At 42.4% G+C, this 60948-nt stretch overlaps 3 protein-coding genes and 1 pseudogene across 5 annotated transcripts; 2 read left to right on the forward strand and 2 right to left on the reverse strand.

The window, feature by feature from the left end:
- Window positions 1-3310: 3310 nt before the first annotated feature.
- LOC109894524 (acid phosphatase type 7) lies at window positions 3311-32622 on the reverse strand. 3 transcript variants are annotated; one of them, XM_020488080.2, is made up of 15 exons: window positions 32424-32589; window positions 31854-31983; window positions 30942-31085; window positions 29453-29656; window positions 29140-29322; window positions 28929-28954; window positions 27742-27839; window positions 19745-19807; window positions 18733-18847; window positions 18417-18530; window positions 17632-17698; window positions 5974-6041; window positions 5810-5881; window positions 4205-4342; window positions 3311-4039 (listed from the first exon to the last, which is right to left on the reverse strand). In XM_020488080.2, the coding sequence occupies exons 3-15, from the start codon at window positions 31051-31053 to the stop codon at window positions 3974-3976; spliced, it is 1326 nt and encodes a 441-aa protein (XP_020343669.1). In that variant the 5' UTR covers window positions 31054-31085; window positions 31854-31983; window positions 32424-32589; the 3' UTR covers window positions 3311-3973. The 3 variants fall into 3 exon arrangements, with proteins under 3 accessions (XP_020343669.1, XP_031684861.1, XP_020343668.1); XM_031829001.1 differs by lacking the exon at window positions 32424-32589 and adding an exon at window positions 32145-32216; XM_020488079.2 differs by lacking the exon at window positions 31854-31983 and having other exon boundaries at window positions 32424-32622.
- Window positions 32623-33444: 822 nt separating this feature from the next.
- Window positions 33445-36476, forward strand: LOC109893759 (KATNB1-like protein 1; annotated as a pseudogene).
- Window positions 36477-36608: 132 nt separating this feature from the next.
- Window positions 36609-39784, forward strand: zgc:194887 (fibrinogen-related domain-containing protein). Its single transcript, XM_020488081.2, has 3 exons — window positions 36609-36733; window positions 36940-37098; window positions 37788-39784. The coding sequence occupies exons 2-3, from the start codon at window positions 36957-36959 to the stop codon at window positions 38480-38482; spliced, it is 837 nt and encodes a 278-aa protein (XP_020343670.1). The 5' UTR covers window positions 36609-36733; window positions 36940-36956; the 3' UTR covers window positions 38483-39784.
- Window positions 39181-41674, reverse strand: chrm5a (cholinergic receptor, muscarinic 5a). The gene has a single exon (XM_020488078.2). It carries the CDS (start codon window positions 41654-41656, stop codon window positions 40076-40078), a length of 1581 nt encoding a protein of 526 aa, XP_020343667.1. The 5' UTR covers window positions 41657-41674; the 3' UTR covers window positions 39181-40075.
- Window positions 41675-60948: the final 19274 nt, after the last annotated feature.

Here is a 60948-nt window from a genome sequence, read left to right on the forward strand (position 1 = left end):
TGATTTGATTAAATTTCTTCACGGAACATCTGAGAGCTTGAATTCATTAAAAATGTTCAAGTCCAAGTCCACAGAGAGGATGGCAGCAGGCTATCCTTGGATCAAGCAGCTCTCTTGATCTCCTGTGGAGCAAAAATACCACACAGACGTTGACTCTCGAGGGGGAATTTGATGTTGAAGGGACTACTTTACTCTTTTGGAAATAGATAAACAGTGAGGACTAACCGCAGTGCCATTCTGAGGAGAGTTTAGAGTGTTCTACCAGGGATTCTTGACGGCTGTTTTGAATAGAAGGAGACGTTTTCTTTCCAGTCTCACGTGGGTCTCTACGTGGTCATCACTCTGGAGACTATTAAACCCATCAGCCTCCAGAGGACAACTATTTGGGTATAGATGTGTCATTACTAATGACCTTGTAGTGGTAAAATGAGTGATGATGGAAGTAGATATGTTACCTTGAAGACTCCAGGAAGGTCATGACCTGGATGGTACAATGGAGGTACTACATCCTGTGCTATATCATCATAACCCAGAGCAAGGCCTGTTAATAGTTCCCAGGGCCATGCAATCTGATTAGGACTAACAAGGTGAATTCCATTGTGTTCATTTGAGACAAGCCAAAGAGCAGGGTCAACCTCTACTTCCTATAGGCTACGTGGAACCGTCAGCCTATCTAGGAAAGGCACTAGGTCTCCTTGACTTCTTACACTGCAGGGCAAAGCAAACAGCAACTTTACTAACACACTATACTAACATGGTGGATTTAAAAGTGTCTTTAGAGTCTGATCAAAGATTCTGCTATGCCAAACCAGCTTGCTTTTATTTTGCCAAGTAAAAGTGCATCAAAATTATGGCCGGACACACAAGAAAATAACATCTCTGTTCAAGATACAGAAATAATTACTTCGGTCAACAAAGGACTTTTAACCGCAAACCTGCTATCTCTGCCATAGACATTAATAAGCACATCGTATTTCACAAATAGGCATGCGATCTGAAGTGACATGTTATTTTCTCCTTGCTAGTTTTTTCCTAGAAAGGGATACATTTTTCACAAAAACACATGAAGTCAACAACAGACAAACGTGAATACCATGTGATACACTCATTAACAGCATGAACTTTGTGCTTACAAAGCAGCCCCCTCTGCTGAAATGAGATCTATGTATTGTCCTCTCATGTAATATACATTACGGTTAGATGATTGAGAGGGAAAACAGCAGAGCTTTCTAGGATTATAAATGGTGGTCATCAATCATAGTAAACAAACACAATGTCTCAAGATATACATTTACAGCAAGTCAACCAGTCCCCCTCCACCCGACAAATTGTACCCTGTGCACCTCAGCACACACAACAGGGTCTCCGCAATATACTGGATAAAGGGTCAAAGGACAGGAACACCGTGGCATAGGGGTATTTTATCTTCAGAGTATCTTAAATAATCCCACAGCACCCCCCCAATATATATATTTTTTAACACCTTTGCCTTTTGTTAACTAACATGCACACTTCTTTTCTTTTCTTACTAGCACTGACTTAAACTAATAGCTACTTTATTGAGGTAAAATGTACTTACTATGACTGAAATACGCTACATGACCAAAAGATGATCAAACATTCATTAATATGGAGTTTTTACCCCCTATTGTTATAACTCTTCTGATAAGGATTTCCACATTGCTGCGGGGACTTGCTTCCATTCAGCCACGAGCATTAGTGAGGTCAGGCACTGATGTTGGGCGATTAGGCCTGGCTCGCAGTCGGTGTTCCAATTCATCCCAAAGGTGTTCGATGGGGTTGAGGTCAGGGTTCTGTGCAGGCCAGTCAAATTATTCCACAGCGATCTTGACAAACCATTTCTGTATGAACTTTGCCTTGTGCAAGGGGGCATTGTCATGTTGAAACAGGAAAGGCCCTTCCCCAAACTTTTGGCACAAAGTTGGAAGCACAGAATCATCTAGAATGTCATTGTATGCTGTAATGTTAAGATTTCCCTTCACTGGAACTAAGGGGCCTAGCCCGAACCATGAAAAATATTCCCAGACCATTATTCCTCCTCCACCAAACTTTATGCATTGGGGCAGGAGGCATTCTCCTGGCATCCACCAAATCCAGATTCGTCCATTGAACTGCCAGATAGTGAAGCGTGATTCATCAATCCGGCAGGGTAGCCTAGTGGTTAGAGCGTTGGACTAGTAACCGGAAGGTTGCAAGTTCAAAATTGTACAAATCTGTCGTTCTGCCCTTGAACAGGCAGTTAACCCACTGTTCCTAGGCCATCATTGAAAATAAGAATTTGTTCTTAACTGACTTAACTAGTTAAATAAAGGTAAAATAAATAATAATCCAGAGAACACGTTTCCACTGCACGAGTCCAATGGCGGCGAGCTTTACACCACTCCAGCCGACGCTTGGCGATCTTAGGCTTGTGTGCTGCTCGGCCCTATCAGCCCATTTCATGCGGCTCCTGACAAACAGTGCTTCCAGAGGCAGTATGGAACTCAGTAGTGAGTGTTGCAACCAAAGACAGACAATGTAAGGTAGTCAAACTGGCAATTAACAGGAGGCATGCGCGCTAGGCTAGGAAATGGGCACGTACTGTTAAATGACCCAGGCCTCAGACGACCTCCAACTCTCTGAGCTACTGTTGGGCTCAGTAAATTAACAACCTCCTACGTGTACTGACTTCATTAGTGACTGAATACCACCAGTAACGCAGCAGCCACTGCATGTGTGCAATGGGTAACTTCAACTCCCTGTGTAGCTACCTTTTAAAGCCCCATACTGTGATGTTAGCAGCTTCCTTTTTTTAACATTTGGATATTGATCCAGGTGACGAGTTGTAAAACCTTTTTAATATACAGGGACTTTATTTATTCACTTGGCAGAATGGTTATGTACGGGTTACGGTACAGTACCTATTTTGTCATATACTGCATTTTAACAGCTGGAGTCTGTTAGCTCAAACACACATTGAGTTGGGCTGGTGGGCTGCCAGTAACCATCCCAGTCAGCATGCAGCTCCTGACTGTTGTTGTGTTGGACAAGTCAACTGAGGCTGCAGAGTTTTAGATTCGCCAAGTAAGGATCAGTCATCTTGATGGAATGATGAGAGACTTGATCTTTTAAACATATTTCCAGTTCTTGGCCAGTGGAAAACGTGCTTGGTGCAGCAGATTGGATATGGCCTGGTGGTACTATCCCTTAGTGTGCCTGTGAGGACTCAGGGCAGGTTTTGAGTTAAAGAAGCCAATTTGTTTGAGGTGGCCTGCCAGGTGCCTGCTTCTTCTGGAGAAACTGACATACACTTGGAAAGACAGGATTTATTGATATAGTTAAAAGTCTGATGCCTTGTTTTACAGTACCATTCTTAACAAGACAGTAAAATGAGACGATTTACATTGAATCATAGCATTTTTCTATTGGTGCTTTAAACAACAGTTTGTTTGTTCCTTTCTCACTAACAATATACATTTTTATGTTAAACATTTAATAGATACATACAAATCTAGGTAGCAATATGAGTAGACTGTTATAAAATGTAGGCCCCTTACAACCATTTGTCAGGGGAAACTAACCACATTGTGCCCATTTGAATGAAACTAAGATGTACAGAGATATGATTGTTATCTACTGTATAAAATAACTGTCACCTCAGGTTCGGGCCTCTCCCAATGTGCTCAGCTAATTCACTTGAATATTCTTGAATAACCAACAGTAGACAGCATAAATATGAGCAGACAGTTTGAAATCTGAAGATTCGCTTTTCCTCCCAATCTGAAACATGTGTCTAATCCCTAATGGTCCTCCACGGATGGACCTGTGTGCAAAGATATCCATTATTTGGAAAATAATAATTTTCCTATGATTGGTTTGATAGCAGTCAACAGTGCAGTTCACCATGATTAGGTTTCAAAGTGCATTTCCTGAGAAGAGATGTTGATTTGATTGGCTGGGTTTCTTGGGGTCTTCAGAACCAGGCTGAGAAGCCGTGTTTTTCCTTCACCACCCAGATGCTGTCGATCACCTTACCATACTGAACGACAAAGAGGCACTCTCCTTTATCACTGAGCCAACAAAACTGAATGAACAGTGCAATGACTTGTTTTTTTCCCCATGAAGTGTATTACATATCAGTAAGAGATTGGAGAAGATCATTCACTTCATAGGTATAGAACTGAGGACTTCCCTCTCTGCTCACCTGGTCATCGGAGACCTGCTCCAGGTACAGATGGGTGGTGTTGTGCACCTGCATGCGGGTGTATCCATAATCTGTACTGCGGAAGGCACTCCAGTCCCTCGGATTAGGGACGAACGGATCATGATTCTCACGGCAGCCCTGAAAAGACCATAGATATCTTCAAGCCATCCTACAGTGCCTAGTGAAAGTCTAAACACCCCTTGCACAGCATAGATTTTGCTGACTTGAAGTTAAAAAGAAAAGAAAAAAGAAAAAAAGGGATTACATAACATTTTCTTCCCCCTAAAGAACATTTTCTACAGTAAAACCAAATTATCCAGCAGGGTTAGATATTTAGAAGGTTCTCCTCTAACTTTTTACCTGGGCTTTGCTACTTTCATATTTATTTTGATCATGACAAACTCAGTCCTTCCTGGTGACAAGCATATTCTTGTTAATCTAACTGCACTGTCCAATTAACAGTAGCTATTAGTGAAAGAATACTATGCTATTGTTTGAGAAGACTGCACAGTTATGAATTTGAAAATGTATTAATAAACCAATTAGGCACATTTGGGCAGTCTTGATACAACATTATGAACAGATATGCAATGGTTCATTGGATAAGTCTAAAACTTTGCACATACATTGCTGCCATCTAGTGGCCAAAATCTAAATGGCACCGGGGCTGGAATAATACATTATGGCCTCTTGCATTTCAAAGATGGTACACAAAAAAACGCTTGTTTTTTTTCCCTCTTTGTACTATCCTTTACCAGATCTAATGTGTTATTCTCCTACATTACTTTCACATTTCCACAAACTTCAAAGTATTTATTTTCAAATGGTATCAAGAATATGCATATCCTTGCTTCAGGTCCTGAGTTACAGGCAGTTAGATTTGCGTATGTCATTTTAGGTGAAAACTGAAAAAAAGGGCCTGATCCTTTTAATCCAAACCTGAAGGTTTTAAATTTAGGCCAAAAAGTTATTGGAATCATTTCTTATCCTCCCCTGATCTATTCCTGTTTAAAAATGTATCCCAGACATTTAAAGCTCATTGGTGGCTTTGCGGTTGAATTGTTAGACATTCACTAACCAAGGGAACTTAGACACAAGAACTAAAATCATGAGAAGCACTACTTTTGCAAACAGATAGACCTCATTCAACAAATATGATTTTGTATGAAAATATTTTCTCCTAAACGTATTTAGATGTACCTCAGCAAGGGGTGTGAAGACCTTTGCAATTAAGACTTGTTATTTCGGTGGTTGTGTAGATCAGTGAAAAAATCCGGACAGAAATTTTAGGGAGCAAAATATTAAAACTGCAAGGCTGTGTAGACTTTCACTAAGCACTGTATGCTACTTCACAGTCCTTTAATAGTCTATAGTGTTCCGTTTTCAGTCAAAGGTTCATGTTGTTTCTGGAGAGCCACATGCCTCCCTAAAGCTCATTCTCAGGCATCTGACATTTGGAACAGGACTGAGGCTCTGGTGCGGTCCTGACACCACTCTGATATGGGGATGACCAACTCATGTGTGCATTTATTCATGTGTATTTATACACCACAGCACACACCCCATTGACTGAAAAAGGAGTGGTCAAAGCAGTGGTCTACTTACAGCAGAGCCTGTGATGATATGTACTGGGGCTTTGGGGTTTACATAAGGCTGTTCGATGCTCCCATTGAAGACCTGGAAGAGGAACATTAAAGGCTCTTCAGTCTGACAAAACACTGATGACATGGAGAGTGTGTGATGTAGTGATTATTCACATGGGAACTGACCTTGTAGCCATAGACAGGCCACAACCTCTCATATGTGTGTTCATGGGCCCACAGCTCTAGGTCCACTCCTGGAAAAAGACGCCGTATTAGTTGATATGACAATTTTGATGCAGTACTTACCTAGTATAAGCCTGGGCAATATACATATGGCATGATTTTCAATACTGAAAAAAATACAAATACCACGGCCTTGACATTCCACATTTTGTTGTGTTACATCCAGATTAATTATTTTATTATTATTATTTTTTAACAATATCCCATAATGTCAGTGGAATTATGTTAAGGTGTTTTGTAACCGATGCCTCTTTCCACTCATCAAATTGCAGGTGCACAGTCTGTATAATGTCAAAGTGTAATTACGTTTTTAGAAAGGTTCACAAATGTCAAATGAAAAGCCTTGAGTCAATAATAATTCAACCTCTTATCTTATGGCAAGCCTAAATCAATTCAGGATTAAAAATGTACTTAAGTCACATTCAGTAAGTTGCAAAGAGAGTGCAATAACATGAATACCTCATCTCTGTGCCCCATACATATAATTATCTGTAAGGTCCTTCAGTCAAGCAGTACATTTCAAACATAGATTGAGCCACAAAGACCATTGAAGTTTTCCAATGCCTCGCCAAAAAGGAAACATTGTAGATGGATAAACATTTTAAAAACAGACATTGAATATACTTTTAAGCAAGGTGAAGCAATTAATTCTACTTTGGATGGTGCATCAATATACCCAGTCACGACAAAGATACAGGAGTCCTCCCTAATTCAGTTGCCGGAGAGGAAGGAAACCATTGAGGTCAAGGGTGACTTTAAAACAGTTCGATTTTAATGGCTGTGATAGGAGAAAACTGAGGATGGATCAACATTGTAGTTACTCTACAAAACTAACCTAATTGACAGAGTGAAAGGAAGCCTGTATAGAATCAATAATTTTATTCAAACATGCATCCTTGTCACAACAAGGCACTAAAGTAGTACCGCAAAGAAAAAGTGGCAAAGCAATTCCCTTTTTGTCCTGAATACAAACTGTTATGTTTGGGGCAAATCCAATACATTACGAGTACCACTCTATATGTTCAAGCATAGTGGTGGCTGCATCATGTTATGGGTATGCTTGTAATTGTTAAGGACTGGGGAGTTGTTCCAGGCAAAAATCCTACAAGAAAAGTAGACTGAACCAGGTTTCCACCAGACACGGGGAGATGAATTCACCTTTCAGCAGGAAAATAACCTAAAACAAGGCCAAATCTAAACTGGAGTTAGTCACCAAGACAGTGAAGATCATTTTTAAGTAAAAAAAAAAAGGTATTAGGTGAACAATAGATAAGTAAAGAAATGAAAAATAAAAGTAGCGTGGCAATATACAGGCACCAGTTAGTCAGGCTGATTGAGGTAGTATGTACATGTAGGCACGGTTAAAGTGACTACACATATATGATAAACAAAGAGTAGCAGTAGCGTAAAAGAGGGGTTGGTGGGTGGCAGGACACAATGCAGATAGTCTGGGTAGCCAATGTGCAGGGGCACCGGTTAGTCGGGCCAATTGAGGGAGTATGTACATGAATGTATTGTTAGAGTGACCATGCATATATGATAAACAGAGAGAAGCAGCAGCGTAAAAGAGGGGTTGGGGGGGGGGGGGGGTACACAATGCAAATAGTCCAGGTAGCCATTTTATTACCTGTTCAGGAGTCATATGGCTTGGGAAGCTGTTGAGAAACCTTTTGGTCCTAGACTTGGCGCTCTGGTACTGCTTGCCATGCGGTAGTAGAGCGAACAGTCTATGACTGGGCTGGCTGGGGTCTTTGACAATTTTTAGGACCTTCCTCTGACACTGCCTGGGGTAGAGGTCCTGGATGGCAAGAGGCTTAGCCCCAGTGATGTACTGGGCCGTACGCACTACACTCTGTAGTGCCTAGCTGTCGGAGGCCGAGCAGTTGCCATACCAGGCAGTGATACAACCATGCTCTCGATGGTGCAGCTGTGGAACATTTTGAGGATCTGAGAACCCATGTCAAATCTTTTTAGTTTCCTGAGGGGGAATAGGCTTTGACGTGCCCTCTTCACAACAGTCTTGGTGTGTTTGGACATTGTGGTAAATGACATTTTAATGGCATCAGACCGAGGCTCTGCATCTGTCCTCGTGCTCCTAGACCTTAGTGCTGCTTTTGATACCATTGATCACCACATTCTTTTGGAGAGATTGGAAACCCAAATTGGTCTACACGGACAAGTTCTGGCCTGGTTTAGATCTTATCTGTCGGAAAGATATCAGTTTGTCTCTGTGAATGCTTTGTCCTCTGACAAATCAACTGTAAATTTCGGTGTTCCTCAAGGTTCCGTTTTAGGACCAGTATTGTTTTCACTATATATTTTACCTCTTGGGGATGTTATTCGAAAACATAATGTTAACTTTCACTGCTATGCGGATGACACACAGCTGTACATTTCAATGAAACATGGTGAAGCCCCAAAATTGCCCTCGCTAGAAGCATGTGTTTCAGACATAAGGAAGTGGATGGCTGCAAACGTTCTACTATTAAACTCGGACAAAACAGAGATGCTTGTTCTAGGTCCCAAGAAACAAAGAGATCTTCTGTTGAATCTGACAATTAATCTTAATGGTTGTACAGTCGTCTCAAATAAAACTGTGAAGGACCTCAGCGTTACTCTGGACCCTGATCTCTCTTTTGAAGAACATATCAAGACCATTTCAAGGACAGCTTTTTCCCATCTACGTAACATTGCAAAAATCTAACTTTCTGTCCAAAAATGATGCAGAAAAATTTATCCATGCTTTTGTCACTTCTAGGTTAGACGACTGCAATGCTCTACTTTCCGGCTACCCGGATAAAGCACTAAATAAACTTCAGTTAGTGCTAAATACGGCTGCTAGAATCCTGACTAGAACCAAAACATTTGATCATATTACTCCAGTGCTAGCCTCTCTACACTGGCTTCCTGTCAAAGCAAGGGCTGATTTCAAGGTTTTACTGCTAACCTACAAAGCATTACATGGGCTTGCTCCTACCTATCTCTCTGATTTGGTCCTGCCATACATACCTACACGTACGCTTCGGTCACAAGACGCAGGCCTCCTAATTGTCCCTAGAATTTCTAAGCAAACAGCTGGAGGCAGGGCTTTCTCCTATAGAGCTCCATTTTTATGGAACGGTCTGCCTACCCATGTCAGAGACGCAAACTCGGTCTCAACCTTTAAGTCTTTACTGAAGACTCATCTCTTCAGTGGGTCATATGATTGAGTGTAGTCTGGCCCAGGAGTGGGAAGGTGAACGGAAAGGCTCTGGCGCAACGAACCGCCCTTGCTGTCTCTGCCTGGCCGGTTCCCCTCTTTCCACTGGGATTCTCTGCCTCTAACCCTATTACAGGGGCTGAGTCACTGGCTTACTGGGGCTCTCTCGTGCCGTCCCTGGAGGGGGTGCGTCACCTGAGTGGGTTGATTCACTGTTGTGGTCATCCTGTCTGGGTTGGCGCCCCCCCCCCCCTTGGGTTGTGCCGTGGCGGAGATCTTTGTGGGCTATACTCAGCCTTGTCTCAGGATGGTAAGTTGGTGGTTGAAGATATCCCTCTAGTGGTGTGGGGGCTGTGCTTTGGCAAAGTGGGTGGGGTTATATCCTTCCTGTTTGGCCCTGTCCGGGGGTGTCCTCGGATGGGGCCACAGTGTCTCCTGACCCCTCCTGTCTCAGCCTCCAGTATTTATGCTGCAGTAGTTTATGTGTCGGGGGGCTAGGGTCAGTTTGTTATATCTGGAGTACTTCTCCTGTCCTATTCGGTGTCCTGTGTGAATCTAAGTGTGCGTTCGCTAATTCTCTCCTTCTCTCTTTCTTTCTCTCTCTCGGAGGACCTGAGCCCTAGGACCATGCCCCAGGACTACCTGACATGACTCCTTGCTGTCCCCAGTCCACCTGGCCATGCTGCTGCTCCAGTTTCAACTGTTCTGCCTTATTATTATTCGACCATGCTGGTCATTTATGAACATTTGAACATCTTGGCCATCTTCTGTTATAATCTCCACCCGGCACAGCCAGAAGAGGACTGGCCACCCCACATAGCCTGGTTCCTCTCTAGGTTTCTTCCTAGGTTTTGGCCTTTCTAGGGAGTTTTTCCTAGCCACCGTGCTTCTACACCTGCATTGCTTGCTGTTTGGGGTTTTAGGCTGGGTTTCTGTACAGCACTTTGACATATCAGCTGATGTACGAAGGGCTATATAAATAAATTTGATTTGGACCGTTCTAGTTAGTTGGTGATGTGGACACCAAGGAACTTGAAGCTTTCAACTTACTCCACTACAACCCCGTCGATGATAATGGGGACGTGCTCGGTTCTCCTTTTCCTGTAGTCCACAATCATCTCCTTAGTCTTGGTTAAGTTGAGGGATAGGTTGTCTTGTTGTCGGTGATCAGGCCTACCACTGTTGTGTCGTCTGCAAACTTAATGATGGTGTTGGAGTCGTGCCTGGCAACGCAATCGTGGGTGAACAGGGAGTACAGGAAGGGACAGAGCACGCACCCCTGAGGGGCTCCAGTGTTGAGGATCAGCGTGGCAGATGTGTTGCTACCTACCCTCACCACCTGGGGGCTACCCGTCAGGAAGTCCAGGATCCAGTTGCAGAGGGAGGTGTTCAGTCCCAGGATCCTTAGCTTAATGATGAGTTTTGAGGGTACTATGGTGTTGAACAGCATTCTCACGTAGGTGTTCCTTTTGTCCAGGTGGGAAAGGGCAGTGTGGAGTGCAATAGAGATTGCATCATCTGTGGATCTGTTGGGGAGGTATGCAAATTGGAGTGGGTCTATGGTTTCTGGGATAATGGTGTAGATGTGAGCAATTACCAGCCTTTCAAAGCACTTCATGGCTACGGACGTGAGTGCCACGGGTTGGTAGCCATTTAGGTAGGTTGCCTTAGTGTTCTTGGGCACAGGGACTATGTTGGTCTGCTTGAAACATTTTGGTATTACAAACTCAATCAGGGACATGTTGAAAATGTCAGTGACACCTGCCAGTTTGTCAGCACATGCCCGGAGCACAAATCCTGGTAATCCATCTGGCTCGGCAGACTTGTGAATGTTGACCTGTTTAAAGGTCTACTCACGTCGGCAACGGAGAGCGTGATAACACAGCTGTCCGGAACAGCTGATGCTCTCATGTATGCCTCAGTGTTGCTTGCCTCGAAGCGAGCACAGAAGTAATTTAGCTCGTCTGGTAGACTCGTGTCACTGGGCAGTTCGCGGCTGTGCTTCCCTTTGTCATCTGTAATGGTTTGCAAGCCCTGCCACATAAGACGAGCGTCGGAGCCGGTGTAGTATGATTCAATCTTAGTCCTGTATTGACGTTTTTCCTGTTTGATGGTTCATTGGAGGGCATAGTGAGATTTCTTAAAAGTGTTCCGTGTTAGAGTCCCACACCTTGAAAGCGACAGTTCTACCCTTTAGCTCAGTGCGAATGTTGCCTGTAATCCATGGCTTCTGGTTGGATTATGTGCGTACAGTCACTGTGGGGACGACGTCCTCGATGCGCTTATTGAAAAAGCCAGTGACTGATGTGGTGTAATCCTCAATGCCATCGGAAGAATCCCGGAACATGTTCCAGTCTGTGCAGTTTAGCATCTGCTTCATCTGACCACTTTTTTATAGACCGAGTCACTGGTGCTTCCTGCTTTAATTTGAGCTTGTAAGCAGGAATCAGGAGGATAGAATTATGGTCAGATTGACCAAATGGAGGGCGAGGGAGCGCTTTGTACGCGTCTCTGTGTGTGGAGTACAGATGATCTAGAATGTTTTCCCCTCTTGTTGCATATTTAACATGCTGATAGAAATTAGGTAGAACTGATTTAAGTTTCGCTGCATTAATGTCTCCGGCCACTAGGAGCACTGCCTCTGGGTGAGTGGTTTCCTGTTTGCTTATTTCCTTAAAACAGCTGACTGAGTGCGGTCTTAGTGCCAGCATCCGTCTGTGGTGGTAAATAAACAGCCACTAAAAGTATAGATGAGAACTCTCTTGGCAAATAGTCTGGTCTGCAGTTGATCAAATGATACTCTACTTGAGGCGAGCAAAATCCTGAGACTTCCTTAGATTTTGTGCACCAGCCGTTGTTTACAAATATGCAAAGAGCCCCCCCCCCTCCCATCGTGTTACCGGAGTGTGCTGTTCTATCTAGCCGGTGCAGTATTTTATTTTTTTATTTTTATTTCACCTTTATTTAACCAGGTAGGCTAGTTGAGAACAAGTTCTCATTTGCAACTGCGACCTGGCCAAGATAAAGCATAGCAGTGTGAGCATACAACAAAGAGTTACACATGGAGTAAACAATTAACAAGTCAATAACACAGTAGAAAACGAAGGGGGGGTCTATATACAATGTGTGCAAAAGGCATGAGGAGGTAGGCAAATAATTACAATTTTGCAGATTAACACTGGAGTGATAAAAGATCAGATGGTCATGTACAGGTAGAGATATTGGTGTGCAGAAGAGCAGAAAAGTAAATAAATAGAAACAGTACGGGGATGAGGTAGGTGAAAAGGGTGGGCTATTTACCAATAGACTATGTACAGCTGCAGCGATCGGTTAGCTGCTCAGATAGCTGATGTTTGAAGTTGGTGAGGGAGATAAAAGTCTCCAACTTCAGCGATTTTTGCAATTCGTTCCAGTCACAGGCAGCAGAGTACTGGAACGAAAGGCGGCCAAATGAGGTGTTGGCTTTAGGGATGATCAGTGAGATACACCTGCTGGAGCGCGTGCTACGGATGGGTGTTGCCATCGTGACCAGTGAGCTGAGATAAGGCGGAGCTTTACCTAGCATAGACTTGTAGATGACCTGGAGCCAGTGGGTCTGGCGACGAATATGTAGCGAGGGCCAGCCGACTAGAGCATACAAGTCGCAGTGGTGGGTAGTATAAGGTGCTTTAGTGACAAAACGGATGGCACTGTGATAGACTGCATCCAGTTTGCTGAGTAGAGTGTTGGAAGCCATTTTGTAGATGACATCGCCGAAGTCGAGGATCGGTAGGATAGTCAGTTTTACTAGGGTAAGCTTGGCGGCTTGAGTGAAGGAGGCTTTGTTGCGGAATAGAAAGCCGACTCTTGATTTGATTTTCGATTGGAGATGTTTGATATGAGTCTGGAAGGAGAGTTTGCAGTCTAGCCAGACACCTAGGTACTTATAGACGTCCACATATTCTAGGTCGGAACCATCCAGGGTGGTGATGCTAGTCGGGCATGCAGGTGCAGGCAGCGACCGGTTGAAAAGCATGCATTTGGTTTTACTAGCGTTTAAGAGCAGTTGGAGGCCACGGAAGGAGTGTTGTATGGCATTGAAGCTTGTTTGGAGGTTAGATAGCACAGTGTCCAAAGACTGGCCGAAAGTATATAGAATGGTGTCGTCTGCGTAGAGGTGGATCAGGGAATCGCCCGCAGCAAGAGCAACATCATTGATATACACAGAGAAAAGAGTCGGCCCGAGAATTGAACCCTGTGGCACCCCCATAGAGACTGCCAGAGGACCGGACAGCATGCCCTCCGATTTGACACACTGAACTCTGTCTGCAAAGTAATTGGTGAACCAGGCAAGGCAGTCATCCGAAAAACCGAGGCTACTGAGTCTGCCGATAAGAATATGGTGATTGACAGAGTCGAAAGCCTTGGCGAGGTCGATGAAGACGGCTGCACAGTGCTGTCTTTTATCGATGGCGGTTATGATGTCGTTTAGTACCTTGAGTGTGGCTGAGGTGCACCCATGACCGGCTCGGAAACCAGATTGCACAGCGGAGAAGGTACGGTGGGATTCGAGATGGTCAGTGACCTGTTTGTTGACTTGGCTTTCGAAGACCTTAGATAGGCAGGGCAGGATGGATATAGGTCTGTAACAGTTTGGGTCCAGGGTGTCTCCCCCTTTGAAGAGGGGGATGACTGCGGCAGCTTTCCAATCCTTGGGGATCTCAGACGAGATGAAAGAGAGGTTGAACAGGCTGGTAATAGGGGTTGCGACAATGGTGGCAGATAGTTTCAGAAATAGAGGGTCCAGATTGTCAAGCCCAGCTGATTTGTACGGGTCCAGGTTTTGCAGCTCTTTCAGAACATCTGCTATCTGGATTTGGGTAAAGGAGAACCTGGAGAGGCTTGGGCGAGGAGCTGCGGGGGGGGCGGAGCTGTTGGCCGAGGTTGAAGTAGCCAGGCGGAAGGCATGGCCAGCCGTTGAGAAATGCTTATTGAAGTTTTCGATAATCATGGATTTATCAGTGGTGACCGTGTTACCTAGCCTCAGTGCAGTGGGCAGCTGGGAGGAGGTGCTCTTGTTCTCCATGGACTTCACAGTGTCCCAGAACTTTTTGGAGTTGGAGCTACATGATGCAAACTTCTGCCTGAAGAAGCTGGCCTTAGCTTTCCTGACTGACTGCGTGTATTGGTTCCGGACTTCCCTGAACAGTTGCATATCACGGGGACTATTCGATGCTATTGCAGTCCGCCACAGGATGTTTTTGTGCTGGTCGAGGGCAGTCAGGTCTGGGGTGAACCAAGGGCTGTATCTGTTCTTAGTTCTGCATTTTTTGAACGGAGCATGCTTATCTAAAATGGTGAGGAAGTTACTTTTAAAGAATGACCAGGCATCCTCAACTGACGGGATGAGGTCAATGTCCTTCCAGGATACCCGGGCCAGGTCGATTAGAAAGGCCTGCTCACAGAAGTGTTTTAGGGAGCGTTTGACAGTGATGAGGGGTGGTCGTTTGACTGCGGCTCCGTAGCGGATACAGGCAATGAGGCAGTGATCGCTGAGATCCTGGTTGAAGACAGCGGAGGTGTATTTGGAGGGCCAGTTGGTCAGGATGACGTCTATGAGGGTGCCCTTGTTTACAGAGTTAGGGTTGTACCTGGTGGGTTCCTTGATGATTTGTGTGAGATTGAGGGCATCTAGCTTAGATTGTAGGACTGGCGGGGTGTTAAGCATATCCCAGTTTAGGTCACCTAACAGAACAAACTCTGAAGCTAGATGGGGGGCGATCAATTCACAAATGGTGTCCAGGGCACAGCTGGGAGCTGAGGGGGGTCGGTAGCAGGCGGCAACCGTGAGAGACTTATTTCATATCCCGCATATCCCGCATATCCCGCTAGCTGAATAGCCATGTCATCATTCAGCCACGATTCTGTGAAACATAAGATGTTACAGTTTTTGATGACCCGTTGGTAGGATATTCGTGATCGTACCTCGTCTAATTTACTGTCCAATGATTGTACTTTGGCGAGTAATACTGACGGTAACGGCAGCTTTCCCACTCGCCTTCTGCGGATCCTTACGAGGTACCCCGCTCGGTGCCCTCTGTACCTGCGTCTCTTCCTCTTGCCAATAACTGGGATGTTGGCATTGTCGGGTGTTCGGAGAATGTCCTGTGTGTCCTGCTTGTTGAAGACAAAATCTTTGTCTAATCCGAGGTGAGTGATCGCTGTCCTGATATCCAGAAGCTCTTTTTTATCGTAAAATATGGTGGCAGAAACATTGTGTACAAAATAAGTTACAAATAATGAGAAAAAAAACCACATCATAGCACAATTGGTTGCCGCCCGTAAAACTGCTGCCATTTCTTCCGGTGCCATTTTTTCAACAACCAATTTGACAGAGCATGAAGCATAAAAAAAAGCAAATGTTGAACAATCCAGGTATGGAAAACTCTTAGATACTTGCCCAGAACAATTCACAGCAGCAATCACTGCCAACGGTGATTCTAACATGCATTGACTCACAGGGTTGAATACTTATCTAATAATACACACACAGTACCAGCCAAAAGTTTGGACACACCTACTCATTCATGGGTTTCTTTAGTTTTACTCTTTTCTACATAGTTTTGATGACTTTACTATTGTTCTACTATGAAATATTACATATGGAATCATGTAGTAACTAAAATGTTAAATCAAAATATATTTTATATTTGAGATTCTTCAAAGTAGCCACGCTTTGCCCTGATGACAGATTTGCACACTCCTGGCATTCTCTAAACCAGATTCACCTGGAATGCTTTTCCAACAATCTTGAAGGAGTTCCCACACATGCTGAGCACTTGTTGGCTGCTTTTCCTTCACTCTGCGGTCCAACTCATCCCAAACCATCTAAATTGGGTTGAGATTGGGTTGAGGTTGGGTGATTGTGGAGGCCAGGTCATCTGATGCACACTCCATCTCTCCTTGGTCAAATAGCCATTACACAGCCTGGAGGCGTGTTGGGTCATTGTCCGGTGTAAAAACAAATGATAGTCCCATTAAGCGCAAACCAGTTGGGATGGCGTATCGCTGTGCTATTCATGCTGGTTAAGTGTGCCTTGAATGCTATTTAAAATCACAAACAATGTCACCAGCAAAGCACCCCCACACCAATACACCTCCAAAGGACAGATTTCCACCAGTCTAATCTCCATTGCTTGTGTTTCTTTGCCCAAGAAAGTCTCTTCTTATTGGTGTCCTTTAGTAGTGGTTTCTTTGCAGCAATTCAAACATGAAGGCCTGAGTCACTGAACAGTTGATGTCGAGATGTTTCTTACTAGATCTCTGTGAAGCATTTATTTGGGCTGCATGTTGAGGTGCAGCTAACTAATGAACTTATCTCTGCAGCAGAGGTAACTCTGGGTCTTCCTCTCCTGTGGCGGTCGTCATGAGAGCCAGTTTTATCATAGATTGATGGTTTTTACGACTGCACTTGAAGAAACTTTCAAAGTTCTTGAAATTGTCCGGATTGACTGACCATGTTTTAAAGTAATGATGGACTGTCATTTATCTTTGCTTATTTGAGCTGTTCTTGGTCTTTTACCAAATAGGGCTATCTTCTGTATACCAAACCTACCTTGTCACAAAACAACTGATTGTCTCAAAGAAATTCCACAAATGAACTTTTAACAAGGCACACCTGTTAATTTAAATGCATTCCAGGTGACTCCCTCATGAAGCTAGTTGAGAGAATACCAAGAGTGTGGGAAGCTGTCATCAAGGCAAAGGGTGGCTACTTTCAAGAATCTCAAATACATTTTTTGGTTACTACATGATTCCATATGTGTTATTTCATAGTTTTGATGTCTTCACTATTATTCTACAATGTAGAAAATAGGATAAATAAATAAAAACCCTTAGGTGTCCAAACTTTTGACTGGTACTGTATACATTTTTAAATAGCACCCCTTGGGTGCACATTCAGTAATACCGTATACTTCAGCATGGTACAGAAACGGTATGAAAATCTGGATAACACCCAAGCCTATCTACAAAGACTATTGACAGCAACACAAAGGACTAGGAGCAACTGCGGGATCCTCAGGCCTTTCCATTGCATTATACAATATAGCCATGAAAAGGTGCATTATGACCATTTTAATTAATGAACCCCATAGAACATACCTCACGTTTTACCTATTTACTCACGTTTGCTATTCAAAGAGCACTAAATATAAGGGTTTCACTCAAGAAACACAACCAACAAGCGAGAGAAATGTAACATTGAAAAACATTTGGATAATGGTCAGCTGTTGTAATAAAGGAAAAGTTGCTGGATTACTCTGTTCAAGCCGAGTGCTGGGACGTTAGTCTGTCTGAGAGGACAGATTTGTGACGGTAACAACTTTAGAGCACAGTTCTGTTGTGTAAAATGGAGACCATACCGTATAGATATAATAGATCCTCCAGACCTGGCGCTGGCGGTTTTGTGTCATTCCGTCCGAGGCGGACCTGAAACAGAGCAGAGACAGACAGAGCATGCTGGGATTAGGATCAGAAACGTCATCAGATATCACCCTCATGTCCATGCCAGGATGTCACTCCTTACCCATGCCAAGTGCTGAATGCAACAGGTCTGAATGGAAACTGTGCTTCAGGGATTAATGTGGACTAGCCAGATGCCTCCTGTTAACGTCTGCACTAGCCAGACGTTGACAGTTTTAGTCAGACACGGCAACTAATGTCTCCAGCAACAGCGCAGAAAACAAATCCTGTAAATGCTTGTATTTAACATAGAATAGTTCTCTGGGATACAGCCTAGCTGTTCTTTACATATCTGTCAATGCCATGTCAAGTAAATCAGGGCCAAGTGTTATAAAGCATATTAACAGAGTGATAGAGCCTACTTGGTCAGAAAATAACAGCAATCAACATGTAATGAGTAAATAGTTGCACTGATGGGGAGCAGGGAGTTACTTCTGCTTGTAAAACTTCACTTATGATCAGTACAGGGGATGTTTGGCCAGTCAGCTAGTTACTCAGATTTGGTCAGAGACTAAAACCCCTGTGCATATTAACACTAGTTGCTGTGGAAGTTCACTTGCTGAAAGCAAATTGTACATGAATTAATTCTTACATCCAAGAACACTATTAAATATCACAACTAATACAGAGGGTATAATCATCCACCCCTCTCTCTAATCAGTGAGGTGTTTTGTGCCGTACATACATAACTCTCAAACTGGGTGCAGTCATCTTTGTCGTTGTTAGAGCAGTACATGGGTCTGTGTCCCATAGTGATGATCCAGGGGCGCTCTGCTCGGTTCTCTGGCTTGTTGGCCTCCTGAGAGAGGATCAGACAAGAGAAGGAGTCACATCGCTGTGTGTGTGCACGCACATGTGTGTGTTTGTACTGTTTAGGACAGCAAAGTTTATTACTCAAGAAATGCTACTAAAAAGGGCATTACTGTCACTGCCAGGTTCAGTTGTCCAGAGATGCGACAAATGGCTTCACTAATATTGGGACTGTAAATTAAGTACTTTACCTCAAGGTCCTTTTTAAGCCACTCATACTGCTTGAAGATGAGGTCCACACCATAATCAAGAAAGAAGTAGATCTCAGTGGAGAGAGAAATGATATGGGCTGATCCTACATTCCAGCTGTGGACAGAACATACAAACAATCAAAAGCCTTGACCATCCAAAGTAAACAAACTACTGATAAGGACACATACTTAGTCTATAGTGAAAGACTTTCCCCAAAGGAACATTTGCAAAGGATCGTGTGAAGGATGAAAATGTAACTAACTTGCATTATGTAATAGGCTACATGGCATGCATTTTACCTTTTGATACATTGCACAAACAAAGAAAATAGTGCTGTGTCATCACTGCTATTTTACGGTACAATCTCTCAAAACATTACTAGCTATCTTGTTTTCCAATGGAAGGGATGTGGGTAGTGACCGTGAGAGCCCTATGATTGCACGGTGCCTGGCAGAGTGGGGGACCAGGAGAGAGCCATTCTGTATGTGGCTAGCTCACAGCTAAATTGGACAAGATTTAGTGCAGGGATGGGCAACTTTTAATCGGGGTGGGGGACAAAGAATCTGAGCTCATCAAGGGGGGTCGCAGTGGATTGCGGGTCGGCGTGGCCATAGTCTTTTGCGGATCCTTAGCAACATTTGTGTCCCTCATGTACATGTCTGTCTCCTCAGTCATCACCCCAGTCCTGCATGCTGTGCAGGTGCTGGAAAGAAGGGGCCTCATCCCTTCTTTAGCCTGAGCCAGGGGAGTGAGGGGCAGGTCTGTGGTCTAGGAGGTATTATCTTACTGCCTCAGAGAATGGCATGTGTGTTATGAGCCTGCCACAGATCGGATGTATGGCTCCTTTGTGCCGTCAGCCCCTTCACTCAGACTGAACCAAAGTGTTCCAAAGGGGATGCTAGATAGAGCTCCCCTCTCTTTGGCCAAATCATTTGGGGGTGAGTTTACTTTCATCAATGACCACTTCTATACAGTAGAGGGTAAGTGTGTGTGTGGTAGATGCTCCCTTACCTGTACCATAGACTCTCAGTCTGTCCTGGCATGCTGAAGCGGTTCCTGTAGTTGGAAAAGTTGCTGTGAAAACAGAATGGGTTCGGCTAATGAGATGCATGGACTTTAGTGTTCCATCTAGGTGCCTTAAATACCTCAGGTGAGATATTTAGTGCCAGAAACCTTAGTTCTAGCATCATGTGGTTCCCTTGTCAGTACTCGTAAATGTCACAGGTGTGACGAATTGGTTGTAATTTTCACCAAGCTGGCATTGGTTGATTGTTTTCCCGTAAAAAAAAACTCTTATTTTGCTTCCAGGCAGCCGGCCCACAGGACACCTGCCTTGGGACTGGGTCGCTTTCAGGGTAGCCTAGTGGTTAGAGCGTTGGACTAGTAGCCAAAAAAAGTTACAAGTTCAAATACCCAGCTGACAAGGTACAAATCTGTCGTTCTGCCCCTGAACAAGGCAGTTAACCCACTGTTCCTAGGCCGTCATTGAAAATAAGAATTTGTTCTTAACTGACTTGCCTAGTTAAATAAAGGTAAAATAAAATAAAATAATTAGGTTTGTGTAATTGACTGAAATTATTACTTTGCATTGGTTTGAACAAAAAGTGGATAATTTATTTGGCTAAATGACTTGAATCTGAACTTAAATAAATTGAACTTGATGTATATTGGAAACCTAAAGTGTATTGTTTGTAAAACTATGCATTGACAAAGTTAAACTGGAATCAAACAACCCCATTGTCTGGTCTTTCACACCACCTGCTCAACCCAGATCTTAGAACCTGTTACTTTGCACTTTGTGACATAAACAAGGCTAATCTTAGACAGCTATTCAGAATACATACTACAGAAAGATTCATTACACAATGACACTGCCATTTTTTGTAGTTGCTAGCCAATCGTGGTCGTTACCTCTCCCACACTCACAATAGCTTTGAGTCACATTCCTCATGGAGATGACCTATCTAGCCAGCTTTGACTACAGAAGTAAAGTATCTGCTTTAAACCTGCATGGAATACAGCCATTTATTACACTAGTCCACTGCTACAGCCAAGGTCTGTAAGTGGTCACCTCTAGAGACAGGACAGGATACGACCAGACGGTATTTCCTACAACGCCACCACCTCTACCGCTGGTCATTTATCAATATTATAGTGCCAGAACCACCAGATCCGGACACACACAGACCGAACCGGTTCCCCTAATGAGACCCAAACCGAGACTTGTGCATTGGAGAGCACCAGTCGCAGGCGTGCTATCCACCCACCCAAACACGTGCCATTTCCTAAATATTTCACTGGGCCAAACCTGTGTTAACAAGCGGCATGCAGAAAGGAAAAGCCTTTCTAGGAAGACGTTCACTAACGACGGCAGGCCAAGCCAAGAGCTAGCTGTCTTTAGGGGTTTACAGATTTGAATTTCACATATAAAACTGGGAGCCAATCTTCCTTCCAGTTGAAGCAGTAGAGTCATTCCACAAAATGACTGTCTTTTGCATCCCTTTGATATTTTAAGTAGAAATTGTGCACCAATATTTCATTTTAAAAGCCTGTTAAAGTATATTAAATAAAGTGCCCTTTAATATAGACTGCATGGAGAATAAAATAAATTAGTTAATTTTTTTATGAATAAAGACTTGCTAAAGTGTTTTTTATTTCCCTCCGTCAACACTAACTTCTAGGAAGATTTTAACCCACTTAACCCCAGCATTTCTCCCTATTTTCACCATTGTAAAGCCCTTGCTACTTTGATGCTTTGACAAAGTCATTTCTGAAGATGATTATTTATTTCTTGTGATTCATTTACATCTGTCCCTCATTTTAAGGTCAACCCTTTCACGTGAACTGAACTCTCGTTTAAATAAAAATAAACATTGAATATGTAGTCAAATCACAGTGTAAAAGCATATTACTTTTTGGGCAATTTACTGGTGTTTTGTGGTGGAAAACTGAGTGGGTCAAGCATAACGCATTAACCCTGTTACCCAAAAACAGGCTAGAAATTTTTTAACAATTTCATTTTTTTTTGTGAAACTTGCATTAAAATGCCCATCCCTGGTTGCACACATGGGGATTTATGGCTGATTTAAGATGAAATCGTCAACCCTGTTACGGTCAACCACGCTACTTTATTTGTCACTTAATAGGCACTTACTATAGTCCTTTTTTAAAATTTAACCTCTTTAGATGGGAAAACATGTTTTTTATTAAGTTGAATATATGCTCTTTATGACAGGACATTAAAATTAGGTGAAATCCAAAGTTTTTTTAAAACCAACTTACACTTCTCAAAAGGCACCGAATTGGTGAAACAACCCAGTAAGGTATGTGGTGAAGTGATGGGGGGGGGTCTGATAGCTCTCCTGGCTTATATAAGAGGCAGACAGGGACAGAGCGGCCCACCTGAGTGAGTATGGATGCTGGAGGTCAGATGACAGGGTTAATGCAAAGTTAGGTAACCAGAGACAGTTCTGGTCAGAGATTTAAAGGAAAGATCAGGATCATAGAGAATCTCTAGTTAATGGGATAAGTCGACCTTGGGGTCAAGATTACATGGTCAAATTCAAAGGTACGATAATAACTCAATAATTGAACGGTCTGTTACAATTGACCAGTCCACCATTTGCAACAGAGATTCTGACATAATCCTTTTCATGCTGTAACATACTTAATCCCAAACCATTCTGGGTGGTTGAGAAAGGAAGCCACAGTGTTGTCCCGCCGTATGCAGAACTGGGCGACGCTGTGAGCAGCAGCATGTCTGAGTCAAAGCTACTTAGTCTGGAGCACAGTCATGGGTTAATTCCCCCATCTTGTGGTGGCTAGGCAGGGAAGCAGCTGACTGTTTGTTGGATGGACACGAGACGCAAGGTCTCCTTATGGGCGGACACCTCTTACCTCATACATAAAACAATATACATTTTAAGAGACCCTGGACAATGAAAATAGAACAGGGGTAATAAAAGCACTTCTATTTGGTCCAATAATATATGGACTTGTTTTGGTATACTGAATGATATATGTGCTTGTCTAAAGGGGAATCATTACAACTTCCTAAAACAGCCGCTCAGAAGTTTTTTTCTCCTCTACACAGTGGAAAAACTGATCAGCTCAATTGAAAATGCTTATTTGTGTCATTCATTTACATTGTGTCCCCGCATTGCCCCCACCCTCTTCTACACTGCTTCTACTCTGTTATTATCTATGCAGTCACTTTAATAGCTCTACCTACATGTACATAATTACCTCGACACCGGTGCACATTGACTCTGTACCGGTACCCCCTGTATATAGCCCCGCTTATCGTTATTTACTGCTGCTCTTTAATTATTTGTTATTATTATCTCTTACTTTTTTAGGGATTTTCTTAACCGCATCGTTGGTTAAGGGCTTGTAAGTAAGCATTTCCCTGTAAGGTCTACACCTGTTGTATTCGGCGCATGTGACAAATACAATCAGTCATAGTTTGTAACTAGAAAGGCTGTTTCCCTTGTGTGATTTATTTTCCCCTAAAATAATATCATGATACAAATTTTAAGGGAAATGATCCACCTTAAACCTTGTCAAATGCAACGTGGATGGACTGATTCATAATCCTAATCAACAGGACTTTCCCCTGCAAGTAAACTGTTTAGAAACCACACATACTAACAAATAAGATCAGCCCTTTCATTTCACTGATGAGTCTGAGCTACAAGATGCCAACCTAATCCTGGCTTTTTGAAACCTTAAAGGAACAATTGCTGTCTGAACATCAATTCACGTCATGGCTCATTGTTTGAAATGGCAACAGTCACTTCCTATTGCCTCAGATGGGCCATTGAACTATAGATTGTGCGGGGGAACAAAGGCGCTCTTGACTGGGGCCTTAGCATCTAATGTGGACATGCTGGCCTCATGCAGCTGGAATGCTGAGGACTCGTGGTCAGCCCGGCTCAATTGCTTTTATCAGGGGTGAAAGTAAACCAGTACGGTCCCATACGGAGTCCTGGCAAAATAAATATTGGGGGTACGGTGTACCGACAAAATCTGAGCCTATTACAAGAATTAAAATGTAAAGAAAACTGTAGGCTTTTAAAAGATTTATCTTGATGTCAGCTGCATGAAAAATGAGCAAAATCCCTTGAAAGCGGGTGGTATACAGTGAACACTCCAACGCTGTGTGGTTCGAGGAGAACACTGACGTTTTTCCAAGGCAGGGATGAATGGCCCGAGACTGACGCACACAGACAGCAGTAGACTCATCAATTCAGTCAAAAAATGTAGGCATAATGATAATCATTGAAATGTACTTTACATTCATCAAATGGCAGGTGCAAATAGCTGGAATTCATTTGTGAGTGTGAGAACGTGCGCAGGTACCCTACATGAGCCTTTGATTATTTGACAATCAGATGAAAACACCCTGAATGGTTGTGTTTATGCCACATTAAAAAGGCAATACATTTTTGTTAAGTTAAATGACAAATCTTTACTATGAGGCCCACAGAGATTCTATATGAAATTCTATGATTAGGCCCATAAAAACAAGTGTGTGCACGTGCTTAGTCGATCCCGTACAGGGAATAAAAATCTACTTTCACCCCTGCTTTTACTGGGTTAAGAAGATATAAATAAAAAGCAGAAGCAACTGCTGAAAATCTTGGTTCTTAAATATTATATACTTTTTATCTAAACAATAAAACATACACATACAAACGACAACATCATACAAACATCATCTACATCACACACTGTCCAAACCCACTAGCACACACCCCCATCGCCAGCATCACTTTCCTCAACATGGCCTGAAACTGCACCATTTTGTTTATCTCCGTAGCCCACGCACTTTCAATATCTAAATAATTTGATTGGTTCTGACAAGCACCACTGAATAAAACAGTGTATCTGATTGAGGGGGACGGTAGGCTTTAGGCTATGTTATCCAAGGTTCGAGGGTACTGCTTTTTGATATCAGGTTCTGATGTCATGTGACAAGGCCAAGAAAAACAGGCTACTGTTAGCAGCTCCTTAAATTAGGCCAGGCAGTAGGCAGACTAGGCACATTCCACCAGGGAAGAGGAGACCAGGCCTGGCCTGGGGATACAAGAAGCATAATCATTATGATGCATGATTAATGTAGATGTTTAACATTCAATCACTTCCTCATGCTAACACACTCACACCTGAAAGCACATTGTCTGCACATCGACTCTGTACGGGTACTTCCTGTATATAGCCATGTTATTTTGACTCGTCATTGTTATTCGCTATTCACTGTGTATTTATTCATCATGTCACACAGACACAGTACATACATATATACAGTACCAGTCAAAAGTTTGGACACACCTTCTCATTCAAGGGTTTTTCTTTAGTTTTCTATTTTCTACATTGTAGAATAATAGTAAAGACATCATAACTATGACATAACACATGCGGAATGATGTAGTAACCAAAAAAGTGTTAAACAAATCAAAGTATATTTTATATTTGAGATTCTTCAAAGTAGCCACCCTTTGCCTTGATGACAGCTTCACACAGTCTTGGCATTCTCTCAACCAGCTTCACCTGGAATGCTTTTCCAACAGTCTTGAAGGAGTTCCCATATATGCTGAGCACTTGTTGGCTGCTTTTCCTTCACTCTGTGGTCCAACTTATCCCAAACCATCTGAATTGGGTTGAGGTCAGGTGATTCTGGAGGCCAGGTCATCTGATGCAGCACTCGATCACTCTTATTCTCGGCAAAATAGCCCTTACAAAGCCTGGAGGTGTGTTGGGTCATTGTCCTGTTGAAAAACAAATGATAGTCCCACTAAGCGCAAACCAGATGGGATGGCGTATCGCTGCAGAATGCTGTGGTAGCCATGCTGGTTAATTGTGCCTATAATTCTAAATAAATTAAAGTGTCACCAGAAAAGCACCCCCATACCATCACACCTCCTCCTCCATGCTTCATGGTTTGAACCACACATGCGGAGATCATCCGTTCACCTACTCGGCGTCTCACAAAAACACAGCGGTTGGAACCAAAAACCTAAAATTTGAACTCATCAGACCAAAGGACAGATATCCACTGGTCTAATGTCCATTACTCATGCTTCTTGGCCTAAGCAAGTCTCTTCTTATTATTGGTGTCTTTTAGTAGTGGTTTCTTTGCAGCAATTCGATCATGAAGGCCTGATTCACGCAGTCTCCTCTGAACAATTGATGTTGAGATGTGTCTGTTACATGAACTCTGTGAAGCATTTATTTGCACTGGTAACTCTAATGAACTTATCCTCTGCAGCAGAGGTAACTCTGGGTCTTCCTTTCCTGTGGCGGTCCTCATGAGAACCAGTTTTATCATAGCGCTTGATGGTTCTTGCGACTGCACTTGAAGAAACTTTCAACTTTCCAAATTGACTGACCTTCATATCTTCAAGTAATGATGGACAGTCATTTATCTTTGCTTATTTTAGCTGTTCTTGCACTAATATGAACTTGCTATTTTACCAAATAGGGCTATTTTCTGTATACCACCCCTATCTTGTCACAAGACAACTGATTGACTCAAATTCTTTAAGGAAAGAAATTCCACTATTTAACAAGGCACACCTGTTAATTGAAATGCATTCCAGGTGAATGAAGGTGAACCTCATGAAGCTGGTTGAGAGAATGCCAAGAGTGTGCAAAGCTCTCATCAAGGCAAAGGGTGGCTACATTGAAGAATCTCAAATATAAAATATATTTAGATTTGTTTAACACTTTTGGTCACGACATGATTCCATGTGTTAATTCATAGTTTTGATGTCTTCACTATTATTCTACAATGAAGAAAAACCCTGTAATGAGTAGGTGTGTCCAACCTTTCGACTGGTACTGTATTATCTTTCTCTCTGCATTGTTGGGAAGGGCCTGTAAGTAAGCATTTCACTGTTAGTCTACACCTGTTGTTTACGAAGCACGTGACAACTACAATTGTTTTTGAAACAGACACGCACACACGGTACAGGATATGACACTAAATGGCTGAGCCTGTAAATCCCTGGCCTTTTAGTGCAGCCCTCTCACTGAGCTGATAGCCTAGACTAAGATCCCCAGGACTAAAGCTCTGGTATTCACCCCAATAACCAGGGGGCAACAAGATTGTCCATCAAGGACAGGGTTGTACTGAGCATGATGAGAGTGGAGTATTTAAACTAAACTTGGTCAATAATATACAGTAGCCTGTTGTTTTCTGAGCTGCACAGAAATAACATTACAGACCAGTAGACTTTGTCTGCGAGTCATTGTGTAGTAAATAAACAAAAACAACATTTCAGTGAGTTTCTGTCAGTAGTTTCTGTTGGCCTAGATGCAAGATAGGAAACTGATGTCTCAGTCAGTGTTTATTTTGGACAAGGTTTACTTGTTTAGTTATCGGTGGTTCTTGAAACACCTCCAGACCTTAGAAGAAGAAATAGTTCCCATCTGTTCTAATGGCACAGCGGAGTTGACCAAAGTGTTTTCTATAGTGGAAAAGCTATGGTTGCTCCACTCTGACCAAAAAGTTGTTTTTCGGAGCTTCTACCCTTGCCTCACAGTACAGTACAGTAGCACATTATGGATATCAAGTCTGGGGAGGTCTGGCAGTCTGTCTCACCAATATGAAATACAGCATGTACCGAGTATTTTTCCCAAACCATTTAATAATAGCATTGATTAGATGTGACCTGTACAGAATGCACCAAAATATGTACCAGGAGCAGAAAACATTGGCTAATGGTGAGCAGAAAATAAGCCGACTGCTACCATGTTGACTCACTGTTTATGAAGAGTAGAAACTGTTCATAACACTGTCAGTTTTAATCATCAGTTTAACACTAAATGACTGGTGCATGTGTGTGTGTGCATGTGCGTGGGTGTGAAAGAGAAACAGAGAGAAGTAAATAATTAAAGGGGGTCATAAGGTTCTACTCATGACAGACAAGCAGAGAGCAAGAGAGGGAGAGAGAGAGAGGAGTAAGTAAATAAGTAAAAGGGGGTCATGATAAGGTCCTACTCACTATTCAGCCTCGTGGTTCCCAGGACAGGTCATATAGGGCACGTAGGCAGCTATGGACTGGATCTGACGCATGAACTCATCTCCAATCCTGCCGTTGTCCTGAAACAATTAGATTTAGTCAATTACCACAGCATAACAAACCGTTTCAGTGGTAATTAAACCTGATATAATAAGGCTGACAGGATACAAGTAAAAAGCACATTAAACGATCTAAAGCCAAAGTACTGTAAATCAATTTTCCAGACAGCTTCAGGAATGTTCCATTTGCATACCAAACAAAACCCCAATGAAACTAGAACCATTGATTTCACAACTATTCTAATGGTGGCAATTGAGCTTATGAACACACTGTGGTGGATGGCATGGTAATCTTCTGATTTTCAGTTGCCATTGCCCTTAATGAGCTTTCAGAAAGAATTTCTATTTATAATATCAAGGAAGCCGCGGAACAGAGTTCGACATTCCAACTCAAACTCAGCATGAATTGCGGCAATTAATTTTTATGGTTGTCTGCTCATAATGTCCAGCATTTTTCTCCATATTTGAGAAAAGTATGAAAGGAACAACATAACCAACATTGCTATTTAATTTTAGGGAAACAGCAGCAGCTGATGTATGCCATTGGTGATTAATAGATGTCATAGTATTTATGAAGGGCACTGTGAGACTGGCCAGTTCAGTTTGGGGAAAACATGGCCTCTTCTACATTAGCTAGTTGTCTCGGCTGAAAAGAGCCCTGCTGTTGTACTTCATGGGTTACTTCAGTGTTATGCCCCTAATTCCAGTCTTTCAGCACAGGATTAAGGCATTTCACAGCTATGCAGCTCATTACAGCAGCGTGTCTTAACCATGGCCCAGGCATGATCTGCTGATGAATAGTAATGGGACACTAGGGATAAGACTGAGCAGGGTTAGAGTAGCTCTATCTCATCTGTCATCATGGATCTAGCCAGACACCCAGATGGGCTTAAGAGGTCTAGCCTCATGCTGACATAATCCACTTTCATATCTTACCCTGAGGGTACCATAAACTTTGAGTGTGCCCCCTTATGCCCATAGTTTAACTTCATGAAAATCTCATGAAAAAGTCCTTAACATAAATGGTATGTGTATCATTCTACCAGCTGACCAGTGATGGATGTTGTAACGTGTGTATGTGCAGGAAACAAAAATATGTAGATATTTTACCTCATGCATGTCATATGCAAAGTCCCCTAGAAAACACAAAACCATATATTGGTCATGCATCACCTCTCCAAAGTGTGCTCCATCTTACACCAAAAGTAAAACACAATGTTATACCACTGTGATTCAAGTTATTATGTAGTTAGGATCAACAATTGTCAACATTGATAAGGTTATTCACTTAAGGCAATCAGTTGGGAGTTTAACCACTTACCAACGTGTAGGATGACATCATACATCCCGACCTGGGTCTCTTTTTGCAGTCTGGCCAGAGACTGAGGGTTCTCATTGCCCATGTCCCCATAGACGGCAAACCTGGGACTCCAGCTAGTGCTCTCATTCAGAGCAGTAAAGGAGAATACATCACTCCAGCCAGCCTCACTGCCACAGTGGTACACTGCAGTCAACACAGGGAAGACATCACTCCCCTATAAATACTATGATGATGACAGGCCACAGACTGAATGTGACAGGCAACAGACATATCCTAAATACATCATGCTAGTTCTATTAACATGAAAACCTACCATAAGCAGAGGCAGGTCTCAGATCAGTGAGAGTGACCCTGTGGATGTACATCTTCCTCCCCTCTGATCCTCCATCCACAAACAGAGTAGCTTTGCCCTTGGCTGTCAGCTCAAACAGCCGTCCGCCCCACAGGCCGTACTCCACGGTGCTCTCCTCCGTCTCATTGAATGTGGTCCAGGTGATCTCCATAGAGCCAGGGAACCCTAGGGAGAAAAGCCCCAAAGTTATCCAGCCAGATCAGGCTGCTCACCTTGCCCACCTGGAGAGAGTTACAGCCATGGATACTTACTGATCCACTTACGTAAGCTGGGAGAAACTAGCTCAAAAGGCTGATTGTTCAATAGCTCACAGAGCTTGACTTTATATTTTTTTTTACCACTTGTTCAAAAGCTCAAGTCACTTGACAGTTCTGGGACGACAGATGCAAAATTCATACAACCACAGCAGATTACATGTTTTAATTATTTTTAAGTAATGAGGCTGATGCAACCGATTAGACCGTTGATAAGGTTTTATTACTTCATATTATAAGCTCAGCAATGCTCACGTGGCTTTAAGTTACATGCGAATGTACCAAAATGCAGTTAGTGGGAAAACACTGTTCTCAGAAGTGTACCACATGCATGAGCGCTTTCATGTGACATAGATTAAAATATCAGTACAAAATGAAGAGAGAGGGGAGATCTAAAGATGCATCAACCAGGCAGGGTTACTAACATCACTAGGATTATGCCTTTGGCTGCTGGACAATAAAATAAAGTTGATTTGAAAACCAACAGAACTTGAGAAAAATGCTGGTTTCAATGGCATATTAAGTGTTTATAAAATCATTTTCTCAACATTTCTATGGTCATATTTTGGTTAGGCTACTTTGAAACAAGGTAAGACAACCATAAAATGGCATAAAACATCCAGGTTTTAAACAATTACGTTTATGGTTAAATAGCTTCTGCTCAGATTCAAGGTGGGTGATGTGCGGTGTGATGTGCGGTGCGCAACAGGCTCTGCCCTTCACTCTACGCTCTCTTGATAATTTGATCCGAATGAACCATGACTCGAGTATGTCGACAGAATCAAGTCTTTAGACCGGGAATTAGCAACTTTGTGTGTGGGACACAAAAAAATCTGAATTCATACACCGCCCCCCCAGGTACCACATTCATACACCGCCCCCCAGGTACCACATTCATACACCGCCCCCCCAGGTACCACATTCATACACCGCGCCCCAGGTACCACATTCATACACCGCCCCCCAGGTACCACATTCATACACCGCCCCCCAGGTACCACATTCATACACCGCCCCCCAGGTACCACATTCATACACAGCCCCCCAGGTACCACATTCATACACCGCCCCCCCAGGTACCACATTCATACACCACCCCCCAGGTACCACATTCATACACCGCCCCCCAGGTTAAAGCCTGGACATATATATAGATGTTTATATTAAAGATGAATGGAAACAGATCAAAGACCTACCTGCATAGGAAATGTGCACCTGCTCAGGCTGGGTCCCAATGGGAGGAACACTAAGCACTAGCAGGGGTGCCAAGCTCAACGCAATGAACACAGCACCAACAACAGACACCATCTTTGCTCTGTCTGGTCTACTTCTGCACAGTCCTGAGGGGAAAGGAAAGGTGCAATTCACACAGTAGGAAGTGGATACCAGTAATATACTGCTGTGTCTGCAGTCCCATGACTTTTGTTGCCCTCTCATACAATGTCACATGATGTCATAAAAAACATGTAGGCTAGTTAAACTCAATAGACTCTGCTTCCCTTAAATGAAACCCAGCCTTTCAGGATACAAATTGTCTCAATTAGGCTACAGAAAACTGTGCCAGATACATGTTCTTCTACAGTTGTGCTAGTGTACTGCAGAGTCAGCCAGTCAGTCAGTGTGTCTCTGATGAGGAAATCAGAATCAGTTGACCAAACTGATGAAACAGCAGCCAAACCTGTGAAGTCAGCAAATGCAGTGTGGCAAGGCATGATGAGTCAATAAAAGCAGTTGATGTTGTTTGCGATTGTAGATGTGTGCTCATTTAAAGGACAAGTCATTCGCTTTGAGTTAATCTATTCTTGCATTGGCGTTCTAACTGATGAGAACTGAATCACTTTATGATTGCCTCCCCCATAAAATTATACAAGCCATAACATGTTATTAAAAACGTCAACTATGATTCTCTTTTAAAACAGTATGTTAGAGAGAAGCAGTGAAAGATCCAATCTACTATGAGAACAAGATAAACCTAAAAGTGATCGAAAATAGATGATTCATTCTGTATTTAAAGCAATTAAGATTTCTATTTTGAAATCGAATGCACTGAGCACATTGAACACTAGGGGGTCGACAACAATAATCCAGTATGCCTATTGTACATTTACCGCGTTTATGAATCCCAATAACGTCCACCAGCCAATCTGAGCCTGGGGACGAGGTTAATGAATCCCCAACAAAGTCTCTGGTCACAGTTCAGGAAAGGAACCGGGGCTTCGTTTGGGTTAAGAAACCAAGCTGAAAAGGATAGTAAAACCAGCCTCATTAGATCGGAATATATGACTTCTTAATATGACTTCTTAGAAAGTACATCAACACCGACAGGTAACGTTAGGTGATTGCAGCATTAGTAAGGTAGCTAACTAGTAGAGTAGGTTAGATCGAGGAAGTGTTAGTACAAGCCACGTTATATGTGCTCATCGTCTGTAGCTATCCTTCAACATTATACTGCTGCCTCGAGCTCTTTGTCAGCTGTGCTGCTGCTGCTGTCAACAGCTAACGCAACTAGCAGACAGCAGCCAATGCTAACTGCAATGCTGGGTTCACTGGATGATAACTGTAAAACAGATATGTATCGTGATAATTGCAAGTGTACAGTAGCTTCCTATAAATTGAAATGCGCAAAATAACCAAACGTGACAAAAATACATTAGCTAGACAGACAAAGTTGCCCTCACCTTTTCTGGCTACGTCATTATTCAAAATAACAACAATGTGCCCGCGAAGAATTGTGGGTAAAACCAGTTTACCCAGCTTGTGTGAAATCATTACTTCAAATAGTTGCAAAATGTTCCGTTTTGCAACGAAAATGTGCGTTTATGTTGGACAGATTCAGGTAGTTCCCTCCCTGTTTGCTGAACCTGTCTAATAGATAACAGCTTGGAGTAATGATTACACTGCTGCTTTCCCTATATAGTGTATGTAGGGCCACAGACAATCCTAGGAATAATTTAGCTTTAAATGTATGTGTATGTTCAATGTGGTGTGATTCAGGTTCCCACTCGGCCGTCAGTCCTTCAATCCGTTATTGTACAGACAGCTGTACTTTCTCTCTCACTGTAGGTATTCCCAGAGCCATTTACAGTGCTTAGTGTGTGTGTGAGGAGTTTTGATGTACATTGATTGAAAATAATGTGTACTTTTTGCCTCATGAGCATAGTTCAACTGTTGTACACCAACAGAACCAACCAACCATTGTATTACTCCCGTGTTTGTAAACAAAGTAAATGTAAACAAATAGTATATAGCCTCAACACATGGTTAAAACTGATATCATAGATGGATCCATAGCTCTGCCTATGAATTTGAAAGTGATTACATTTCTCCAGCCCCATCCTTCAGCTTTTCTACTGATACAGAGGCTGGGAGTTGGCTTTGTTATTGTTAACTGCTGATTGCCACTTTAATGAAATCTTGAACTGGAACAACCCTCATACCTTTTGTCATTGCTTCATATAAGTGATGATTGAATCTAGTATGTCTGAGTATTCAACCATGTCTTTGTTTCATAGACGTCTGGCAGGTCGTTCAAGGAACAACCCTGGAAGACTGAAGGGAGTTGTGTCGTGTACTGTAAGTGGACGACCCACCATCTCACTATCATTCGGAGGAAGCAGCGATCCCACAGGGAGGACTTATGATGTGGCCAACAAGGAGAACGAAATGGCCTGTGTGCAGAGCATGTAAGAGATCGTCTACATGGACCCATGGGAGTTTCCACCCACTGCCTATCATACTAACAAGACTGACGAGGCTGGTTCAAAAGACGATGACTACTTCACAGAGGTGTGAAATATCAGTAGTCTGTTTGCCTGAAGGGTTGATTGTCTCATCATCGTGATATGCTTGGTGTCATAAATATTTGAATGTATTCCACCTCCGGTGTTCTGCTTTCCACAATACATAGCTGCTCTTTGGAAGAAATCTGAGACTAAATCTAGCCTTGACCCTGTGACGAAGAAATGTTGGAGAACTGCTTACATATTTTTTAAGGTACAGTAGAACTTGTCAAGATTGAAATATCGGAGGTTTTATTGGTCCAAAGTTTTGCTTCTATAATATCATATCTCTTTTGTCCTACAGGATCAAAGACACTTGTAAGTAATAACAAAAAGGTACATTTCTAATGTTTTTTTCCTGGTAAAAAAACAATGATTACAATTTACGTTTAATGCCATTTATGTATTATTTATCTAATCTTTCCCCGATAGTCTTGACGATGAGTCAGAGTCATCCAGTGTTTCCATTGGCTGTTGTGTTGACCTTTACCTTCTAGTGAAAAAGGTCCTCACTAGTCCATATGAAGAGTGAGTACCACTGTTAATGACACACTATCCATTACAAATTCTTGATAATCCAACCAAACTGATCCCATGCTGTCTTGCAGCTACCTGGTAGTTGGTTAACGATGGGTACAGTCAGTGTTGAAACATTGGTGGCCAGAGCTCTCAACAAGTCGAGGTACTAACACTCAATCTATGGATAGTAGGTTTTAACAGAAAATATATGGCAATCTATCGTAAATTTGGTAATTTATCCTTGAATAACTTTTAAAAAATGTATTCATATACAGTATTAATTTATTATGTCTGTGTCCATATTTTCCATGAGTTTAGTAGATAGACCATACATAGTTCAAGAGAAAATAGCTTAATTAGTGATAAAAGCATAAAGACATTATTTTCAATCAACTCTGCAACTCTTCCAACATTTACTTTTTTCCAAACTGCCACCAGTTTGATGCCAAAACAGTTCCTAGTAATATACCCTCCCTTTGCAACACTATTTAAAATACATGATCATTTGAACATAAGTACAAATAGTGTTTGTGATGTATGTGACATTCGTTCCTGTTTTTCAGGCTATAGACTCTTACCTGTTTCAGTTGCCATGCTTGCAATGGTGGCCCATGTCAAGCTCAAGTCCTGATGACTTTGTTTCCAAATTCCCATTGTGAAACAACTCACAAGAACCAAATGGACTTGTGACTCAATGAACTGCACTACTTGAAGTGTTATGCTTGGAAAAACATAACCTAGTTCATTTGAGGGCTGCTAAAGAGTGTCTATCTGACTCAGAGAGACACTCCAGACAATGATTGTGCCTAATTCTTTTTAATGGCACAGTGCAGTCAAACAGGATTTCCCTGTGTTTTATATACTGTATATTTCCACGCTATGAGGTTGGAATAATAATGTGAAATTGTGGAAATTATAATAATGCCCTTTTAGTGTAAGAGCTGTTTGAAAAGATTGACATTTCTGACTTTTAGTGAGATGGGGTTTTGGTCTTCCATGGTACTATCACCATGTAGTAAATTAGTTAATAGACCAATGAGAAAGAGAATTCCAAACATCTCTGCCAATGACAGTTAATTTCCACTCCAACCACTCCCAGAAAGTCCTAGCAAAGTTCTTGATGAAAGTAATTGCTCTTTGCTAAGAAGCTATTTTTGTTTCTTTTTGACCATTTTAATTGAAAACAATCACAGTAAAAGTACTTAGTTGTTGCCCATAAGTGATTTGATATTGAGCTAAAAATGGCTGCATTGGGTCTTTAAAGCCTTTTCATTGAATTAGAATTTGATATGACCACAATGCTATCATGATTTCATCTCAACGGCACAACATTGATCCAAAGGATGAAAGTGCATAGAACTGTCTGGTTACAGTAGTGAACCATTTGAAGTTGTATTTAGTTCATTAAAATGGTACTTAAACTTGTTTTATTGTAAACAAATAAATGACTTAGATATAAAAATGTCAGCCATAAAATGTTATCCTGTGTGGCTCAGTTGTTAGAACATGGCACTTGCAACGCCAGGGTTGTGGGTTTGATTCCCATGTGGGAACGGTACAGAAACAAAGTATGAAAATACATTTTTCAAAATCAAATCAAATTGTATTAGTCACATGCGCCCAAATACAACAACCTTACAGTGAAATGCTTACTTATGAGCCCCTAACCGACAGTGCAGTTTAAAAAAATCTGGATAAGAGATAAAAGTAACAAGTAATTAAAGAGCAGCAGTAAAAAATAACAATATATACAGGGGGTACCGGTACAGAGTCAATGTGTGGGGGCACCGGTTAGTTGAGGTAGTATGTACATGTAGGTTGAGTTATTAAAGTGACTATGCAACATGACAACAGAGGGGGGGGGGGCTATTGAAATATTCCAAGCCCTAGTTAGAGCCCATAACAAGGACCCAGAGTATAAATAATGCCTGGAGTTTTCCGTGGTCAGGTCACATGGTTAGAAAATATTCCTGGCCCTATTCATAAGGTACATCTACAGTATGTGTTGTGTTAGTGCACAGGTCCTCCAGACATAGTTTAAATTCACTGTTTGAATCATCATGAAGATAAGTTGTTTAGGCATTATCATTTATGGCGCTTTGTTTATGACTATCTTTGTATATTAAAACAAATAGCTGTAAAATACCTCTTTGCATAACAGGGACATGGTGATACAGTATTTGTGAGGATGGGGGAACACATTTAGGGGATGCCAGTTTTAAAAGTTGTCTTGTTTGTTGTTCTACTTGATCAGCTAAAACAGACATTGCAACACCAAGACAAAGGTTACAATCGCTTCTTCCCAGCAGTGGAGGAAGTGTTCAGAAGGTGAGATATTAGGCAACCATCCCACTTGACACAGATATGTTGAAGGTTGCTTTAACCCATGGTGTTTCCTATTGTGACGTGAAGCTGAGGCTGAAGTCCAGTCGTGACTGGCCTGTAGAGGCTGTGTGGAAGGGACTGCACCTCAGTGGACTGGTTGGCAGCCTGGGTGGCCTTGTTTGTTCTCTCTGTCTCTCTCTCTCTCTCTCTCTCTCTCTCTCTCTCTCTCTGTCTCTCTCTCTCTCTCTCTCTCTCTCTCTCTCTCTCTCCCCCATATAGTGCTATCAAAGTACAATGTGTGTATAACGGTTTATGGTCACAGAGCGCAGCACACAAACACACACAGTGGAACAGTAACAGTGAAGGTAAGTGTTCATTCTTTACAACATTTCAGTAAGGTTCTTAAAGTACCTGTTCTATACATTGTATTCAAAAATGACAGATTTTTGTCCAAGTATGAAATTGTCAAATACATGTATCTCTTGAATGGGCGTAACACAATTGTTAGAGAAATTGCATTACCACTCTGTATGTATGGTCAATTGAATCCACATGTCTGTTTACCCTGAAGGAACTTCCCGTTAGAAGATGCAGAGTTTTGGGACATGGACAGTAGCAGTAGCACTGGTGATCAGTCTGATGGGAGTACACACTAAACACCTGGTAGCTGAGAACACCCATCTCCTGACCTCTGAAGAGCACAAGATGGTCCTCAACCAGGGAATGAAAGGTAGGGATGACAATACTGTATTATTAGTAATGGAATGGAATTACCAACATAATGTAGAAATGGATTCTACAGTAGGACTTATGGCTGTTTCTGTAGTTGTCATGTGTCGTTTCAGTGGGATTTAATGTGGGCTTCAAATTGTATTAATAGCCTTATGTGTGGTGCTTGAAGTATCATATCTTTGCTGATAGACAAACCCGTTTGTTTTGAGTCTCTGTAATTCTGGAGGTAGTTCAAATGCAAAAGCCTAGACCGAATTACTTACTGACCCTTCTATACTTCATACTTGACAACTGTGTTCCTTATAAACTTCTTTCACATTTCTTACCTGCTGCTGAGAACAGTAGTGTATTGTAGTGACACACTTTTGTCAGACTAAACAGCAGAGATGCTATGTTAGAGCATCAAGGTTTGACTATGCTTGTCATGGACACGGTGAAATCCCATGGATTATGAAACTGCCAACAGTCATGAAGATTAGCCCATTGATGATAAGACAGGGAGTGGCAGGTTAATCATCATGGTCCGTCATCATACAATACCTTGAATAGGTGTACACAATGATTAGAAAAATAAATCCAGATTATTTGCTTTGATTTAATCAACTTGATCTCATGTTACTCGTCAACTCTTTGTGTAATTTGCGTATTGTGGGTGTTAATTCAGTTTGTTGCTCTTTCACCCTTCAGAGTACCCCAGGGATTGCTATGAGATGTTGATGGGTTCAGGGGGTCAGGCCAGAGATGGAGTGTACTTGATTCAGCCAGCTGACTACCCCATCCTGGCCTACTGTGCCATGCAAGATGGTGGTTGGACCGTAGTGCAGCACATCACGGTTAACAGCAGCGTGGACTTCGACCGCACCTGGGTCGAATACAAGCAGGGTTTCGGGATGCTGAATGGTGACCACTGGCTGGGGAACGAACACCTCCACCATCTCACCCGAGGGCCAGGACGCTACAAGCTGGGGGTCAAGCTGGTTGACAAAGATGCCGTCGCCAAGATTGGCGAGTATGACCCTTTCATGGTGGAGGACGAGCGGTCTGGGTTCAGGCTGCGTCTTGGTCTGTTCCAGGGCTCTGCCTTAGACGCTCTCACCCAGGACACAGAGAACTACCTGCATGACAACCAGAGGTTTACCACCAAGGACCGAGACAATGACAACTACTTCCAAAACTGTGCTAAGCTGGAGTTCCAGGGTGTGGCGGGAGGGGGCTGGTGGTACGACGCCTGTGCTGGGGCCAACCTCAACCGCAGGAACGTGATCTACTGGCAGAAGGACTGCAACAAAGAGCACCTGTGTAAATACGCCTGGATGATGGTAAAGCCCTCAGACACAGTAAAGGTGGTCCACACTGGGGACTGTAAGAAGGATGAACTGTGAGTCTGTTGTCTGGAGATTAGGTTGATCCATACCATCTGTGGTTATTCTAACGCAGTGGTTCTCAAAACATTGTTTATGTAATAGAGACAATAGTTCAACACATTTAATTCAGAAATACATAGAGACATATGATCACAAAATGCTGTAAAGGAAACAGTTCAGTATCAACTGATTTGTCACACTTTTTTTTTAAGTAAAAAAAAAAAAGCTATAGTTATTTTGGGGACTTCATACACTTAAATCTCTCCCTCTACCTTTCCCCCAAAACTGTATGTCTAAATGATCACAGACCACATTTTGTGGCCATTATATCATAGCTTATTACACATGTAAAACCACTTTTTCTGTATTTATTTACTCACCTAATATCACTGAACGAATGTGTTGGTTGTTGGCACAAAAAACAAGATATACTGGATGAAAATAAGATTCAATCCAGTAAGTTTACAGTAGATTTTCTGATGACACATTTGATTAAATAACTAGATTTTAAGGTTTTTTGATTGTTCTGGTCAATTGAAATTCTGTAAATGTAATGTCTAGCAATGGGGACATGAGAATTATACAGCACAGAATGACCAAAACAAAAGCCTGTCTCCTGAGTACAGACAGATGTTAAACACATTCTAATTAATACATGACACAGAACAGTGCAAGAATCAAAGCCTACGGTCTCCCACTCTGTATGGATGTAAATGTTGAGGGCTGTCACTGTACTGAGTGACTTATAGTGACCCTGGACAGATTAAATCACTCCCTGATATGATCCCATGCTTAGGCCTGAACTGAACCCACTATGATTGATTAAAGGCTAATCCTTATCTGACAAGTAATTTGTCAGGTGTATACTTTATGCGGAAGTGTCCCATAAACTATTGCATGAAATCACGTGTTTTACACAGTTTATGTGCAGATTAAAGCTGCTGAGTTGAGAGTAAGACTAATTGTTAAATAGAATTTGATATCGCAAACTCAGCATTTACTTTAATCAAATCTCTTCCCCTCTGTTTCTGTGGTGTCTGGATTCATTTGGATTGAGGGATGAATACATGTGTACTGTATATGTGCTTGTGTATTGGTGGAAAGATTGGCTGTTGAATGTTTGATTATTAGTATCTGACAAAAGTCAATGGTACATGTGAACAAGGCTTTTGATGATCAGAGTGTACAATCATTTGTTATCCAGCTCACTCTGAAATCAAGTCAAGAACTGTGATAGCCCTTAAAATAAACACAATGTAGTCTAACATAATGCCTAGAAAACATTCACAACATGTTTTTCTATGAAATATCTCTAACTTTTTTGTGCATGTTGGGTTATTTTTTTATATTTACATGTTCAATGATGTATTGGTGTACAGTATCAGCATTTGGGGCAAGATTATCAAACACTTCTGAATTCCTTGTAGTGAGCAGTGATCAAGGTATTGATTAAAGAACAATACCATTGACAAACTAGAGTCTTGTCTCTAACCTTTGCACCTTTGACACACCCTACTTGTAGACATAACTCAAATACTGACAGAAATATTTCCACATCTATCGAGTCATATAGTCTTGATACTCGTCCTCTAAAAGGAAGGTGTGAATGGCTCATGTTAGCTTGCTGCTCACTACAGGGTTTTGCCCGTACCAGTAAAGTTTCTCTTCCACTCTCTTCTTCTTCCACTGACAGAGCAGCAGCATGCGGAAGGTCTTCTGGAAGGTCTTGTTACAGAGGGCGTAGCACATTGGGTTGACTGTACTGTTGACATAGCACAGCCAGTAGCCCAGGTGCCAGAGAGACACAGGGATGCAGTCAGAGCAGAAGGTGGAGATGAGCACCATGATGTTGTATGGTGTCCATGTCAGGATAAAGGCCAGCAGGATAGCACTGAGAGTCTGGGCAGCCTTCCTCTCCTTAATCAGCACCATCCTCTTCCTCTTGGTCAGCTGGATCTTCAGAGTGGTGTCTATTGGCTTGGAGGAGGAGGTGGAGGGTGGGGCACTCATAGAGTCAGCTGAAGAGAAAGATGATGGGGCCATGTTAGTGTCCCCATTCTTGCTCTGCTGGGCACCACTGCTAGTGTCTTTGGGAACTGGTTTAAACTTGTAGGACACACACTTCTTGCTCTTCTGGGAGTTGGTCTTTGGTGGCGTGTGGAAGAAGTTGTTCTCCTCATAACTGCTGAGCTGTTCTTTATCACAGCCCGCTGCACCCGTGCTCTGCCTACACTCCTGGCAGGTGGGCTGAAAGGCCCCCGGGGACACGGGCCGCTCCTCGTCCTCCGAGGAGGCATAGCTGTTGAAGGTGGTCAGCTGGTCTGTCTTGGACCACTCGTCGTTGGTGGCTGCTGCTGATTTGGCTGCATTGCTCCTGTTGGAGGAGGACCAGGAGGCCTGGGTTCTGTCCCGGGAGGCAGAGCTGAGCTGCTTGCAGTTGAAGCAGGATCTAATGATGGTTTTCTGGGGTTTGGTGACACCAGTGTCTGTGGAACTGTTGATGCCCTGGAGCTCAGCGAGGTCCTTGGTGCGACGTTCCGTCTCCTTGTAGATCCGACAGTACAGGATGGTCATGATTGACACTGGGATGTAAAATGCAGCAATGGCTGTCCCAAATGTTATCACTGGCTCCGAGAAGAACTGGATCTGACACTGCCTTTCAGGGACTGTCCTTTTCCCCACAAAATACTGCCAGCACAGTATGGGAGGGGCCCACAGGATGAGGGACACCAGCCAGGCCATGCCTATCATGACCCCAGCCCGTTTGGGGGTGCGCTTGGCTCTGTAGGTCAGGGGTCTGGTGATGGAGAAGTACCGGTCAAAACTGATTACCAGCAGGTTCATCACTGACGCATTACTGGCCACGTAGTCCAAAGCCAACCAGAGGTCACAAGCCACACTCCCCAGTGCCCAGTATCCCATCAGTATGTAGGAGGTGTAGAGGTTCATAGAGAACACACCTATAATGAGGTCAGCTACAGCCAAACTCAGCAGATAGTAGTTGTTGACTGTCTTCAGCTGGCTGTTTACCTTAAACGACAGCATCACCAGGACGTTCCCCACTATCGTAATCAGGCTCACGATGGCCGACACAGTTGCTATGGTTATGACCTCCCATAGACTGTGTGTGACAGGGTGGATGTCTGATGCATTGCCATTTATGGATAAGTTCTGTATTCCCCCACCTTCCATGTTGTTTCTCTAACGTTGTCCTTATTGTGGTATGAGTGGTATGGCTATGAGAGAGTAATCTGTTGGGTATGCCATCTTGAGTAGGCTATCCTAGAAAGAAGAACAAATAAAGTGAGTTAATAAAATAACAAATGCAGTTTACAAGTGATCTTTTCATGCAAAGTCAAACTCCATGTACAGTATGTAAAATAAAGGGTAGTGCCATAAATAGTCACTAGATGGCAGTAATAATCAACAATCATCCCCATGTGAGTCTAGTAGTAAGTAGCGCAGCAAGGCTCACACTGGCCACATATGGGGTCCATTCACCTTGCAAAACATCTTGTCTAGACAGTTTAAGACCTCAATGTAAATAATGTGATAACAGCACCTAAAAAGTATGCATGTTTGTGCTGTGTCATATTAAAGTGTATTATTCTATTTTTGCTGCAAAAAAAGCTCAGGTAGAGCTGTGTCACACATGAATGTCTGTATGAACATTTTAGGGCCATTAGGTCATATAAGCACTCAGGTCTCTTTTGCTATAGTTCTTGTGTGTTCATCTAGTATGTAAAGATATGTGTGTCTGTATTGAGGTCTCTCACAGACAGTTTGTTACACTACAGAGGTACATTAGCAGACAAAGAGGCTTAGCAGTTTGACACATGGGTCATTATAGGCAGTCTAGCCAAATGACACTTTTTAAATCCAGGTCATTAAAATAACTTGTCCGTTGCTCATCAATATCAGCAAGCATGTTTCTTGTCTGTATTAAATGGATATAGATGTCACAGTATTATCTCAGTGGCTCTCTGTAACCAGGGTGACAATGAAGTGATTGCTTCTGATTCTGAATGACGAACACTGATATCAGTGGAGCTAAATAAAATGTGCTTAAGCTTTGTACTGATGGAACAATCAACAAACAGACAAAAGATGACCATGACATTTCTGTCCCAGAGGTTGTTTGAATTGTCTGGCGAGGCGGTGGTTTTATCAGGGGTTTTCTCTGCCTCCTGGCTGAGTTTATCCAGCTGAAGAAGAGCAGCATCCCAGTTCTTGGGACACGTAGTACGCCATATGTACTGACCGGGATTGATAAAACACCATTAAACCTGGGCCTTTGCAGTTTCTCCACACACCTTTATGAGATGAATCCACCTCAGATCATTATGGCGGTGCTAAATCCCAAGGTCTTGGTCTCTATATTTCTATCTGTTTTCCTGGCTTCAGCCTCTCCGCTCCGCTTCTGAATGGACTGACTGTTTATTTCAATGTCAAGACTGTTATGGTTTGTGATTAAGTAGATTGTAGATTAGCAACAAAATACAGGCTACCAGGCTACCAGAATTGTCCTTTACACTTAACACTTTTTCTCCAAAGTGACCTACAGATTCTGAAGTGTCATATGTCAAATGGCCTCCATGGTAATTGAACATGCAACCTTGGATTCGATTCTAACCAATTGGGTTAAAACAGAGGCCTACATCTAGCCCTGGAGACAGGAACTTCAAGTGCTCATTTCAGCGTTGCCCATTTCTTCCCGGCAGGTTATTCAGTGTAATGATCATGAACTCAGGCATTATGTCAATGGAACAGCACCCTTAGAGACGTTGGAATGAAATATTGATTGGAGTGATTGCTATCATTTATTCTTCCTGTGTTTCTCTGTCACATCTGACAGCAATCGTTTCTCCTTTCATTTCATTTTGTTCTTGACAATACTGCAGGGAGGAAAAGAAAACCACATCTCTAATAATATTGAGATGAAGAAATGGTGTTGTTAAGAGAGATGTGAGCAACATTTAGTGAGTCATATTTGATCTAAACTGTGTATACCAAACATTAGGAACACCTTCCAGTTGAGTGTGAAAAACACACCAACGTTGCAGTTCTTGACACAAACCGGTGTGCCTGGCACCTACTACCATAGCCCGTTCAAAGGCACTTCAATCTTTTGTCTCGCCCATTCACCCTCTGAATGGCACACATACACAATCCATGTCTCAATTGTTTCCAGGCTTAAAAATCATTGTTTAACCTGCCTCCTCCCCTTCATCTACACTGTTTGAAGTTACATCAAGAAGGATCATAGCTTTCACCTGGATTCACCTGGTCAGTCTATGTAATGGAAAGAGCAGGTGTTCTTAGTGTTTGTATACTCAGTGTATAGGGTTGACTGTGTCTACTACCATGTAAATACATCTAATGGGAGATCAGGATGGTAGCGTTTTTAGCATGTGCCATTGCCAACCTGTGCCTTTGTTTGAAACCTGTGTCTCTGTGCTACCATGAGCCTAAGTATGCAATGTCCCAGGTCATCTCATTGCTAACCTAGTGTTTCTGGAGAACTTCCAACATGGATAATGTCCATTTTGTTGAGAGGGGATGAAGGTGGCATCACAGATGCTGAGTTTAGGGCCTTGTTAAATGGATATCCACTGTACACCTTGTTCATGATACAGTAATGGAAGGATTCCCATTTATCATCCATAAAGTCGACACTTGCTTAGTCGTTCCCTTCCTCAAAACATCTGCATCATCAGTCTACTGAGAGATCTTTGTGTCATACACCAGATGCTCTTCAAATACATTTTGAGTCCTGCCGTAAGTTGTAACAATGGAAACATTGACAGTTCATTACATAAGACGCAGTATGGTGTGCGATATCTTGCTTAACTTGCTGTCTCAATTTTAGGTTTGCTGTCTCAGTATAACTATTATGATAGACTATCACATCCTCCATTTCTGATCCTGGATACCTGAATAACTCATATGTTATCCTCTCAGCCTTGGAAGATGAATCTATACTTTGTCAGTTTATCTACCAGTATTATTTTGACCCTATCGGGACCTATACTTCGGAGTAACTTCTCCACTCATTGGTATTCTGTTTCCACACCGTGGCAGCCTGAGGTCCACACAAATGACATTCCACACACCACAGGGAGGCTCAGCGAGCCCTTGGATCGCCCTTCAGCTTATTACTGTGACATTTTATATCACTCACATAATCAACATCACAGCACTGGAGAGCCCAGGTATCACTTGACAGCTGTTTTTCTTCTTCTGTACTGTCCCTTTAGATGATGAACTAATCTGTCTCCCTCTTATAATTTCTCCTTCAATCTATCACTCTCTCTCTCTCCCTCTCTTTAGTTCTCCTTCAATCTATCAGTCTCTCTCTCCCTCTCTTTATTTCTCCTTCAATCTATCAGTATCTCTCTTTCCCTCTCTTTATTTCTCCTTCAATCTATCACTCTCTCTCTCTCCCTCTCTTTATTTCTCCTTCAATCTATCAGTCTCTCTCTCTCCCTCTTATAATTTCTCCTTCAATCTATCACTCTCTCTCTCCCTCTCTTTATTTCTCCTTCAATCTATCAGTTTCTCTCTCCCTCTCTTTATTTCTCCTTCAATCTATCAGTTTCTCTCTCCCTCTCTTTATTTCTCCTTCAATCTATCAGTCTCTCTCTCTCCCTCTTTTTATTTCTCCTTCAATCTATCAGTCTCTCTTTCCCTCTCTTTATTTCTCCTTCAATCTATCAGTCTCTCTCTCTCCCTCTCTTTATTTCTCCTTCAATCTATCAGTCTCTCTTTCCCTCTCTTTATTTCTCCTTCAATCTATCAGTCTCTCTCTCTCCAACCCTCTCATTCGCCATGAACTGCTTGCTCTGTAAGAAACACACTTTTATTTGATCATAAGGCAAAATTGCAGAAATGATCAAGTTCAAAGTAGCCTAACTGGCCTCACTCAAAAATAGTGCTTGTGGTTGGCACCTGTCTCCATTTCCCACACCTGACGAAAGGGAATATGTGTGCTTGAGGTGTAAGCCCTTGTCTAGTAGACTGAGGGTCTCCAGAAAAAGCTTGTTCTCCTCTAAGGGCTGGAGACATAGGCCAGGCCACTCTCTCAGTCAGCGAGTTCCATGCCAGGAAGTGGATTAATTCATTATGACTACTTTGCATGGACACTTGAGTGACAAGGCGTTCTCGAGTTCAGTCTCTGACTCACCAATGACTGTCACTCGTGCACTCAGGCAAAAATGCACTATATCCAGGTACACACAAGCACACGGCACATGAGACTCAACGTAGTAGGGCCAAAGAAAAGCATTGTTCCATTCCACAAATATTGTGTAAGCAATCGAGGAGGAAGAGCAGCTTGAGGGGATTGAACAAGGCAAGCACACAACTTCCATTTCCCCCTAGTCTCTCGTGGACAGACTACGCAAACATAAATGGTACTGTAGATCTGTCATGATACAACAGGATGCGTGAAATAATGAGGACCATTACTTACAGTGCTTTGGACAAATCAGGATTTCGCAGGTGTTAGCATCTTTAGAAATTCGGAACAGGAGGTGACATTTGGCCCATAGACTTGTCCGTAACTTGCAAAGAGAGAGGGTGGGGCTCTCTGTTCCGGTTCTGATCCTCATTCTATCTCTTCTCTTAACACGATGAACCCAGCACTTAATCGAGCATCTGAACAATTACGTGAGACTTTAGTTCTGGGTTAACCAAGATTAATTTTCACCCAAAATGGCACAAAACATGAGTTATTATGGTCAGACTAACACCAGCAGTTCAAAGCTTGGGGACAGTTCACAATGCTCTAGCAAACACTAAGAATACTATGAATACTGATGATACATATGCGCGTTGTTTTTATTTATTTTTGTTCTAAGCCTTCCCCAAACCATAGCCTTAACCTTAAAGGGGAATTTAAAATGCTATCAATTGCATCTCCAGCGCCGCCCTAACATCAACATACAGTATGTGAAAATTGCACTTTTCTGTGTTTTGCAGCAAAAAAAACAGAGGGAGATGTGTTTCCATTGACATCATCGGCGTGCATCATGTGATTTTACCAATTATGAATAGGCGGTGTCTAATTGTCTACTAATTGTCTACTAATTGCCTACTAATTGGTTTAGGGTATTATTGGAAACACTTATCTTCTTCTATATTTCTTACTGCAAAATATAGAAACAAGCCATTTTAACATATGTTGGGGTGATGAATATGAAGTTTTAAAAAAGCAATGAAATGTCTAAACTGTTAACCTTTGAGTTGATTCTGTTTTAACCCTGTTAAAATGAACCCTCTTCCTCCATGAGTCAAAGGGCCAGATTCAAACCCATGCCGTGTCAGCGTGCATTGTGTCCAGCCAGCCACAGGAGTTGCTAGTACCCGATTGGATAAGAACATCCCTACCGGCCAAACCCTCCCCTAACCCGCCAATCATGGGTCTCCCAGGTCACGGACGGCTTCTACAGAGTCTGCTCTAGCGGCACAGCTAGCACTGTGATGCAGTGCCTTAGACCGCTGCACAACTTGGGAGGCCTGACTACATATATTTCTACTGTATACAGTATTTGTGTCTTTTTTATGGATTTGGCTGCCTTCTTTATCTTTGCATTAGTGTGTATGAGTTTTAGCTCAACTACAATCACAATAAAACCTGAAAGTGAGATGGATTCTAAGGGCTAGATTCAATCCGAAGCGTAAATTGAAATGAAATGGTAATTTTAGATTGATCCGACTTATACAGCAATTATCATGAATCATAAATCATGAATCGTCGCCAATGCAAGAACATTGCCTTAAATTTCAATCCAGCTGTAGTGCGGATCTTCTCTTTTTATTTGAGGTATTTTCCTATCTGCACCTCATTACATTGGTCAGGTGTGCGGTCAGGTGTGTATCAATGAACGGTATCTATGGCAGCGCTCAGAGTAGATCTCATGCTCATTACCCAAGTCCATTGGCAGTCAGCCATCAGCCTTCCACTGCCATGGCTTCTCTGTCCACCAGTCTCCACACGCACCGGCACTGCCCACTCCTCAGAGTCACATTTAACCTTTCCCTGCACTGCAGCTCTGCTCATGTTTGTGTGCTTGGGTAAAGCTAAAAGTGAATGGGGATGAGGGTGTGTTTGTGTGTGAGAGAGAGAGAGACAGAGGGAGAGACAGGGGGAGAGAGAGTGCACGTGTATGTTGTTCTGTGTGCGTGCTCTGGAGAGCGGTAGTGTTGTGGGTAGAGGGGGATTATATGTGCAAAGAGACAAATAGCAGGTACAGTTTTCTGGATTATTAACCTCATGCTTAAGCTAAATCAGTCCTCTAAAGCCATCTACACGCTGTGATGGTACATACAACTGGAGCTGGTTGACATGGTTTTCATCAATCTTTTCACATTTGTTTCATAGCAATAATTTATAGCTATTATGCATTATCTATCTCCTAATGTACCATTGAATTACCTTCAGTGGGTGCTAATTTTCTCCTTCAGCACACTAAGTGTCTTTTTACAACTGTGATGACAAACTTTGTAATGGCATTTCCATTCAGACGAGAGATGCTAAGTATTATTATTACATTCATTTTACTATCAGTTTGATGGATATGACAATAGCTGTCTGCTGATGATACTCCTGACCATACTGACTGTCTGCTGATGATACTCCTGACCATACTGACTGTCTGCTGATGATACTCCTGACCATACTGACTGTCTGCTGATGATACTCCTGACCATACTGACTGTCTGCTGATGATACTCCTGACCATACTGACTGTCTGCTGATGATACTCCTGACCATACTGACTGTCTGCTGATGATACTCATGACCATACTGACTGTCTGCTGATGATACTCCTGACCATACTGACTGTCTGCTGATGATACTCCTGACCATACTGACTGTCTGCTGAAGATACTCCTGACCATACTGACTGTCTGCTGATGATACTCCTGACCATACTGACTGTCTGCTGATGATACTCCTGACCATACTGACTGTCTGCTGATGATACTCCTGACCATACTGACTGTCTGCTGATGATACTCCTGACCATACTGACTGTCTGCTGATGATACTCCTGACCATACTGACTGTCTGCTGATGATACTCCTGACCATACTGACTGTCTGCTGATGATACTCCTGACCATACTGACTGTCTGCTGATGATACTCCTGACCATACTGACTGTCTGCTGATGATACTCCTGACCATACTGACTGTCTGCTGATGATACTCCTGACCATACTGACTGTCTGCTGATGATACTCCTGACCATACTGACTGTCTGCTGATGATACTCCTGACCATACTGACTGTCTGCTGATGATACTCCTGACCATACTGACTGTCTGCTGATGATACTCCTGACCATACTGACTGTCTGCTGATGATACTCCTGACCATACTGACTGTCTGCTGATGATACTCCTGACCATACTGACTGTCTGCTGATGATACTCATGACCATACTGACTGTCTGCTGATGATACTCCTGACCATACTGACTGTCTGCTGATGATACTCCTGACCATACTGACTGTCTGCTGATGATACTCATGACCATACTGACTGTCTGCTGATGATACTCCTGACCATACTGACTGTCTGCTGATGATACTCCTGACCATACTGACTGTCTGCTGATGATACTCCTGACCATACTGACTGTCTGCTGATGATACTCCTGACCATACTGACTGTCTGCTGATGATACTCATGACCATACTGACTGTCTGCTGATGATACTCATGACCACACTGACTGTCTGCTGAAGATACTCATGACCATACTGACTGTCTGCTGAAGATACTCATGACCATACTGACTGTCTGCTGATGATACTCATGACCACACTGACTGTCTGCTGAAGATACTCATGACCATACTGACTGTCTGCTGATGATACTCATGACCATACTGACTGTCTGCTGAAGATACTCATGACCATACTGACTGTCTGCTGATGATACTCATGACCATACTGACTGTCTGCTGATGATACTCATGACCATACTGACTGTCTGCTGATGATACTCATGACCATACTGACTGTCTGCTGATGATACTCATGACCATACTGACTGTCTGCTGATGATACTCATGACCATACTGACTGTCTGCTGAAGATACTCATGACCATACTGACTGTCTGCTGATGATACTCATGACCACACTGACTGTCTGCTGAAGATACTCATGACCATACTGACTGTCTGCTGATGATACTCATGACCATACTGACTGTCTGCTGAAGATACTCATGACCATACTGACTGTCTGCTGATGATACTCATGACCATACTGACTGTCTGCTGATGATACTCATGACCATACTGACTGTCTGCTGATGATACTCATGACCATACTGACTGTCTGCTGATGATACTCATGACCATACTGACTGTCTGCTGATGATACTCATGACCATACTGACTGTCTGCTGATGATACTCATGCCCATACTGACTGTCTGCTGATGATACTCATGCCCATAACTATCTGCCTCTGAGGATCCATATTTTCTATCACCACTGGAACATTGTGTTACTGCTACGTCTCTACTTTCATTCTTATTGTTGTCTGACTGTTGGGCTTATTTGATGGAACCTGGCTATTATAAATGATCCTCGATGTGTCATGACTCTCTCACACACAGCACTACCTCTTCCAAGGCCTGCATGGAAAGGACTTAGAGACTTGGTCAATAAATTCAGGTGGACAACATACTCACAGTTTGCATCTACTGACCTTATTGTTGATGTATGAAACATGGGTAGGTATGCCCAAACACGCTTCAGTCCAGCTTAAATGAAAAAGGGGCAATCAGGTGCTCGGCTGAGGGGCTTGAAAATCCCAAAAGACATTCCTTACCCCAGGATACTTCAACTGGTGACTATCATCCATTACCCCAGGATACTTCAACTGGTGACTATCATCCATTCCCCGGGGATACTTCAACTGGTGACTATCATCCATTACCCCAGGATACTTCTACTGGTGACTATCATCCATTACCCCAGGATACTTCAACTGGTGACTATCATCCATTACCCCAGGATACTTCTACTGGTGACTATCATCCATTACCCCAGGATACTTCAACTGGTGACTATCATCCATTACCCCAGGATACTTCTACTGGTGACTATCATCCATTACCCCAGGATACTTCTACTGGTGACTATCATCCATTACCCCAGGATACTTCTACTGGTGACTATCATCCATTTCCCCAGGATATTTCTACTGGTGACTATCATCTATTAACCCAGGATACTTCTACTGGTGACTATCATCCATTACCCCAGGATACTTCTACTGGTGACTATCATCCATTCCCCGGGGATACTTCAACTGGTGACTATCATCCATTACCCCAGGATACCTCTACTGGTGACTATCATCCATTACCCCAGGATACTTCAACTGGTGACTATCATCCATTACCCCAGGATACTTCTACTGGTGACTATCATCCATTACCCCAGGATACTTCAACTGGTGACTATCATCCATTACCCCAGGATACTTCTACTGGTGACTATCATCCATTACCCCAGGATACTTCTACTGGTGACTATCATCCATTTCCCCAGGATATTTCTACTGGTGACTATCATCTATTAACCCAGGATACTTCTACTGGTGACTATCATCCATTACCCCAGGATACTTCTACTGGTGACTATCATCCATTACCCCAGGATACTTCTACTGGTGACTATCATCCATTACCCCAGGATACTTCTACTGGTGACTATCCAGGAGAATGAAGAAAAAGGAGTGCTCTGTTGCTGCGTAAACCTGATAGATTTATTGACGGGACAAACAAACAATAGGTTTATGTTTCGGCATGAATTACCTTCATCAGAGACTTCAATAGGAAAAGGTTGGGAGGCACCTATATACCCTTACAGGGGAGTGTCCCGCTCTTCATGTCACTCAAACATGTCAATACTGTCAGTAGTAGTAGCAACTATACCGGTCATTCAAACAAGAGTATGATCATCATTCAAGATTCCTACACATACATTCCACTTGAATTACAAAAGACATAGAAATAAACAAAGAAGAACATTTTTACAAAAAAGATAGCTGTTCATTCAGACCATTTGGCTTGACGCAATCTAAGCAGTCGATCCATAGTTCCTCTCTGTAACAATTTCCTCACCGAATTATTGCACCCTTATTCCCCAGAATTTCAAGGCAGAGGCAGAGCCATGACTGGCAATCACATATTCCATATTCTTGTACTACAATTTATAAAGTATTTTATCTTGTGTTCTTTATGAGTGTGGGTGGTAGAATACTTTTTTGTCACTTGAGTTGGAACAATGTGTGCAATGACCGCAGCAGTAGAAGTCATTGGGGGGACCTGTGGGAGACCGGTAGAGGGAGCAGGTGCAGGATTCTGGAGCACGCGCTTCTTCTTCTTCATTGCTGGAGTTTAAAACTTCTTAAGGCTGCAGGGGCAGTATTGAGTAGCTTGGATGAAAGGTGACCAGAGGTTTCCAGAGGTGCCCAGAGTAAACGGCCTGCTCCTCAGTCCCAGTTGCTAATATATGCATATTATTAGTCATATTGGATTGAAAACACTCTGAAGTTTCTAAAATTGTTTGAATGATGTCTGTGAGTATAACAGAACTCATATGGCAGGCAAAAACCTGAGAAGAAATCCAAACAGGAAGTGGGAAATCTGAGGTTGGTCGATTATCAACCCAGCCCCTATTGAATACACTGGTTATTGGTTATGTTGCACTTCCTAAGGCTTCCACTAGATGACAACAGTCTTTAGAAACTTGAATGAGGCTTCTACTGTGATGTGGGGCCGGATGAGACCTCTTTGAGTCAGTGGTCTGGCAGAGAGCCAGGTCCTGGTCATACGCATTTCACATGATGGCGACCTGCGTTCCATGGCTTTTCCACAGACAATGGAATTCTCCGGTTGGAAAGTTATTGAAGATTTATGATAAAAACATCCTAAAGATTAATTCTATACTTAGTTTGAAATGTTTCTACGACCTGTAATATAACTTTTTGAAGTTTTCGTCCGACGTTCGGCTGGACCTGCACAAGCATTTGGATTTGTGTACTAAACGCCCTAACAAAAGTAGCTACTTGGACATAAATAATGGACATTATCGAACAAATCAAACATTTATTGTGGAACTAGGATTCTTGGGAGTGCATTCGGATGAAGATCATCAAAGGTAAGGGAATATTTATAATGTTATTTCTGATTTCTGTTGACTCCTGTTGACATGGCGGATTATTGCATGGTTTGCTTTTTCCGTAATGTTCTTTTGAAATCTGACACAGCGGTTGCATTAAGGAGAGGTGTATCTATATTTCCATGTCTAACAATTGTATTTTCATCAACATTTATAATGAGTATTTCTGTAAAATGATGTGGCTCTCTGCAATATCACTGGATGTTTTTGGAACTAGTGAACGTAACGCGCCAATGTATACAGAGATTTTTTAAATATAAATATGAACTTTATCAAACAAAACAAACATGTATTGTGTAACATGAAGTGCTATGAGTGTCATCTGATGAAGATCATCAAAGGTTAGTGATTCATTTTATCTCTATTTGTGCTTTTTGTGACTCCTCTCTTTGGCTGGAAAATGGCTTTGTTTTTCTGTGAGTTGGTGGGGACCTAACATACTCGTTTGTGGTGCTTTCACTGTAAAGCCTATTTGAAATTGGACACTGTGGTGGGATTAACAACAAGATTACCTTTAAAACGGTATAAGATACATGTATGTTTCAGGCATTTTAATTATGAGATTTCTGTTGTTTTGAATTTGGCGCCCTGCACAACTGGCTGTTGTCATATTGATCCTGTTAATGGGATTGCAGCCCTAAGAAGTTGTTTGGCATCCAATATGTTGCATTACCACCCCCAACTGAACTATAGTATAAATTCATTACACTGTGATACAACATGGGAAAGGGTAAAAATAAAATACAAATATATTAAAAACTACCCTGCCAACTAACTACACACATTAAAAACCCACCACCCTATTCCACTATTTAACCCTATCTGATCCTACCCCAGACCAACGACCTGAGAGGACAGGACACCCCCACTCACACCCTGTAACTCTTCTGAGGTCAAATCTTAAGCACCCTAGTACTTCTCTGCAGCTGCCACCACAACATCTATTTTCTGTGACTTATGTTCCATCTCTGTGGTACAGTTTACAATCATTGCTATGAACGCTAAGAAGCCAAACTTACTGAAACATATATCACTCCTTGGCCTATCCCTCTTATCTGACACAGATCTACTATTCACTCTTGATCAACCCTCCTCTACCTTCTTCATTGCCTCACCATATGACATCTTCTGCTCCACTCTGACCACCTCAACCTGCCTCTCTCGCACATGTCTTCCTGCACACTTCCCACATCTTGGAATCTCCCTCCTACACACTGCTGCGACATGCCCATAAACGTGACACCTATAACACTGCAGTGTAATCAGCACAACAGCTCTAACATCATAACTCATATATCCCAACATTACTTTGTCAGGTAAAGACTCCGAATCAAAACTCAAAAGAACAGACTTTGTCACCTCTGTTTCACCACACTCATAGCCGGATATGCATCACACCAACGGGCGGGCAGAAATCCCTCCCTTCAATGGTGCTCTGTACCTAAGGTATAGGTCTTTCCCCAAGTTGCGTTGCACCGAGTGCCTGCTCCTTCTGATTACGGGTTACCTTCACCGACTCAACAGCACTCACCATCTTTTCCACCCAACCTTAAACCACCCATGGATCACCCTCTTCAAAAATCTCACTCGCACTGGACCAAACGTATCTTTATCACAACCATATCCATCAATGCAAGGTTCAGGCTCCGAGCTCCTCACGACACCTTCTACCCCTTTCATATCACTTCCAGAACTCGAACTGGCGTCCGGCTCACTCTGTTTGAACTTGACACCAATATTCCTTGACATACCCTCATACAACAAAAATCTACTCAAATCCGTTTCTGTGCCCCTCCTGACTACTAGAACATCGCCAATATAATATGTGCCACATGACAATATTAGAAAAGAATGGGTTAGATACAGCATTATTAGTGATTTTTTCTTCCCATAAACCTATAAATAAAGGAGCATAATTTGACGCTCCCATCGCTGTTCACTGGCATTGGAGGTAGAAAGAGCCAGCCATTTCCGGTCATGTCAAATCAAAACCAGAAGGGGGCAGCAGACCTTCAAGGGTGTGCATCTAAAGTGGGATAGGCCTTCTTTTTACATTCGGCATCACTCCATCAAGCGAAGTATAGTATTCTTTCTAACAAATATATCTAAATATATTTCAGGATGCTATGTATCCCTGGAAATAATCCAAATTCATGTAAACATTACAATTTTGAAAACACAGTAACACTTTATTTAGATAGTCTGTAGAGCATCTACAGATGGACTATTTACAGACTATCAGTAACATTTCAACTATCTACTAGTCCTAGTCCTAACCTTAACCTTAACCCATATCCTAAACCTAACCCTAACCCTAACCCTACCCCCAACCCTAACTTTAACCCTAACCCGTTATTCTAAACCTAACCTTAACCTTAACCTTAGTAAGCAGTTGCTTATCAACAGGTAGTTTATTGATAGTATGACCGTCTGTAAAGCATCTACAGATGGACTATCTGTGTGACTGAAAACATAGCTTGTGCAAAAAAAGTTCTAAGCTAACATGTAGAATTGTTTTAAAATGGTCACACCAAGGATCATTTAGCTATTCGATTTTGAATTTTAAGACCTCCAAAGGTATCAACATTTTTTATATTTTGGGGGGGGGAATGAAACATTGAATTTGGCATTATTGCTATTAGCCAATAGAAATGCATTGAATTCACTACAGATTCCCTACATGCAACAGATAGTTCCCCAAAAAATCTAAAATAAGTTTGTTCTGAAGTTTCTGTCCTCTACATCTGAGGGATGTATGAAATTTCAGGAAAATATATATATATTGTTTTTATATGTACTGTATTCATCACCTTAATTTCCACAGAGGGGTCATATGTAGCCCAAACCGTTCAGACACTACAGACAGAAGTTGTCAGATGAGGCTGTACAGACTTCAGATGAGTCTTGTGGGACATCCTGGAGCAAAATGGAGAACACTATCTTATTTGTGAGAGTCCCATCTCTCAATGGAGTGGCCATAATAGTTTATAGGTCAAACCTTTCTGACGCTAGAGACGTTTTCATGAGAAGACCGATTTTTTGGATGTCTCATGGTCTGACAAACATAGCTCTAGCTCTGCCACCTTTCACTGCAAATGCGGAAAGGCGACATCGGTGGATGCGTTGGATTGAGATGTAGCCCATGCAAAAACACATATCTCTGGCTTAAACACACCGTTTTTGATGGTGATGTTTTATTATGTTAATTAGATAACCTAGGGGCTGCAGAAATAGTAGGCCAAGGGTTAAGCATATTTTATAACAGGCTTAACGCTTAACAAACACTTTATGTTTTTTTTACATTTTAACATAGGCCCGGCCTAGTCGTTACCTCATATCCCAGCCAAAATGGCTTGCATTGCAAATGGGAAGAAAGCACTTACCATTGGCTCAACTTACCCTCATATTTAAACTTATAGAGACCCCAACATATATATAGAACAATTTTAAAATGATCTGCTTTGGTTTAGATATAAGCATCATGAATCCTCTAACACAATAATAAAATTTGACCTATGTTGCTTCGCACTGGGCACAGACGTCAGATCAATGTTTATTTTTGATTTACATTTGGTTGAGTTGTCAACTAATGTGAATTCAACATGAAATCAGAAAAACATTTCACTATGACATTGGATTTAGGTTAAAAGTTGGATGAAAAAAATACAAAATTCCACTACGTTGATTACTTTTAGCAAATCCAATCAGTTTTCCACGTTGATTCAATGTCATAGCATTGCATGTATTTGTTGAAATGTGGAAACATCATTGATTCAACCAGGTTTTGCCCAGTGGCCCACCACTTTTTCCATGTGGTTTCTTCCTTCACAGACTCAATGAAATGATGACCTCTTCCTAAATATTTGGTGAAATTATCCATTTTGTGTGTGGTTTCCTAGAAACATGGGTGGATTAACTTTCTCCTTTGGCTCAATTTTAACCCATTCTCCCCTATAGCAACTCTAGTAAACTCTGGTTCTGGTGATATACAGTCTTGTAGAAAGCCTTGACTTCTCCCCAGACATGATTCCTAATGGCCTCATAATAACATTGAGGTTTTTTTTGTTCCCATATGTGAGGCTCCAACGTCTTTAACACTACCACTGTCGCATTTGTCATGTCTCCAAGCTTGGCAGATCCTTCCTGTTTTGTGGCAACCTATCCCTGAATATTTGATGGCCTTGTGCCTCAACACATTTCTTTAACGCTCCACCAAGTTTGAGGGCTCTGCAAGGACTCGTTAAAATCACGCTCCACTGCTTAATCCTTTTTTGTCATTTTCATTCAGTCAAAGAGCAGAGCAGGGGATCGAGGGCTGGAAGGGTCACATAGCCCCTTCAATGGGTAAAATAAAGATTTATTGGGTTTGAGTGGTGGAGGAGTGTAACCTTAGGATGAGAGACAGCCTACAGTCAGTTGTACAGTAGCTAGATTTCTTGGGACCATTTGGAGACAATTCCACTGTGTACTAAATTCAAATGAAATGTTATCATTGTTCTGTTGAGTTACAAGATAACAAGTTCTAGGGCTTTAGTGTTATTCTCTTTATTTGCTTTTTTTCTGCACCTGTCCCCTGCCTCCGGGGGAAAACAAGAGATAAAGAGAAGAGACACATGGAAAGGAGAGATAGGGGGAGGAGAGTTGGTTAATTAGAGGAGAATAAGAAAGCTACAAAGAGCCAGATGGATGTGAAAGGATGCAAGACTGGAGGAGGGAGGAAGATGAAGAAAACATGATAATAAGGAAAGGGAGAATAAGATTTTGAGAAAATATACAGAAGGATACATAGTGGGAGAGAGGTCAGGGATATATATATATATAAATATATAAATATATATATATATATATATATATACATATATATATATATATATATATATATATATATATATATATATATATATATATATGGGATGTACAGGGGGTGGAGTGCACAGTCTGCTGTCAGAGGAGAATATAGTGATGGAGGAAGAGGAAGATTAAAAGTGATGAATGGGGAGGAAAATTAAGTAAATGTACAGAAATGTGATGTGAGAGCAAGGTATAGAGACATACCGTGCATGTGCATAAACGTGACCTGAGATAGAGGTAGGACTTTTCCATGAGCTGCTACCTCCTCAGGAAAGCTGTCTGTATGTAATTCATCAGTGATTCACTGTAGAAACCTAAATGTGTGTGCTGCTATGTGATACAGTTACCCTACGTGACTGCCTGTTCCTTTTCCACTGTAACTCATTCTCTCTGTTTGAGCACCACCTAACTGTTCCTTTCATGAAGGTAAAAGGATGCATTAAATATACATGCTAAGACCTCTCAGACGTGCTCGCAGCAGTTTCCGCTTGCCTTTATAGAGGTCAAACTTCTGTGCATAATAAACCCCCCAGAAGAATCACTTGTGTTCCTCTAGAAAAAGCAGAGCAAGCCACAGACACATACTCACAGTTGACTTTCACTATTCAAGCGGCCAAGCCCCGTTGCCTTGAGTGTGACAGCAGGATCTTCTTGATGTGTGAAGATAGATTCACCCAGTTAATATTTCATCCCTTTGTTTTGCTCTGAACTCTCAAGGTTAATCTCAGGGCTGAAAAGTGTAATCACAACCCTGGGAAAGAGGATGAGGATGAGGTCACAGCGGATGAGAAATCTAACTGACAGTATCCCAACATGCTACAGAAGTCCAGATATATAGATCCCAGAGTGTAGAGTAATATTGTATGTCGGGGAGTAGAAGGCTTTAGTTGTCACCGCTCAGACGTTGACAACAGAGGAGAGGACATCTCTTCGGAGAGAAAAAATTTAGAGAAATCAGTCAACGTTACAGTCCAATGAAGAAAATTATCCACAAGTTGCATGGCATCCTTACTTTGTTATTTGTGAATTAACCAATGCTCTAGAGGAGTAGAGGAGGGTTTCTGATGAGGAGAGAGAGAGAGAAAGAGGAGGGGTGAACTTTCCCCTGAACTGCTGTAGACTGGCTGGTGACGCTCACTCCCTTTCAGTGAAGTTGGATCTCAGTCAGTGTCTGTGGCAGAAAGGAAAAGAGATGATGCTTGATCCCTGCTAATACTACTGTCCTCCCTGACAGACACAGATGTAGCTGACGCTAGCTGGGAGGAGAAATTCCCATAGGGCTGATTGGTTCATCATGTTTCGGGACAGTGAGCATGCAGCCCAGCCACGGAGCCAAGAAGAGAGGGAGGAGAGAGGGGTGGATCTGAGGGGAGGTTTGGAAGGTGAGAGCAGAAGGGAGAGGAGGGGTGTGACTGGGCAGGAGGGGAGGGGGGGGGTGATGGTTTATCTGCATTTCTGTGAGTACGCACAGCACTAACGAGCAGAGCAGAACCGTCTCATACAGAGTGAGCCCGTTAATTAGCCTTAGGGCACAGCTATTGTCTTCTCCTCAAAGAGCAACAGGGAGACACAGCCCAGGTTATCAGCCATGATTGGTGTCTGTGTATTGAAACAGCTTTGGGTGAGCAGCACCTATCACTGACTCCAACTGTAGCTTTCTGTGCCGCTCCATAAATCCCACTGCTTCTCCCCTTTTTACAAGCAGCATTGACCTGGACTGGCCAGATAAGGATGTTGCTGAGGCTACAGCGTTTCTCCATGGGACCTTTGTCTGTGTCTTTGTGCGCCCGCATGGCTGGCTTTTTAACTAGATGGGATACAGCTTATCTCAGAAATAAAATATAAACTATTTCAGACGTCAATATGACATGAACTGTATCCCATCTAGCCATGACCCAGCTGCCGTGTGGAGAAGCATTTGTTGGGCATTATTAGTAGGGAAAGGCTAGGGCTGTGGCTGTGGCAGGGCTTTATCAGAATAAACCCCTTATGTCTTATAATCCTGACGATAGGTGCTGATCTGTCCCATGTGGCCCCATTAAATCACCAGGGGAATGACACAAAGAGATATTGACAAGCACATTCAGAGATGGAAACAAAGATATCAGTACATCACATAGAAACATAATAATCATCATTATAACAACGGTTTCTTCAGAAGGTCAGTGCTGTATTAAGGCTTTCAAATAGAGCACTATTCTTTCTTTGTATGTTTTACTAGTTCCATCTGGAATAATATTGTATAGTTCCCTGGTCAGAAAATGCTTATTCTGGAATTGTACCTATTTGACATATATTGGTCAGCCAAGACGACGGTCGTTACACACAACTCCGTGGATGGAGATGTGCTCTAACTGGCTTTCAGCTCCCTGAGGGCAGAATGAGTTTACCACTGGCCCAGAGAGATAGATGACAGTCCGGGAACCCCCCACATCACTCCAAAAACATAATGAATTATGGGATGTCTCTGTCTGAGATGGGAAGGAGGCCATGGAACAGTTATATAGGAATGACACGCTGGGTGTTTTTCATTAAACCCTTATCACCACATCTGTCCCCCAAATCTCCCTCAATAATGCCTCTGTCAGGCGCCAGGTCAAGAGAGAGGCACACCTGGACTGGGCTTATCTGAGATGTACCGCTGACTTGTTCTTGGTTTATGGCTTGATCGTCATGAGTCTACCCTCACCCTTCACACACATGCATATTTTCAGCCTTTTTAAAATTATTAATGCTGAATGGTTTGTATTTTCCACAAAAATCTATTCAAATCTACATGACCTGCATTATTAATGACTTTGCCAATAATACATTGGATAACACATCAATAAATCAGTGATTTCAATGGCCAAAACATGTGCTGGAGGAAGTCAAATAGAACATCTGACCTTTTACTGTGAGTAGAGCAGTAAAACATCTGTTTCATGGCACCAGATAAATTATGCCAAAACCCCAGTGTTTTTCCTTAGACCTAGTGGGGATGAGTTGTAGTATAATCTCTCGTGGACAGATCTACGTCAACATAACTGGTAGCCTACCGTAGAATCTGTCAGGAAGGAATGGGATGTGTGGGCTAATGAGCAGCAGTATTTCCGGTGTTTGGGTTTTTCGTCACTGGTTATTTGGACACATCACTGGCATAGAGAGGGTGGAGCTCCTCATTCTAGCATCTCTTAATAATCCCTTCTCTTAAGATGTATGGACCCAGAACTTAATCGAGCCGCTGACCAATTACTCAACACTTCAGTTCTGGATTAATTAGTTGTAGTATGATCATGACTGGCCCATGTTCTCTGTATCTCTGTGCTCTCTCACATCACATATGATGACATACCTAAATTCTCTTTATCTCTGTACTCTCTCCCTTTGCCTCTGATGACAGACCAAAATTCTCTTTATCTCTGTGCTCTCTCCCATTGCCTCT

This window comes from Oncorhynchus kisutch, linkage group LG7, assembly GCF_002021735.2.
Source record: "Oncorhynchus kisutch isolate 150728-3 linkage group LG7, Okis_V2, whole genome shotgun sequence".
Taxonomy (NCBI): domain Eukaryota; kingdom Metazoa; phylum Chordata; class Actinopteri; order Salmoniformes; family Salmonidae; genus Oncorhynchus; species Oncorhynchus kisutch.

Bases quoted from the DNA above. Each gene is read 5' to 3' on its own strand.
- LOC109894524 (XM_020488079.2), bottom strand. From the start codon at position 32,514: ATGATTTCACACAAGCTGGGTAAACTGGTTTTACCCACAATTCTTCGC. The intron at 29,323-29,452 runs GTAGGTTTTCAT...TGTTGACTGCAG, and splicing joins GAGACCTGCCTCTGCTTATG to TGTACCACTGTGGCAGTGAG. The intron at 4,040-4,204 runs GTGAGCAGAGAG...TTTGTCGTTCAG, and splicing joins AGCAGGTCTCCGATGACCAG to TATGGTAAGGTGATCGACAG.
- zgc:194887 (XM_020488081.2), top strand. From the start codon at position 36,957: ATGCAGAGTTTTGGGACATGGACAGTAGCAGTAGCACTGGTGATCAGT. The intron at 37,099-37,787 runs GTAGGGATGACA...TTCACCCTTCAG, and splicing joins CCTCAACCAGGGAATGAAAG to AGTACCCCAGGGATTGCTAT.
- chrm5a (XM_020488078.2), bottom strand. From the start codon at position 41,656: ATGGAAGGTGGGGGAATACAGAACTTATCCATAAATGGCAATGCATCA.